This window comes from Oncorhynchus mykiss, chromosome 7 (assembly GCF_013265735.2).
Source record: "Oncorhynchus mykiss isolate Arlee chromosome 7, USDA_OmykA_1.1, whole genome shotgun sequence".
Classification (NCBI taxonomy): Eukaryota; Metazoa; Chordata; class Actinopteri; order Salmoniformes; family Salmonidae; genus Oncorhynchus; species Oncorhynchus mykiss.
The window spans coordinates 59,266,152-59,330,598 of record NC_048571.1 but is presented as its reverse complement, the minus strand read 5'-3'; the positions used below and the strand labels follow the sequence as shown (position 1 = coordinate 59,330,598).

The 64,447-nt window shown below is 42.5% G+C and overlaps 3 protein-coding genes across 9 annotated transcripts; 1 reads left to right on the top strand and 2 right to left on the bottom strand.

Moving 5' to 3' along the window:
- The first annotated feature begins 6,509 nt into the window (after positions 1–6,509).
- On the top strand, positions 6,510–12,758 carry LOC110528106 (myosin light polypeptide 6). Of its 3 annotated transcripts, none has more exons than XM_021609925.2 (7): positions 6,510–6,639; positions 6,892–6,919; positions 8,339–8,482; positions 9,682–9,855; positions 10,393–10,470; positions 10,795–10,830; positions 12,264–12,758. In XM_021609925.2, exons 1-6 carry the CDS (start codon positions 6,637–6,639, stop codon positions 10,821–10,823), a joined length of 456 nt encoding a protein of 151 aa, XP_021465600.1. In that variant the 5' UTR covers positions 6,510–6,636; the 3' UTR covers positions 10,824–10,830; positions 12,264–12,758. The 3 variants fall into 3 exon arrangements, with proteins under 3 accessions (XP_021465600.1, XP_036839553.1, XP_021465599.1); XM_036983658.1 differs by lacking the exon at positions 12,264–12,758 and adding an exon at positions 11,254–11,490; XM_021609924.2 differs by lacking the exon at positions 10,795–10,830.
- A 793-nt stretch (positions 12,759–13,551) lies between these two features.
- LOC110528105 (SWI/SNF complex subunit SMARCC2) lies at positions 13,552–31,557 on the bottom strand. Of its 5 annotated transcripts, none has more exons than XM_036983652.1 (25): positions 31,435–31,557; positions 30,466–30,585; positions 30,158–30,243; positions 29,858–29,939; positions 27,489–27,581; positions 27,303–27,375; positions 27,078–27,147; positions 26,698–26,773; positions 25,302–25,549; positions 24,914–25,038; positions 24,619–24,678; positions 24,216–24,384; positions 23,597–23,668; positions 23,332–23,445; positions 22,476–22,629; positions 22,149–22,268; positions 21,979–22,041; positions 21,519–21,777; positions 21,146–21,307; positions 20,917–20,978; positions 20,304–20,430; positions 20,018–20,181; positions 17,878–18,012; positions 17,237–17,624; positions 13,552–17,073 (listed from the first exon to the last, which is right to left on the bottom strand). In XM_036983652.1, exons 1-25 carry the CDS (start codon positions 31,543–31,545, stop codon positions 17,015–17,017), a joined length of 3,192 nt encoding a protein of 1,063 aa, XP_036839547.1. In that variant the 5' UTR covers positions 31,546–31,557; the 3' UTR covers positions 13,552–17,014. The 5 variants fall into 5 exon arrangements, with proteins under 5 accessions (XP_036839547.1, XP_036839550.1, XP_036839549.1 ...); XM_036983655.1 differs by having other exon boundaries at positions 20,917–20,975; XM_036983654.1 differs by having other exon boundaries at positions 27,303–27,372.
- Positions 31,558–36,775: 5,218 nt separating this feature from the next.
- LOC110528104 (complement C1q-like protein 4) lies at positions 36,776–60,937 on the bottom strand. Its single transcript, XM_021609921.2, has 3 exons — positions 60,379–60,937; positions 57,934–59,731; positions 36,776–39,432 (listed from the first exon to the last, which is right to left on the bottom strand). Exons 2-3 carry the CDS (start codon positions 58,468–58,470, stop codon positions 39,253–39,255), a joined length of 717 nt encoding a protein of 238 aa, XP_021465596.1. The 5' UTR covers positions 58,471–59,731; positions 60,379–60,937; the 3' UTR covers positions 36,776–39,252.
- Positions 60,938–64,447: the final 3,510 nt, after the last annotated feature.

The following is a 64,447-nucleotide window of genomic DNA, read 5'->3' as shown; positions in this document are numbered from 1 at the left end:
TGGGGTCCGCCCATATATATATAGACCTCATGGCCGCACGCTATCTTTCATTTTCTCGGCGGAAGTCCGTATGGTTTGAGGTACAAACTTTCAAGTTCGCTTGGTAAGTGTAATATCTTGTGTGGAAGTATACTCACTGGCTGTTTGCAGCCTGGAGCAGCTGGCCACATGGCCTCCTCTTGAGTGCTCCACTCACTGCACGGTTGATCTATGTCTTCCGCCCGTAGTTTCGTTAGCGTTACACTATGATTCTGTGTGCATCCATTAGTAGAGTGGCTCTTGCTGCCACAAACTGTATTTACACAACTTGCCCACTAGCTTGTTCTATGTGTGTGTTGTGAATTGCTTTAACATGCTGCTCCCCACGACGTAGGCACGGGTTCTCTGCTAATTACCCTGCAGGGTTTCTTTCTTGTTCTTTCCCCTGCAGAGTGTAAGAGTATCGTGGTGTGCTTGCACTACGTTGAGACATTAACTCTGGAGTTCCTTAACGGAGTTACTCCATCATATGGTGCTGTTTTTACTGCTTGGATATTAAACCGGATAGGTAATATTGCAGTTGCCGTAAAACAAATAAATAAAATCCATTACTCGGTTGCTGTTTTTTTGTCTGCCTGCTTTTCCCACACGGGTCTTCCCCGTTTTTGCAGAGGTACTGGGTAATTTATCCCTCAACGGGTTCCTATTCCTCCAAGCAGGTCAAGACATAAGCTCTGCCAGGGCGTTGGACCCCCTGCTCCGTGGCCTTGTTGGCTTGAGTGAGTCGGCCAGGCTCAGGCTGGGGACGAGCTCCCTCCCTCAGGAGTGGTGTGCCAGCGAGCTGTTAGTCCCTGTACTGGTCCCAGTACCCCTTCCAGGCAGCATGGCCGGAGCCACCGCAGGCAGAGTCCATCTGCTGCCAGTCCTGGATGGGGGCAGGAGTCGGCTCCGCTGGGTCCACCTTGAATGGAGGGTTCATGCCCTGCATCAGGAGGTTGATAGCTTCGATGGCGACAACAGCTGTTCCCTGTTTGCCAGTGATAGGCTGATCCTGGGGGACGATGCTGGCACTGTTCACCACCGTGAGCTGGGCTACCAGGCTGACAGGCCATCAGAAGCTGGCAGAGGGGCTTCATCGTCCCCAGTGGCTCGAGAGGTTATGAGGAGCCTACTCACTGAGGTAGCCACTGCACTGGACATCAAACTGGTGAACAGTGATGACTCTTCTGTCCCCATCTCTGCTGAGTTCCACGAGGCCTTGCAGGAGAGCTGGGGGGATGACAGCGGGGAGGGGCAACGCATGCTGTGGGGCAACAACCTGTCAACCGTCACCGCCATACGGATGTGCCTGGGGGACCCAGGCGCTCGGGGCACCAGAGGAGAGGCAGGCCCCGGCAAGATCCCTGACACACCCTTCCCTGACACACAGCTTCAACTGGTCTCAAAGGGCAAAGTGGGAGGAGGGTGTGGAGTCCCCCTGGGTGTTGTCCACAATGCTTGAGGGGTAACGACTCCAATTCCGGTGCCGGCCCCCGTCCTTCAGGGGCCTGAAGAAAACCCTGAGGCTGGAGATCTCCTCACTCCTGGACAACGGTGCCATCTGCAGGATCGAGACATCAGAACAGCTAGGTGGGTTCTACTGCACTTATTTTGTGGTCCCAAAAAGAGACGGAGGGTAACAACCGGTTCTGGACCTCCACAACCTCAATGGGTATTTGAAGGTACTGAGGTTCCACATGCTGTCCCCAGCCTCGTGTTGCAAGCCATGTCCAGGGACCAGTGGTTTGTGATGCTGGACCTGAGGGATGCGTACTTCAATGTTCCTGTTCACCCAGATCATTGGCAGTATCTCCAATTCGCTTTCGAAGAGACAGCTTAGGAATTCATGGTTCTTCCCTTCGGCCTCTCCTTGGCACCCCACACTTTCACAAAGTGCATGGACACTGTCCTGGCACCTCTCTCGTCCCAAGGATTGTTGATCCTGAATTACCTGGACGATTGGCTGATTTGTGCCCTGACCAGGGCCCAGGTCCTGTCAAACAGAGACATGCTCCTGACCCACATCGGCGGGCTGGGCATTACTGTAAACGACAAGAAGAGTCATCTGACACCCACCCAGAGGGTGGCCTTCATTGGCACGGAACTGGACTCATGCCTGTCTGATAGAACCTTTGGGAGGAATGAAGGGTTGTGGCAGAGAAATATACTCCTCCCACCGGGGTCCATCCAGTAGCACTCAGAACCTACCGACAGAGCATGGAGCTCACCCACCCTCTTCATGGAAATATTTGCTACCAAGAAAGCCACCTTCATAGAGAGGTGTTTCCGGGAGGCAGACTCCAACGGTTCGAAAGGCTGCTTTTCCAAAGCTGTCAAGACCACATCCAGATCCCAGCTCTTCATTGAGCGGGTCCTAGTTGGACGCAGGCGACGAACCCCTTCATAAACCTGAAGACCAAGGGATGGCGCCCCATTGGCCTGTCCAACCACCCCACATGGCAGGCAGATATAGCGGCCAAATACCCTCTGTGTAGAGGCTGCAAAGGTCTCATCCATGCGAGCCTGCAGGTATTGGAGGACATACTGCACCCCACATGACTCGGGCACAACCTCAATACCAGTGCACCAAGAGCAGAACAACCGCCAGCACAACTGGTATGCTGTGGTTGCAGCCGGTGCCTTTGCGCTCTGCATGGTGTTCATTACACTCTCTTGTAGTCCTAACATGGACCATTGGTGCCGTTCAGCGGCCAAGCCCATAGACTGAGGCGGTGCGGTCTCGGATGCCACAGAGTTCCCCGGCCTGAGTCAGCAATCGTGAGCCAGAGCATCCAAGCCCAGAGGCCCTGGTGGCTCCGGCATGGAGTACCACTGGGGGCAGTGTGCATTGTCCAGGGAGGCAAACATGTCCCCCTGCTCCCTACTGAACTGCTGCACCACCTGGGGATGTAGGCTCTAGTCCAAAGGTGGCGGGCCATCCCTCGACAGCATATCCGCTGCCACATTCAGGATGCCAGGAACATGTGTTGCGCTTAGAGACGCTAGACATCCCTGAGCACAGAGAAGGAGCTCCCATGTCATAAGATGGAGTCGGTGGGACCTCAGTCCACCCTGTGGTGTTGTCCGTTCTCACCAGGACATGTCTTCCCTGGTGAAAGATCGCAGGGCCAGAAGTACAGCTCAGAGCTCTAGTGTAGTGATGTGCCTGCCGCTCCAAGGGTGTATCCAACAGCTGCTGTCTGACCTGCCCTTGATCACACCAACAGCATCTCCACCCCACCTGAGAGAAAGGAGCGACAGCGCCACCTGAACAATGCCCTGAGCGGTTACCCGCACCTAGCGGTGACGGTGGTGCTTCGGGTGCAGCCGGTGGGAGTTGAACAACTGTTGAAGAGGCCGGAGATGGTGAAGGCCCAGGGGAATCAGCAATGAGGCCATCGTCAGCAAGCCCAGCAGGCGTGGGCTTGTCAGGTCAGATACCACCCCCAAAATGATCACAAGAACGGTGAGCAAAAATCTCAGAACCACACGGGGGGACCTAGTGAATGACCTGCAGAGAGCTGGGACCAAAGTAACAAAGCCTACCATCAGCAAGGGCATTGAAGATGAAACGTGGCTGGGTCTTTCAGCATGACAATGATCCCAAACACACCGCCCGGGCAACGAAGGAGTGGCTTCGTAAGAAGCATTTCAAGGCCCTGGAGTGGCCTAGCCAGTCTCCAGATCTCAACCCCATAGAAAATCTTTGGAGGGAGTTGAAAGTCCGTGTTGCCCAGCAACAGCCCCAAAACATCACTGCTCTAGAGGAGATCTGCATGGAGGAATGGGCCAAAATATCAGCAACAGTGTGTGAAAACCTTGTGAAGATTTACAGAAGACGTTTGACCTCTGTCATTGCCAACAAAGGGTATATAACAAAGTATTAAGATAAACTTTTGTTATTGACCAAATACTTATTTTCCACCATAATTTGCAAATAAATTCATAAAAAAATCCTACAATGTGATTTTGGGGATTTTTTTTCTCATTTTGTCTGTCATAGTTGAAGTGTACCTATGATGAAAATTACAGGCCTCTCTCATCTTTTTAAGTGGGAGAACATGCACAATTGGTGGCTGACTAAAAACGTTTTTGCCCCACTGTATACCAATATATTAGTGGTCCAATATAGTGAAACATAACGAAGGTTACATTTGTAACCATGGTTATGTGTGCTATATGGATCACTCCAATCCTCTACGGTGCTAGAGGCGCCTCAAATTATGTAGAGAACGTGTGTCGCGGCCATGGGGTCTACAGTGTATATATAGGGGCGGACCCCAGCCGTGACACAGGTGTACACGGGAGTAAATCTGCAAATTCTCACCTCGGATGTATACCTCCATCGCGGAGTGATACCAATATATTGGAGTGGTCCATATAGCTCACATAACCGTGGTTACATATGTAACCCTCGTTGTAGTACCCGTTGTAGTACCCGGCGTGGTTCAATAACATTCCGTCTTTGATTTGCAGCATGTACAGTCTTTACACACAGGATGTCCACTTCATGCTGCAGAGAAAGCTCTCCTTATGAAACTACACACAAGCACTGTTTATTAACTGCAAGAAATCATTGGAAAATGTGATAATGACATCACACAGGTAAACATGTCTTCTGTCTGCAGTCTCCCCGGCTAAGCATGGCAGGGACGGATGTCCAAACTTTGTCCTGGAGAGGTGGTGAATGTGCAAGATTTTGTTCCAGTCCAACATTAACGAAAAATGTTGTTAATAGTTTGTTATGATTTAGTGCTAGGCTGGAACAAAAGCCTGCCCTGCAGGGCCTGCACATACTGCATGCCTCCTGGGCCAGGATTGGGCAACCCCTGACTTAAATGTAATGTATATTTAGGATATATATGTATGTGTGTAATGCCCTCTTTTTCTCCAACAAAGGCATAGAGATGGTTACATGAGGAGGCCCAAAAGGAGGGGAGGAGGGCCATGGAGGGGCTGATCAGTCTGTTTGTAGGAGACAAAGCTGCTGTCATGGTGGAGGTAAGCAGATCTCATTCACTCAATGAGATCCTATCACTCATCCTCCTCAATGCTGTCTGCAAGCAAAAGTTTGACAGTCATCTTATATTGTTTAGTTTGATAAAGGCTTTTGTGTAAACTTAGCTGCCACCATGGCTCACCACCGCAGTAAAAACCAGAGTCACACTGGATACGTGAAGGTATAACACATCACCACACCACCCCCACTCAGTAGCCACATCACCCTAATATGCCTGTTGGAATATGTAAAATTGCATTTATCTTTGTTTGTTCCAGTGTCTCCTGGCAGCAGAAGACCTCTCTAAACTGAACTTGGGTGAAGGTGCTTCTCTGGCTGATCAGCTAGCTCTTACCGTAGGTGAGTGACTAATAAAAGTAGCCCAAACATTATTCAAATATGATTTTAAATGTATCAAAGAGGGTTTACTTGATTTGAACTTTGAGAGCCTCTATCGCCAGCATTATTTCTTGATTGAAAGTGTTTGGAAATGGAAGACTGCTCTGTTAGTGAAGTTGTGGTTTCCTGTCATTTCCTGCCCCGTCCCCTGACAGGTTGTCTGGGTGAGACATGTCAGTGAAGCGGGCGGTGACGGTGGACTGCACATCAGCTACTACATCCACAGTGGCGTGGCAGGCCAGTCTGACATGGCCATGGGCGATACGGCGCCCTCGTGGTGTTCCAGGGGGGGCAAGGACGGGGCGCAGGACACACTGGGAGGAAGCTGAGGCATCCTGTCGTGGGAGAGGCCCCCATATCCCTGGGCAGCACGGATGACCTGCCCTGTCGGGACACGGAGACACGCCTGTTGGCGCAATTCTTCCTCCCTGACTCCAGTAGGACAGTTGCCCAGTACCTGACAGAGCAGGGGGCTCGAGTTGTGGACTTTGTTTGCATTCAGTGTTGGGGGTGGGCAGTGATGGGGCATAGTGAAAGGGAGAGGAGAGCATCTCAAAGACCTTACATGTTTTGTTATCTGCCTTTTTTTGTTTCTGAATTAGTTCACAGTGCAGACGCTCAGTCGGTGTCATGCAAATGCACTCAAGCAATTTCAGTGTCTCATGTTTTAAGGCTGTATGTGAAGCCTAATATACACTGAGTATACCAAACATTAGGAACACCTTATCCCCCCAGCAATAAATATATTTGAAGCTCATTACCATGTCTGCTGTACATTTATGACGATCTTATCTCACAAATTTCTCATAAGATCATGATTCTAGCTACAGTTTGCATTTTCATACCACACGATGGCGTACTTGTTCAGGAATACATATGGCTCATAACAATCGTCCACATGAAAGCTTCAATGGAATTGGGAAAAAATATTCCTGTTTTTCCCCCAGCACAACATACATACACCGATATTCATTTATTCGCTTTTAAAGAATGGTCAAGATTCCAATAAATTAATGTTAGGACCGTTTTTTTGCGCTTATCTTCCTGAATGAAGGTAAATAATTCGAAGAGCCAACGCCTGCGAGATGCGATTGGCCTGTGCAGTGCATTAATTAAGAATGATGACGTCATGAGCATAGTTTTTCTTGTCAACGTTCGCCCCTGTCGGTTCACATTCGCCTGACCTCCGACCGCAGACGGGACTCCAACCAAGCCCAGAAATGGTAAATGCCTTTACTCTGTTCTGTTTGAAATATATTTGTATGTGAAGTGTAGAATGTTAGCCTAGCCAAATGTAATTTTAAATTCGTGTAGACTAAGCCAGTAAACTGATCCAACGAATATATTGCATTGCTGGATTTTCAAAACATGGCTGGGCAATGTTTGCTGGCTAACGTTACTCGTTTTCCTCATCTTCGATAATCATATTAAAGGATGTGTTATCTGTTTTCATCTTTGCCGTGCTTCTCCACCAGTCTGACTTCTCAGAAGACCAGATCATCGGTGAGTGTTGTGACAGTAAAGCTATTTGAAGGCTAGCCAGTTAGCTACCTAGCTAAATTGTTAGCTACTAGACTATCCCTTGCTTCACTGTCGTCATTCTTTGAATGTGGAATAGCTGTATTTCTTCTCTCCTGTCCTCATGTTTGTCTTGTTGTGAGAAGCAGTTTCCCTACTGACAAGTTGATTTAAAACTGGAGCCTATGGTGAGTTTGTTGATGGTCCAGGTTTTGTGTGGGCTAACCATCTTGGGAAACGTTTACATTTTTGACAATTCGCACAGCAGACGCTCTTATGCAGAGTGACTAACAGTTGTGCGTGCATACGTTTTCGTACCATGCATGAATGGTGGAATTGTCATCAGACAAACAACCAGCAACGAATAGTGAAACATTTACTAAAACATTGATTCACGGGTGTCTATTGGCTCAGTCAATCCCATATGTGGTTAATCCCCTTGTTTGATCCCCACAGCGGGTTTGATTGAATTGTCTAAACAGATTAAGGTTTTGTGTTGAATGGATGCCCAACTAATTTTGCACTGCCTTCTGATTTTAAAATAAATAAATGATGCATGCAGAAATGGAAGGGCCATATTTCAACATGGCATAGTTAGCTATTAGTGTTTAAAAGCCTAGATACTTGGATGAAACATTTTGTCGTTTGAGTTATAACTTTTTTCAACACCAATGTTGGTATTAATCTGTTCCGTTTGTTGTGATTTCGCCTAGTTCAGCTAGCTACGTGTGCCAGAACTGTTTAAAATATGTCTATATATTATAGAGGCAGTCAAGACACTATTGTAATTTGTTCTCAGTCCGATACCGCTGTTGACTCATTGTATAGATGGCAAAGGGAAATGACTCAACCACTTTGAGTTCTACGTGTTGAAGGCGTGGCCCAACTAAACCTCAAACATACACTTTGAAATAAAGTTAGCTAAGCATAATGTATCCATTTAGCAATGATATATATGTACCGATATGGCGTTACAGTACTCACCTATCGCATGTGGCTTTTCCCCTTGCTCAATGGGCTGTTTTGAGTTTTGTTCCACGGTCGATTTAATTTGCTCGTTTGACTGGTTGAAAGAATACTCGGCCAGGGTTTGCTGTCAATGCCATATATGGGTAAATGAGTGGCTGCTGTGTAGTTTTAGACGGGCGGTCTCGGAATGCGCCGCATACCAGCGATGGGAGGCAAGCACCATAACAATGGCCCGTGGAAATTACCCAGATGTCAGAAAGCGTTCCATTAGAGGCCACCACATTTATTGTAGATAACAAATTGAATAGCTTATGTAATAACTCTAAGAAATTATTCAGACTTTTTTCCCATTTTCAACCTGTTTATACATTTACAGCCCTCCTCATACTCTAAATCCAACTCTGCTTTTTTAACACCCTTCTCCCTGTCTGTCAGAGTTCAAGGAGGCCTTCCTGCTGTTTGACAGGACAGGCGATGGGAAAATCAGTTACAGCCAGTGTGGTGATGTCATGCGGGCCCTTGGCCAGAACCCTGTCAACGCTGAGGTCCTCAAGGTCCTGGGCAACCCCAAGTCAGAAGGTCAGCCATGCTTCTAGATGTTTACTGAACATTGACATTAGTATCCACTGGCTGGATCAAACCTATAGAAGTACTACATGCTTCAGTAAACAAATGAATACGATTTTATTCAGGCATAGAGTAGCTTTATTGTGTTCCGTTTGATTTGGGCATATCTTTCAATTTTGGGCCTGTTTACTGTTTGCCGTCAACTTCACCAAATCAGTTTGAGTTATTTGTAAGGTGTCAACTGTGATTAAGCATCCAAGGATATAACTGAAACAATGTTCTTCTGGGTATGACAATTATCCTATGGAGTGAATTTTGTTTATAATCTGCAATTGTCAAGTACCACAGAGGCATTGTCCTAACCTATCAAGAGGGTGTTACTAGTGAAACTGTTTCTGTTGTGCTTGTGCTGCCTGTCCCTTATCAGTCAAGGAACTGAGGCATTGAATGTTTGCATGCGCATTAATATTTTGATATTAAACTGATTATAACCCTAGGCAGATTATGCAATAGTCATAAATACTTTACTCTGCATATCTTATTTGGCATAAGATCAAAATCTAAGTAAGCATACGCTGATTGAAACACCTGTTTCTGAGCAATCTTTCAAATTATTAGGACATGTAAACAACTTAATCGGTGTTCCAGCTGTGTATTTCCTCTGCGCATTTGCTAGCACCAGCCGACCGAGTCGCCCTCTTTAGCGCAAGTGAAATGTGTTCGTAAACAACTGAATTTTATGTTTGAACTCAGAATCAAATATGTGTTGAGGTAGTCAACTGTTCAACAACTGGATCAATGTGTATGATATCCAGCAACTTCACATAGCCATTGAAGTGGAATGGGACAACCGCAGGCCACAATCAGCAGCCTGATCGACTCTATGCGAAGGAGATGTTGCATGAGGCAAATGGTGGTAACACCAGCTACTGACTGGCTTTCTGATCCACACCCCTTTTAAAAAATGTAAGGCATCTGTGACCAACGATACATATCTGTATTCCCAGTCATGTGAAATCCATAGATGAATGAATTTATTTCAATTGACAGATTTCCTTAACTGTAACGCAGGAAAATTAAGTCATTCATTGTATGTCGCACTTTATATTTTTGTTCAGTATGTTATTCTGTCTTCTAGCAAAGTAACAGCTAGTGAGTTTCTAGCAAAGAGTGTTTTAAGTGTTTAAAAAAAAAAATCTGTCCTTCCCCAGAGATGAACCACAAGATGCTAGACTTTGAGCAGTTCCTGCCCATGCTCCAGGCCATCGCTAAGAACAAGGACCAGGGCTCCTTTGAGGATTTTGTGGAGGGTCTGCGCGTCTTCGACAAGGAGGGCAATGGCACAGTGATGGGCGCTGAGCTCCGCCATGTCCTCACAACACTTGGTAATGCCTCACAACCCCTGATGAATATGTTTACATCTCTCCTCATGAAGAGTTAATTTTCATCCAACTGCAGTCACTGTTTATTTATTGTATTAGTCAATGGTTAATATTACAGTATATTAGCCAACAATTTCTTTCTTGTGCTTGAGAGCTCTACTTCAGCTTAACATTCCAGACAAACAGTACTGAAACCTGCCTTGTGACAATGTCGGCGACATAAATCATTGACATTCTGCTCTTGACGGTTTTACCTGAATTTTAATTTGGACCCAGAGAAAAGCTTGAACTGCATGGTCCTGATAGTTTACCTCTTTGCATCTGGAACATCTGTCTTGTAAGAGGATTGAGCAACACATAAGACATGGTTTTGATGGTCTCACTTAACTGTATCAGTATGCCTCTGGGAATGTCTGCTTGGTAGTGGGGTTTATCTTTTTTTTTTGAATTGCACCGGTGTTAGGTATAGGAAAGATGGGATTCCCTTCCTATCGTGTCTTGTCTGTTATGAGAATGTAAGTGTTTCATTTTTTGTTGCAGGTGAGAAAATGACAGAAGAGGAGGTGGAGACTCTCTTAGCGGGACACGAAGACGCCAACGGCTGCATCAATTACGAAGGTAAAGCAGCGTGGTGAACTGGATGAATATGGGTGTGAAGGGAGAACACTGGCCTTGTACTGTAGAATATATCACAATGCTTTAGGATTGACCATTTCAGTGTTGGAAAAATGGAAGAATCATGTGGATAAGGTGAATTCGAACAAAATAAAATGGCAATTGTCTTGACTGGTATGCACTCATGTATCATGTAAACACAAATTCCTGTGATTTGTGGTTATTAATAAGGATTGTGTCTGACTGGGTGGAGGTTGTGCGCATTTGATTTCAGATGAGTGTGGGGTCCCCCCCCCCTTCACTGACCTCCCTGTTCCTCTCCCACAGTCTTTGTCCGCCACATCATGTCTGGCTGAGCAGCGGGTATGAGCAGACCCCCAAAAGCCCCCCCCCCCCCTCGGTCAGCACCTACCCCAGCAGTGGGCTCTCACCTGCACTGGGAGATGTGTGTAGCGGTGAGGGGGGGCCCTCTCTTTAACCATCACTGCACAGAATGCTCCTACTCCTAGCTACTGAGATCACGGATATATATTTAAGCAAGTAGTTAACAAGAAGCTTACTCTTGTTTCTGGTTGAGTGTGGGGTTCTTGCTCAAACACACTAATTCAAAAGATGGCGTCCTATTGAAGAGATGCATAGTAAAGGCTATGATACTGATGGCGTATGTAGAGTAGGACATCTCTCTGTGCCGTGATAGTGTTGTCAGAGGCTCCTGGATTCCTGTGGTGGAGTCTGGTTTGAATTTATGGTTTGATCTGTTCTTTTATTTAACTTTCTCTCCTGCAGAGCACTTCTCCCTCTCCTGCCCTTCCCCCTCATCTGGCTGTAGTCTGCATGTAGCCTCTCTGCATGTGGCTCCTGAGTGACCCCCATGGACACTGACTCTCCAACCTGATGAGGGCAGGACACTGATGGGGGGGGGGTCTGTTAGACTAGAGGTGTGACTCCTCAACTCTGAATGCATAAGGGTGTGTTTGGGGGTGTAAACACAAATGAAGTGCTGTAAAATAAAGCTTTAAGGGTTCAACTATTGTTGTCTTTAGTCACTTCCTACTAATAGAGAATTGCATTTCCTTGGCTGGTGACATCTCTTCCCTCCATCCCCTCTCCCCATGGAAGCTGGTACTGTAGGTGTGCTAGTTTTCTACCCCCCTTTCTGACAGATCCCTCGCTCCTCCTTTTTCCTCTGTTAGAACAGCCCAAATAAGGAGGGGGTGGTTGCTAATCCTAACACATTCCAGGTTCTGAGGCCTGGCTGAGCAAACCCTTGGCTGTTCTGGCTCACTAGGAGATGGATCTTCTGAGTTGCTCTATGGTTTCTCCCTCTAATCCCTCGCTCCTGCCTCTAATGTTCTCCTCTTTAATGCAGATTCTCTTCTGACTGACATGTGGAGTCTGTGGATCAGGCTGCAGCTCCAGCAGAAAGCTGTATCATGTTGGGGATAAACACCTAGAGAACCATGTGGGAGGGAGCAAGTCACTAAGTGGACTTACCTCTCTGATGAATTGAATTTGTCTCAATGTGATGTCTGGGCTGTGACGTCTGAGTGTTTGTCAAAATGTATATTTTGGATGGAATATACCCCCCATAATTGATTCTAGGCTATACAAGCCAATCCATCTCGAACCAAGAGTCACAGTAATGAGTCAGTATAAATTCCTATAGACAATACGGCCCTCTAAATCTATAGTTGATAGGGAGTACACTGCTGGCTGGAGGTGGAGTTTGCTCTAGGCTTTTCTTCTCACATCGATGACTAAGCATGCTGCTGCTGATGTTTGTTTTTCTCCCTCAGAACTCGTCCGGATGGTGATGAGTGGTTGAAGATTTCAAGAACACAACCGGTTAATTTTATTCCCAAATGTTTTTTCTATTATATGTAATGTCTGTCTCACCCCCATCCAAATCTTGTTTGCCCTCATTTTGTGATATTTTCTTTCGGAAGTGCCTTTTCTGTGTCTTGAGTTGAAGAGCCCCTTTTTTCATTTCACTTCAAAATATCATCAAGCCACAGAGGTGCATGCTATCATGCCTGGCTCGTTGACAGAATCGGCAATAACATTCCCTTCATTATTCCATACGTTCCCATCTCCCACCCTGTCACTCAACCCCTGTGTCAGCCCTGTCGGCCAATAGCTGTGTTTTTATACAGAGGAGATGCATGTTCATTGGCTGAGACTAGCTGTAATGTGGATTTTACCGGGCCAATTATGGAATGGTAGATTTACTGTCTCATGTATATGTGGTATCAAATGATATTTAATAAAAATCCCCAGTTTCTGAAAACAAATGGTGTTAGTCTTTTTAACAATTGTGGAGGTGTTATGAGGAACCATCCTTCATTTAGTTTAACAGATGTCTGGAATTCCATTACAGTAATATAAAAATGGATACTTTACTTACTAGACCATTTTAAGCCATTCTGGTTATGTCTGGGATGGTCCAGATATATCTAGACATTCTGGCTATTAGAATGCATGTGTTTTGAGGTGACACCATGGAACCTAGGAAGTGGTATATCCATTTGATAACTTCAGGGAACAAACTTCTATGCTGGCGTTCTCTCAAATGTAAAGGTAATTTGAATATTCAACAGGGCTGTAATGTAAGGCCTACTCAGCATTGTCTTTTTTGCAGTAGTGCTATGGTAAGATGGGTATGTTTTTATTGCAGTGGCCCTCTGGTATTTGCAGTACTTACACTAGCCCTTTTTATGGTAATGCAGGTATGAGTCTACTAGCTGCCCTCAGGCAGTAGGCCTTGTATGGTAAGGTGATTGCTTGGTCTCTGTAGTCTGCAGGGTGTCTGTTAGTACTAGGTGATGATTCAGTGGAAAATAAACCGTAATGTTCAAGACACAGTTGTCCCATGCATAATAGGGGGACCCTGTATGGAAGATGCCACTCACAGCCTGCCCTCTTGTGGTGCCTGCAGTGCAGATGGAGCGTTGGGTTATTTCCATAGGCCTAATGTAACAACCAGTGAAAGATGTCTTCCTTCACGTAAGGGTTGAGTGTTTAGAGCCATAGTCATACTGCCAAAAATTCTTAGTGAACTACAGCCTGACTGAAGACAATTGTAGCTTGAAGTTTGCCATGGTACAGTCAAGATGGCAACAATGACCAAACTGTACACATGTCACATTTATTACATGGTTTTTAAAAACTTTTTGTAAGTAAAACCATCTTTTTTCTTTTTTATATGAACTGCAGAGCAACTGACACTAATTCGGTAACGGTTCAGCTGAGGAAAGGTTAATTTCTACTGTGTAATCAATGCAATCATTAAAAACAAACTGGACAGACATATTTCATATCACGAAATCCACACAATGTAGCAATGGAGACCAAAGCAGTCCATCCATGGTCACGACTAGTGAAGTTTCTAACACTGGCTATCTGGACAAGTTTCATCAGAGTATATATATGACACTCAGAATGTGTGTGATGTGCTGGTGCGTGTTCTCATACAGACATACCAAACTATGAGCATCACAATCCCTCAGCCCTTATCAAACACTGGGGGGAGGGGGCGATGGAACTGATGGAACTCTTAGGGGAAACAGATCTCCATGGCATGCATTCACACCCATGCTCACAGTCACACTGACTGACAGGTCATTGTGACCTATTAGGACCATGCACATGACAGTGAGGGAGGTTACAAAAATACAGCAATTAGATGCAAACAGTAATATCAAAGAAACAAGATGGAAAACCTGACAGTCAAAAAATATAAAAATAGATAGGATACATAAAGATATTGTTACAAATATTAATGGACAGAATTCTCTATAAACTGAACTGACTTTTGAGATCCCTTGACTTGCACAGTTCTTTTGTAACATTAAAGCCACTTCCATTACATAGTAATCACTTCATGTGAGTTGGACCTGTCATTGGAAAAACACAAACTATAAAAATCTGGATTTCCCAAACATCCAAAACTCCAGCTACACCCCACTGACTTATATGGAGAAAATGGCAAACATGATTAAAAAGGATGTTGGTTTATCAATGAAGCAAGAGTTGTGACGGTGATGTCTTATGTCTGTAGTTGCTAATAGGGTTCTTCTGGAGCCTACATCCAGTCATTACTTTAGAGTATAATCTTTACAATGGTATGATTGACTGATACTGAGGAGCCATACTGGACATACTGACAGAATCCAAATATGACGCATACATGAATACAAATCATATCTGGGTAATTACTGCTTGTCTTATGATTACGATCTGCTCTATGAAAGCCCAACTGTTTCAGATATGAATGTTCAAAAACAAAATAGAGTTGAAGGGCCAATGAAGATGTTTTTTTATCTCAATATCAAATCATTTCTGGATAACAATTAAGTACCTGATTATTTTAGACCATTTTAACTGAAAAAAAAAAATAGCTTCTTAGCTAAAAGCAATTTCTCAAGCAATAATTTTTCTAGGACTGTCGAAGTGGTCTGAGTGAGGGGACTAATTAAAGGAGCCTAATGGGAGGGACATGTAACCTGAAAACTAGCTATTGTTGGCAGAGAGGAGGGCAAACTCTCTTTGTTATTGGCCTATTAATTTAAACCGCCTGGTTATGTTGCCATGTAGTCCAAAACCCAACCCTTGCAAGACAAGATGACATTTTCAAACAGCTCTTACACTAAAGGGCATTATCATAATTTTCACAATTTTACAGCATTATTCCAACCTCATAGTGTGGAAACATATAAAACACAGGGAAATAAAGTTTTTGACTGCACTGTCCCTTTAAAATGAGGACTTTTAGGACATTGTGACCTGGTCCTTGTGGGTCCTCGGGGGCACTGTAACTCTGGGAGTATGTTGCCCTTCATCAATACTTTAAGTGGTTTCTAATGCTCAGTCATATAGGGATTTTGTCCCTTCAAATTGGAGTGAATCATTTGTCAGCATTGTAAACAGAAAATCCAGTTAACAGTACATAGTCTTACTAACTGAAATGGCAGTAGGGCCAGATGAGACCGTTTTCAAGTGGAATACATATTATTACAAAGAGTAATACCATTCGTTTTCATTGCCCTCACACATACTTTTTAGTTTAGGATACATCTAACCAACAGGCCAACCCCAAATCTCTATAACGCCACATTCACTAACATAGGACAACAAGCTTGATGATCTCATATTTCGAAACTATGACATCCTAGTAAAAGTTCAAAACAAGAAAACAGTTATGTGCTTCAGGTCAATTTAGGCCTAGATTCAATCAGATCAAGCGTTAAGCGGCGATAGCCGACACCCACATAGCTGATGTTTTGGCGGTGTTGGAGGTAGAACTGTCAAATCGGTGAGCAGCTGCTCTTGATCATTGTCAGGTAGTCATACCCGTCTCACATTACAAGTTCAGAACGAGAAAATGTAGGCTATATAGAAATAATGACACTCAAATTGAAAATCATTCAACTAAATAATGAGGATTTCTATCAGCCTAATCGAGTTGTAGATTACATCACACATTCCAGTATTCAAACTTGTAAACAATGCTGCATGGTATTCTTGTAGGGCTCTATTAAATCTGTAAAGCTGAAGTGTTACAGATTCCAGGATAGAAATGTAATGGTATTTTCCGATTGAGCCGACATATGCAGTGTTTACCGTGAACACAGTCTCTGCTAATGCGGGAACACTGCCTTTAAATTTCAATCAGGGTGTAACGCTGAACTTCTGTGGTGCGGATTGAATAAAGCCCTTAATGCTACTTCATGCAGCCAATGGCAATGTACGCTTTAGGTATAATGCCAGGAGCCGCTTGTGCTATTTGACAGCTCTAACGCAGTTCTACCTCTGACACAGCCACAACAACAGCTTTGCGGATGTTGTCTAAAGCGGATCTGATTGAATAGAGCCCTTAGTTAATAATGATTTGTCTTCAGATTTGGCCGCCGGAGAAACATATTTTCAAAGTGCAAATCTTTTTTTCTTAAAAAAAAAGTACCTACTAGGGTACCTTGGGAGAATAGGTAGGTAGGTATGCCTGTGAACATGACTGGGAACATCTGACCCTCAGTACACTATAGAAGAAAACAAAAGCACCACTATTCAGAGGGCTGCTAAGACAAGAGTCCTTTAGTTCTCTTCATATCCTCAGGTCAGGTGGCGTATTTACATGACAATACTCTCCTGGTTTAACCTTGGGTCCGATGTGAAGGGTGAAAGTAATTAAGCAACTTATGTCTGTAAAAAGAAGACTGTTCGTTTGAAAAGTCTTCATTTGCATTTTCTTTTTAGTTGGGAGTAATTTTAAGGGGGTTGTTTCCACCTAATGTTCATTCCGGTAGGGAATGTTTTTGTTTTGTTTTTCTGTCGCATGTCAATCGTCCAGTCCAAATGTTAAAAATGATCAAAGTTTGTTGTATCTCCTTCAGTTTGACTTCTTCATTTTCAGATGATACAGGCAGAATTCATAGGTACAAAGTGGTCAATGTCATTCAGTTTGCCAAGACCTTTTTCCTGTCTCTCTCTCTTCTTCCCTCTCTCTTTCCCTCCTCTCTCTCCCTACCTCTCTCTCTTTCTTTCTCTCTTTTCACTGTGGAGTGGGAGCAGCGGTTGAGGAGTGGAGTGTATCCCCAGGGGCGCTGGACTCTGGGTTCAAAAAGAGAAGAATTTGAGATGTGTAACACAAACATAGTGCAAAAACATTCAACAGTACAGTTCAAGTTAATTCCAATGGGTCACATGATCACCTTTATACAGTATTAGGTAATTACTGAAAATTCACAGTTGGTCAATACAAAATGTGACTCACCGTGGAGTGTTGGGGTGGTGTTGGTGCTGGAGTGGCCTGGCGGGCGGGGAGGTGAGGAGTGAGGACCACTGGGGGTTGGCTGGGGCTCAGTGGGCTGGGCCTGGGCAGAGGAGGGGCCTGTCATGGGGACGGAGGAGGCAGAGGGTGCTGGGCTGGGAGCTGGTTGTGGTGCAGGGATACTGGGGGCCGGCTGGGACTGGGTGGCTGAGGGGCCCTGGGGTGGGGGGCCCGTGGGAGCCGGGGCGGGGTGTGGGCCTCCAGTCTGGCTATGCTGCTGGTGCTGGATCTGTTGGAAGTGCTGCTGACGCGCCCTCATCTCTGCATACTTCAACTGCTCCATGTGGAATGACTGACGGTCTGCCAGCAGCTGCTGCCTCTGGTACTCCAACTACACACACACACACGCACGCACGCACACACACACACACACACACACACACACACACACACACACACACACACACACACACACACACACACACACACACACACACACACACACACACACACACACACACACACACACACACACACACACACACACACACACACACGTAAATGCGCAGTCCAACCAACAAAGCAAAACCAACTAGTCCACTTAAACTAGATCCCCCATAATGCTTCGCTACTGCCTGACTCACAGCCTCCCTCTCTCGGTCCATGATAGTCTCCAGCTCTTCAAAGTGTCTCAGTTTGATCTCCAGCTTCTTCATCTGAGTCTCCACCAGCAGAGCCACCAGAGACTTGATCTTTCTCTCCTCCACCGCAGCCAGGTGCTATGGAGAGAGAAAGACAGAGAGGGAGGGAGGGAGAGGGGGGGTGGAGAGGAAGAGAGAGAGAAGAAGCATAGGGGAGAGAAAATAATCTTTAGTATGTGTATAGCACACAACTGAACATTTACTGTTTTTTGTATTTTCTTGCACAGTGAAAAAAATATACTAAACAAAAAAACATTATTTACATAAGTATTCAGACCCTTTGATATGAAACTCGAAATTGAGCTCAGGTGCATCCTGTTTCCATTGATCATCCTTGATGTTTTGACAACTTGATTAGAGTCCACCTGTGGAATATTCAATTGATTGGACATGATTTGGAAAGGCACATACATACCTGTCTATTTAAGGTCTCACAGTTGACAGTGCATGTCAGAGCAAAAACCAAGCCATGAGGTCGAAGGAATTGTCCTTGGAGCTCCGCGACATGACTGTGTCGAGGCACAGATCTGGGGAAGGGTACCAAAACATTTCTGCAGCATTGAAGGTCCCCAAGAACACAGTGGCCTCCATCATTCTTAAATGGAAGAATTTTGGAAGCACCAAGACTCTTCCTAGAGCTGGCTGCCCGACCAAACTGAACAGTCGGTGGAAAAGGGTGACCAAGAACCCAATGTTCACTCTGACAGAGCTCCAGAGTTCCTCTGTGGAGATGGGAGAAACTTACACCAATCAGCAGCACTACACCAATCAGGTCTATATTGTAGAGTGGCCAGACGGAAGCCACTCCTCAGTAAAAGGCACGAGAGCCCGCTTGGAGTTCGCCAAAAGGCACCTAAAGGACTGGGGTGAAGGTTCACCTTCCAACTGGACAACGACCATAAGCACACAGCCAAGACAAAGCAGGAGTGGCTTCGGGACAAGTCTTAATGTCCTTGAGTGGCCCAACCAGAGCCCGGACTTGAACCCAATGGAACATCTCTGGAGAGACTTGAAAATAGCTGTGCAGCAACGCTCCCATCCAACCTGACAGAGCTTGAGAGGATCTGAAGAGAAATGTAACCTTTATTTAACTAGGCAAGTCAGTTAAAAACAAATTCTTATTTACAATGACGGCCTACGCTGGGCCAATTGTGCCACCCTATGGGACACCCAATCCCCGTCGGATGTGACACAGCCTGGATCCTAACCATAAAGGTGTGCCAAGCTTGTAGCGTCATACCTAAGAAGCCTCAAGGCTGTAATCGCTGCCAAAGGTGTTTCAACAAAGTATTGAGTAAAGGGTCTGAATACTTATGTAAATATGATATTACATTTCCTTAAAAACCTGTTTTTTATTTGTCATTATGTGGTACTGTGTGTATATTGATGAAAAATACAACAATTTAATACATTTTAGAATAAGGCTGTAACGTAACAAAATGTGGAAAAAGTCAAGGTGACTGAATACTTTCCGACTGCATAACGTTACTGGATGACAAGAAATACCACCTCATTTCTTATGAGATTTTAGGATGATTGTACGAATGGTCATATTTTTCTCTCATGTGGCCTCAACAGCGTGTTAGGCAAAATATGTGCTTTGATTGAAACTAAACACAGGTAAGCTATGCAGTTTAACACTATCTGCAAAAAAATTTGCTCCACTGTATATAATTCAGTACAGGCTTACTTGTAGGCTACTTGGAAACAACACTGTATAACTCAATAAGATCTAAATGCATATCCCATGAAACTGATTGAGATCAAATGATTGGTATGCAGGCGCTGCATGGACGTTTCAGAATCAGAACGTGTTTCAGATCTTCAGCTGTGGGGAAAAGGGATCCAGGTGGGCGGGACGGGGTGGTTACCTCCGGATCTGCAGTCTCTGCCTATTTTTGAATCCCTGGGGATTGGCTAGGAGAGCTGATTTTGAATCAGGTGCCTCCTAATGTAATTGTATGAACTATGGCAAAACTGATCGTAGATCAGCACTCCTACTCTGAGAAGCTTGATACATACAGCATCTGATCCTAGATCTGTGGTTAGGGGCATCATGCTAAACAAGGGTCAGAAGTCAGACCTTGGCTTTGACGGCAGCAGCAGCCAGGGCAGAAGCAGCAGCGGTAGCCAGGTTCCCCTCTCCCACATCCCGTTCCACCTTCGCCTTCCTTTCGCCCTCGCTCTCTCCTTCTCTATGGCCCTCCTCCAAGGCCTCCTTCCCTTCCTTCTCCTTCTCTCTCTCACCTAATGCAGAGTGGGAAACATAGAAATCACACTTAATTTAGTGTCTGAGAAAGAGAGACAGAATCCACTATTTTACAGAGATTACAGAGACATTCAAATTCAGTCACAGACATAAACATTACCCATCTCTGTCTCTGTCTTCTCAGACTCTCGGTCCCTCTCTCCTTCTCCCTCTCTCCCTCTCTCCTCCTCCTTCTTCCCGTTTTCTCCTTGCTTCTCATCCTCTTCCATGGCTCCATCTTTATTCTCCTGTTATCACCATGGGGATAAGGACAACAAGGTCAGCTCTTTACTGATACTTTATTTTTTTTACCCCTTTTTCGTGGTATCCAATTGGTAGTTACAGTCTCATTGCTCATTGCTCGGGAGAGGCGAAGTTTGAGAGTCGTGCGTCCTCCGGAACACAACCCAGCCAAGCCGCACTGCTTCTTGACACAATGCCCGCTTAACCCGGAAGCCAGCCACACCAATGTGTCAGAGGAAACACTGTGCACCTGGCGACCGCGTCAGCGTGCATTGCGCCCGGCCCGCCACAGGAGTCGCTAGTGCGTGATGGGACAAGAACATCCCTGCCGGCCAAACCCTCCCCTAACCCGGAAGACCGTGCCACTCGGGAGGCCGTCCTTACTGATACTTGAGTATCGATCATCACAACATAGACAATTCAGAACTGGTTTGCCAGAAGACTCGACCATGCAAACACAGGTACAGTAGAAGTCCAAACAGACACCATACCTTGGTCTCCCTCTTCTCCTCACTGGATTGGCTGTCACTCTTACTCTCCTCACTGCTCTCTTCTGGAGGCAGAGAAAAGACAGATAAGTTGTCAGCCAGCCTTACGTCTGTCTACCCCACCTGCAACTCGTTTTTCAATTCAGATTGATAAACTATTGACATACATACTTATGTGGAAACATGACCAAAGATGACTATAGTTTTATATAATAGTAGATGGAAGCTGTACCAGGTTTGTCTCCTTCCTCCAGGCTGGTGCCTGCAATGCCGCTGCCCTCCAGGCCGTAGAGGGGGTCCTGTCTGCCACTGGCCCGCGCCGCCTCCTCCACCCTCCTCACATGGGCCTCCACCAGTGCTGCTGGGACCTCCTCCTTCATACGGGAAAACTCCTCTGAGAGAGAGAGAGAAGAGAGAAACAGCTGAACGCTACACCCAATACACAATCCATCTCTAAAATGTCTCTCTTGAGAGAAATTGTTTTTAAAAACCTCAAGACACTTCCTGGTAAATAACGGTTAACTAAACAGTTATCTGACACAAATCAGGCCAGTCTTTACTCTGTGTGATCCGACCGACGGTTAGTTAGTGAGTTGACCCCTCACCCAGGGCAGACTTGGCGGCTGCGGAGGCCACGCGGGGGTCCACCACGGAGGCCAGGAAGGCCACGGTGCTCATGACGGGGTTGCCTGCCTGGCTGAAGGGGACGGGCTGGTAGGCCAGGGGGCCCAGGGACGAGGACATGTCCTCCAGGTATGGGTCCTCAATGGGCAGACGCAGGAAGTGCAGGATACACTCATCCTGGGTACGTGAGCCCACGTGCTCTGACACCTTGTTCCAGTCATCCTTGTACATCTCCAGACCCTGAAAGGGGAGGGATGATATGATTGATATTAATAATTATAATATTATATTAAGCCTTAGATTTTGTTTTCAGATAAGTGCTTTCTGTGTTTTTGTTCCTCTCAACACGTTTTCAATTTTAAGTTTATTTGGATTTAAAGGGCATTTTGTTGAACCATTCTGTTGAATGGTAATAAAGTGGAGGAGACAGCTGTTAGTTACCTCTAGCAGCAGTAGTGTCTCCTGTTCGGTCCAGTCTCGCATGGCATTGGCAGCAGTCTTACTCTGTAGACAGGAAGAAGTAATATCACTGAAACACATCACTACTCTTTAATAGTTAGCTATACAGTGCATTATGATCCTCATCAGTCCTGCAGTGTTGTGAGCCATACCTTAGGAGGCCCAGTCTTCTTGCTGTACATGTCTGTCCTCAGGCCAAAGTTCTGGAGGTCGGCTGGCTGCTTCTCCTTCACCTTATCTGGGAATGACAGAATCTGCTGGGCCGCCGGAGTCTAGAGGGGACAGAGAGAGAAGGTAAGTGGAGTGAAGCTACAGTCAAATAGAGACATCTAGAACCAAAATATAGATACAATTTGTGTTTGTGCGTGCACATGTGTTTGTGTGTGTGTGTGTGTGTGTGTGTGTGTGTGTGTGTGTGTGTGTGTGTGTGTGTGTGTGTGTGTGTGTGTGTGTGTGTGTGTGTGCGTGCGTGCGTGTACCTGGGATGCCTTGGGCTGCAGGGGCACCAGGCTGGAAGGGGTGTCAGCCAGGACGTGGAAGTGGGAGGTGGGCGGGGGGCCCATGGGGGTGGGCCGGCTCTCTGAGTCCACCTGGTAATTGATCAGACCCCACTGCTCCAGGAATGCATGCACCCTGAGGAGAGGAGGAGATAAATATTACTGCAGGAAGTAGATGAAAAGAAAAGAATACACAACAATGACAGTGTGTACACAATGTACTACAGCAGGGGTGTCAAATCTGGTCTAAAGGTGTTTTTTTTTAACTCAATAAACTTTAAAATGTCTAAAACCAAATGGAAACTGTGTAGAAATGATAATGGACCTACATTCATACAGTTTCTTGACCGTGTCCATCTCTCTAATCAACCAAATGAAAGCTAGACAGTCAGGCAGCATCGAAAATTCCATGATGACCAGAGGACTAATTTTTGCACATTTTGACGGCGAGGAAATATGATCCATTTTCAGTGCGGCCCTCCGGACCTCGTTGAAGACCGAATGAGGCCCTCCGGACCTCGTTGAAGACCGAATGAGGCCCTCCGGACCTCGTTGAAGACCGAATGCGGCCCTCCGGACCTCGTTGAAGACCGAATGAGGCCCTCCGGACCTCGTTGAAGACCGAATGAGGCCCTCCGGACCTCGTTGAAGACCGAATGCGGCCCCCGGGGCAAAATTCGTTTGACACCCTTGTTCTACAGTGTTAAACCAGCCTGATCTGAGCGCAGCGGTCTGGTTTCACGAAGCTAGTATTATACTCTTCTTATAAGAATTACAAAACGGAGTAAACTGTAATGCGACTGTTGTAAATGTCCTGTGTGCAGCGAGTCCTCCTAACCTCATGATGGCACACACGTCTCCGGCCAGGTTCCTACGACAGGCGGTGGAGGTGAGGTACTCCTGCGGGTTCAGCCTGTACGTGTCAATCATGAAGTTCCTGTAGGCCAGGTAACTGTGGAGAGATAGAGATTCTTGTCAGTGAATATACAGTTAAGTCACTCCAAACCTTAAAGCTGTGTGAAAGATGTTGTTTTATGCATAACACAGAGGAGTGCATAAGCTAGGCATGTGTAATAATAATATGTTAGCATGGGTTTACTCACATCTCAGGGGTTTTGGATTTGTTCTTGCCATTGAAAAACTCTGGGAGGGCTCTGCGCTCAATAGCATGGACACTGAGAAAGAGAGAACGAGGTTAACATACAGTAGACTAGCTATATCATTTAAGAGCATTTCTCTAGAATAGGGATGGGCAACTGGCAGCTCCCACCCTCGGATCAATCCCCCCCAGTTAGGGAATAGTAGAATACACAAGGTTCAATTTCATCAGCAGCTTTTTTCTTGTTATGTCAGTCACTGATAGTTAACCATGTCAGCTAACATTTCTTAGATTGCTAAGTTAGTTTAGCGGACAGCTATCTAAACTTGTTATGGTCGAATTACCGCCCAGGGGACCCACATTGATTTAGTTAGTCTCACTCAGATATTATATTATAAACTGCAAACATTTCTCTCCACCCTATGGTAAAATGTGTAGAACTGTAGGAAATGTGCTTTAAAACAGCTCATTGTCCTCTCTACTCCATGACACAATGAGTAGAATTGCATGAAGTTAGTTATAAAATTGTAAAATCTTGTGTATGTGTAGAATTGCACGAAACAAACTCTAAAGCGTAAACTATAAGGCTGATGATCCGGGGGTGGGGGGGATGTGTAGCCTACCTGTTGTAGTCAAACCATGCAGCGTAGCTGGGGATGATGATGTGGTGGGTCTGCTCAGTCACGTTGTCCTCATGGAGGTCCGACCCTTTCACCGGCTCTCCCTTCACACTCGGAGAGCCCTCCTCCTCCTCCTTTTCTGCAGTTTCCATGGATTCATCCTCTTGCTCATCTGTTCAAGAGATAAAAGAGGAGATAATGAACATAGGGGGACAGAAAGGATAGATTAAGCTAAAATATAGTGACCTCACCCTGCAGACAGTGTATACACTGAGATGTAAAGTTATGATGTGATGTGTGTGTTGTGCATCAGGTTGGATACTGTGACAGCAAAACATTTAAATAATCTGTACATATGGACAAATATAGAAAGTATTGTATTGATGAAGTAGTTCAGGGAACTCACCCAGGTCTGTCATGGTACCTCCTTTCACTGGTGTCAACTCAGAGTCTTTCTTAGTGTTGGCTACAGAGAGACAGAGACAGAGAGGGAGGGGGGTTTGCATTTCCTGTGACACAAGACTTTAGTTCAACCCCTGACCTTCAGTCACAATGATGATGCTGATGTTTCAACCAGCGTAAATATCAGGAGGATAAGCCAATGGGCTAAGTCAAAATCGTACATAATAAAGTGTATGTGTGAGTTAGAATGTTCACTAACAAAATGTCATATGTATTGTACATGTGTGTGTGTTGTGTACCTGTCTTAGGTAGGGTGACCTCCTCTACAGCAGGTACAGGTGATGGTTCATCCAGATCTTTAGTCAGATCCTCTGGCTCCTCCTCTCTCTGGCCTCGCTTAGACTTAGTGTACGGGGTGGTGGGCCTACACACACACACACACACACACACACACACACACACACACACACACACACACACACACACACACACACACACACACACACACACACACACAAAGTCAGTCATACTGTATAGCATCTAAATGCTACTATTTCTTAGTCATAGTGTGTGTCAGCAATCTACAGATCTCCCAATGACACCTCTACAAAGGGCCTCCTCCTGGGCTGGCCTATACAGTAGTAAACAAAGGGTAGTAGGGTAGCACACACACACACACACACACACCCTTTCTTGGTGTTCTTCTTCTTGCTCTCCTGGGATGTTGGAGTGGGCGAGGGGGAGGGTGAGCGCTTCCTCTTCTTGGCGCTGCCGGGCTTCTTGTCCCGGCGCTCATCCCCTGGGGTGGTCACCTCGTCCGTCAGGGTCTTGGCTGAGATCCTCTTCCTCTTGGGGCCCCCCTCTCCGACCTCATAGTCCTCCTCATTCATCCACTCATTAAACTGGTCCAGGTCCAGGATCCACTTGGCATGGACCTGAAGAAACACAGTTTTTAATATGATGTCATAAACAGGGTGTGAATTACAGGGGAGCCAGGAGGGGCTCAGCTCCTCTGAATGAGACATTAGCTCTCCTAAATGCAACAAAAGTCCAACTTTGGAGGGGTCTCTAAATAATGCTAATTTAATATTATACTATTTGCTTAAAATGTAGTGGTAAATATGTTTTACAGTGGTAAATATTACAATAAAAGTGTCCAAATACCACTACATCACTGGCTACCGGTAGGCCTATTTGAAGTTCATGGTAACAGGCCTACAATTTGTAGCCTAGAGTAGTAAATTGAGCATGTGTATTTGGGTGACCCTTCCCGTTTTCCCCGGAACAGTTTCAGCGTCCCAACTTTTCAGCCTACAAAAAAGTTACATTTATCAGCAAAATGCATCAATTGTAGGTTTTATCAATGGCTGAATGTCATTAGGCACACTGTTTGGTGTTTTGTAATGGCGTAAGTGTACATGCGATGCACTGTTTGGATTGTTTTGGAGTGGTTGAACATGCATACTTTTTGAAGTCATTTGTTTGACAAACAGATGAAAACACTGTGACTGGTTGTGCCCATGCCACATTGAAAGGTAATTCATTTCTACCATTAAATGATATCTTTATTATTAGGCCCATAAAACAAATTCATATAGACACCCCCGAATATCACGGTGTAATTCGCACTCTGGTCATAAACATGTATATATGTTAATACTTTCTTACATGTATATATGAGAGACAGAGAGAGCCATGTCCGGATACCGGTACTTGCATAATAAATAGTACGCTGATTACTGTATTTATGCGAATAGAAAGTTTTATGGTACATGAGATTTCAAAAATATTGTATGCTTTAAATGTAAGGATGTCATATTAATTTCTGCTCTTCATCTAATACGAATTAGCTGCATGCTATTGAGGACGAGAATCGTCTATTTCAGACCCAAGTGTGTTTGACAAGGGGACGAGGCGAGCTGTCCAAAACGAATGAATGACGGCTACTATCAGGATGTTCTAAATAGTAGGCTACGTAGTATGGTTAGTACAAAGTAGAGAATGTTTGTAATTAGTAGGAAAGAGCGATTTTGGGCACAGCCCTTACACACAGAAAGAGAGGAAGAAAGCTATGTGTGCTGACCTTCCTGGGTTTCTCTGGGCTGGGCGGATCTTCCACAGCTGCCTCCACCTCACTGGCTGAGATCCAGGTGTCATAGCTGAGCAGCAGGGGACAGAGGTCAGATGGAGGTCAGAGACTAGTGTCAGCCTAGTGCACTACATGTCACAACATGGTGCTATAACACAGGCTGAGAAAAACAGTATGGAACTGTTTGCTTTTGTCGTGGTGTATGAATAGGTAAAGGAGATGTGGGTATGGGTTAGAGAGCATTTTAGTGTACATTCACTGTGTGACTTTACTCAATAGTGTCAGTGTCGCAGGTGTTAAAGCATGCTGTGCTGCTAAAGGCTAAGGTTGAGTTGACTGTGTCAGGCTGAGGCCCCAGTATGGACAGTACCTACCTGTCAGGAGAGTATCCCCAGTGGAGCAGCACCTGCTTGTCTCTCTTCATCACCGGACGCACCCACTCCTCTGAACCAGCCAGGGGATTGGTGAGAGAGAGAGGGAGGGGCCTCATTTTCAAGCCACTACATTTTTGTCATTTAGTAGATGCTCTTATACAGAGCAAATAAGGTTAAGTGCCTTGCTCAAGGGCACATTTGATCCATAATGTTAGACTGACTCACCCTCCTCAAGACTGGCAGGGATGGGAACCACCACATGGGAGCTGCATGTCTTGTCTTCAGTCACTGAGCCCTGCTAGCAGCAAACAAACTCTGCTTAACTGTGTTTGTATGTTGTGTTGTATTGTATTGCACTGTATGTGTACTCCATATACAGTTTTGTCACTAGGTCAGTGAAGACAAGCCTACCTGGTGCCTCTTGATTATGTCCTTCAGTTTCCCCAGAAGCTTGGCCTCAATGTCAGAGCTCAGGTAGATCACTGGTCGACTCAGACAGTTGTTCTAATCGACAGATGGCAAGAAAGAGAGAGAGAGTGAATAAGAAAGAGAGAGTGAATAGAAAAGAGAGAGTGAATAAGAGAGAGAGAGTGAATAAGAAAGAGAGAGTGAATAAGAAAGAGAGAGTGAATAAGAAAGAGAGTGAATAAGAAAGAGAGAGTGAATAGAAAAGAGAGAGTGAATAAGAAAGAGAGAGTGAATAAGAAAGAGAGAGTGAATAAGAAAGAGAGAGTGAATAGGAAAGAGAGAGTGAATAAGAAAGAGAGAGTGAATAAGAAAGAGAGTGAATAAGAAAGAGAGAGTGAATAAGAAAGAGAGAGTGAATAGGAAAGAGAGAGTGAATAAGAAAGAGAGAGTGAATAAGAAAGAGAGAGTGAATAAGAAAGAGAGAGTGAATAGGAAAGAGAGAGTGAATAAGAAAGAGAGAGTGAATAAGAAAGAGAGAGTGAATAAGAAAGAGAGAGTGAATAAGAAAGAGAGAGTGAATAAGAAAGAGAGAGTGAATAAGAAAGAGAGAGTGAATAGGAAAGAGAGAGTGAATAAGAAAGAGAGAGTGAATAAGAAAGAGAGAGTGAATAAGAAAGAGAGAGTGAATAAGAAAGAGAGAGTGAATAAGAAAGAGAGTGAATAAGAAAGAGAGAGTGAATAAGAAAGAGAGAGTGAATAAGAAAGAGAGAGTGAATAGGAAAGAGAGAGTGAATAAGAAAGAGAGAGTGAATAAGAAAGAGAGAGTGAATAAGAAAGAGAGAGTGAATAGGAAAGAGAGAGTGAATAAGAAAGAGAGAGTGAATAAGAAAGAGAGTGAATAAGAGAGAGAGAGTGAATAAGAAAGAGAGAGTGAATAAGAAAGAGAGAGTGGATAAGAAAGAGAGAGTGAATAAGAAAGAGAGAGTGAATAAGAAAGAGAGAGTGAATAAGAAAGAGAGAGTGGATAAGAAAGAGAGAGTGAATAAGAAAGAGAGAGTGAATAAGAAAGAGAGAGTGAATAAGAAAGAGAGAGTGGATAAGAAAGAGAAGGTGAATAAGAAAGAGAGAGAGTGAATAAGAAAGAGAGAGTGAATAAGAAAGAGAGAGTGAATAAGAAAGAGAGAGTGAATAAGAAAGAGAGAGTGAATAAGAAAGAGAGAGTGAATAGGAAAGAGAGAGTGAATAAGAAAGAGAGAGAGTGAATAAGAAAGAGAGAGTGAATAAGAAAGAGAGAGTGGATAAGAAAGAGAGAGTGAATAAGAAAGAGAGAGTGAATAAGAAAGAGAGAGTGAATAGGAAAGAGAGAGTGAATAAGAAAGAGAGTGAATAAGAAAGAGAGAGTGAATAAGAAAGAGAGAGTGAATAAGAAAGAGAGAGTGAATAAGAAAGAGAGAGAGTGAATAAGAAAGAGAGAGTGAATAAGAAAGAGAGAGTGAATAAGAAAGAGAGAGTGAATAAGAAAGAGAGAGTGAATAAGAAAGAGAGAGTGAATAAGAAAGAGAGAGTGAATAGGAAAGAGAGAGTGAATAAGAGAGAGAGAGTGAATAAGAAAGAGAGAGAGTGAATAAGAAAGAGAGAGTGGATAAGAAAGAGAGTGAATAAGAAAGAGAGAGTGAATAAGAAAGAGAGAGTGAATAAGAAAGAGAGTGAATAGGAAAGAGAGAGTGAATAAGAAAGAGAGAGTGAATAAGAAAGAGAGAGTGGATAAGAAAGAGAAGGTGAATAAGAAAGAGAGTGAATAAGAAAGAGAGAGTGAATAAGAAAGAGAGAGTGAATAAGAAAGAGAGAGTGAATAGGAAAGAGAGAGTGAATAAGAAAGAGAGAGTGAATAAGAGAGAGAGTGAATAAGAAAGAGAGAGAGTGAATAAGAAAGAGAGAGTGAATAGGAAAGAGAGAGTGAATAAGAAAGAGAGAGTGAATAAGAGAGAGAGTGAATAAGAAAGAAAGAGAGTGAATAAGAAAGAGAGAGTGAATAGGAAAGTGAGAGTGAATAAGAAAGAGAGAGTGAATAGGAAAGAGAGAGTGAATAAGAAAGAGAGAGTGAATAAGAAAGAGAGAGTGAATAAGAAAGAGAGAGTGAATAGGAAAGAGAGAGTGAATAGGAAAGTGAGAGTGAATAAGAAAGAGAGAGTGAATAAGAAAGAGAGAGTGAATAAGAAAGAGAGAGTGAATAAGAAAGAGAGAGTGAATAAGAAAGAGAGAGTGAATAGGAAAGAGAGAGTGGATAAGAAAGAGAGAGTGGATAAGAAAGAGAGGGACACAGAACAATAGATAAATAAATAGTTTTCCAAAGAAGAACACAGCAGACTGACCTGTACCAGGGATTTCTCGATAGTCATGAACATCTCCACATTGCGGTCCATCCGAGAAGGATTCTGAAAGTCAAACCTGCGCCTGCCATGAAGACAGACAGGTGTAAAATATCTCAAAGAACCTCGTCAAATATTTCAATAAAAATGCATCCTTGTCAAAATGAAAACATCTCAAGGATCAATCTATTTTGTTTAATCTTAAACAGAACTTTTCAACTATACAACTGGGTTCAATTCATTTGAAGGGAATGTATGTGCAGTGAGCCAAACAAAATCTAATGACGTTAATGAAACTCTTACCAGCCCTGATCACTCTTGAACTTGTAGGCTGCTGCCAGAATGTGGCAGAGAGCCCCACCAGACTTAAAGTCCAGGAAACTCTTCATCTGAACAGAAAGACAGAGGGTTAGATACAATATTCTTGGGAGTCCCACCCTATGGGACTCCCAAACACGGGCGGTTGTGATACAGCCTGGAATCAAACCAGGGTCTGTAGTGACGCTTCTAGCACTGAGATACAGTGCCTTAGACCGCTGATCCACTCGCGAGCCCTAGAATAGTGTAATAGGGGAAGCACAATCCCCAATTGTGTGTGTGTATGTTTGTACCGGCAGCCTGGTGAGAGGTGGGTTGCTGACATGTCGTCCGAATACCTCCTCCTGAAACTGCAGTAGCTGGACCACTAGGCTGGACAGAGACTTGTTGGTGGGGGGCTCCGCCTGGATGTACTGAGGGATGAGAGAGAGAGAGAGAGGATTAACATGGAAATGTCAGAATAAATAGACATTGTAACTTAAGTTTAGTTTGTGTGTGCATGTGCGATAGCGAGAATATATATATTTTTTCTATATCCACCATAGTACTTTGACAGTTTGAACACTACAATTAACAAAAGCAGAATTCATTTGATGGTCAAAGAAACAACAGGTTTCTTTACGTGAATCTTTGCATTCTTTCTGTCTGGGCCAGGTTGAGAATGGTAGAGCTGGGCGCATGCTCTGAGACAATAGACAGGGCTTTTTGGCAACACTATAATGAGAAAATTCTGCACACCATCTGGGAAGGGGTAAAAGGGGGCGGATCATTAAAACTCAAGGCGCATATACTGCCTTAAAAGAACATGGCGTGCAATGGGGTGAAAGATAAAACCGAAAGCGCCGGTAAAAAGACAGCTCAACATCTGGATTTGTGCACTTGCGCTGCCGGTGCGGTAGCCGGAGTATAGACATCTGCAATCAATGAAATTACCGTTAGATAGCCAGTTGGGTTTCCTCCCCTTGAACAAAAACCTGCAACACAGGCCATTCATTCCCCTCTACTAAAAGGGGGTAGTAACATGGATTTATGTTCATAATTTGCAACGCGGAATTTCCCCAAGACGTTTTCGCAGCATCCTTTTGTTTCAGTCTCGTGAATGTGTGGATTCAACCGCTGAACTATCCTGCAACCCATCTCATCTCACACCCTCCTTCTCCTTTCTCTTTGCTCACTCGTTTTGCTGTTAGGATTGCTCTCCTTCATTTATGATAATATGAATGCGTGTATTTATTACTTTAGCAAAAAAAAACAGGCAGTACCTTTTTATAATTCTTGCCCAACCAAACGCGGACATTGTCGAATTGCGAGACGGTATCAGACGTTTCGAAATATTTTACGTTCGGGCCGCCGTCTTTCTTCCGCACCGCCATCTTTGTCTGCAGAATGACAGCGACCTGGTGGTGGAAAGAAGATACTGCAGTCGGTGGGCCCATTACTGCCACTGTAGTTGCAGTAAATATACAATAGGTGGCGTCATTGCATAAAGATAATGCAGTGCGTAATAATGTCTGCATCGTTTTAAACATGGACACCAGAGAGTGCACATTGAACGTAATGTAGGCCTACCTTTCTAAATTATGTTTTGACATGGGATGAGAGAAATCATTACCACATTATAAATATGTATTTTCTACATAAAAACAAGCATTATGTATGCCTGGTATTTATTGCTATTTAATTAGGTTCGTTAGGTTTCAGACATTCTGCTCTCATTACCCAAATGTGCTTGCTCACTATTATAGCAGTTCTCTCTCCGAGTTGTATTTCGCCAGGGCTCACTTGAAGAAGAGATGTCCATCTTGTGGTCTCCCTGTTTTTTATTTTTTATTTAACCGTTATTTAACTAGGCAAGTCAGTTAAGAACAAATTATTATTTACAATGACGGTTAACTGCCTTCTTCAGGGGCATAACAGATTTGTACCTTGTCAGCTTCGGTTGCTGGCCTAACGTTCAAGGATAAAAAGATTGAAGGGATACTTGGGATTTTGGCAATGAGGTCCTTTATTCACTTCCCCAGAGTTAGATTAACTTGTGGAAGTTAGGTTGCATTCCAAACACTTAAAAGACACACCCTCTCCCCTCAAATTAAGTGGACACCTCTGATGACATATCATACATGACCTCTGACAAATTGACAATTGCGGGGCAAGGGGTGAGGAAAGAATGAACGAATTTGACATTTTCTTGCCCAGAAATGTGTCTCTCGTTCATCCCACGGTTGTGTTTTCAGTCATCATGAAACCACTGGTAGCTGTTGTGTGTGCATTATATGCGCTACAGTCAATTATGTTTGCATTTCACATCTTGGCTAGAAGACAAAGCCTCCGCAGACATCGAATGTTAGCCATCTGACTATATCAGGTAAATCGAAAATTACAATCTAAGTGTGATGTCAGGGAAAGTTGTACACGCAAGCTAACCTTTCCAAAAGCAAACCAAACAAAAACATAATTACTTGTATGATACGTGTTTCAGCCGTCATGTGCATTAGTAGCACAATTTCTAACTTATTTAAATTATTTTTTACATACACTTGTATGTTTATTTCTCCATATTAATATTGGTTTTAAGTTTTGGCAGATTTTTCTTAGCAGATGTACAATCATCGTAAATTAAATTATGCGGCGTTTCAGGCACCGGAGTGAACATAATTGTACGGTCGCAAACTCGATCAAAAACGAGGGCTGAGGGGCTTGTGTTGCCAACTTCCTATGCTTGGCTAATCATTTAGACCGTCTACAAAGATGGCCGTGGGGATTCCCCAAGTGCATAAGGTGAGGCTAAGTGGAGGAGGGTGTGACTTTTATGTGTTTGAAACGCAGCCTTAGAGTTAGGTTTGCGAGCCAATGCTAACTAGCATTAGTGCAATGACTGGATGTCTATGGGTATGACTGAAGGTCTATGGAAGTCTGCTAGCATAGAATTCCAGTCATTGCACATGTTAGCAGATACCCATAGACTTCCAGTCATTGCGTATGCTAGCAGATACCCATATAGACGTCCAGTCAATGCGCTAATGCTAGTTAGCAATTGCGCTAGTTATTAGCTTCCTTCAAACTGCACGCAAAAATGGTATCCACAAGTTCATCTGACTCTCGGTAAGTAAATAAAGGGCCTCATTGCCTAAATCTAATGTATAAATAATATATCCCAGAAACATCCATTTCACATTGTTCCAAAGACAGAAACGCGGCTGTCTAGTGAATTCTTCTCTTTGACCTTTTGCTCCTATTCTCCGTCTACACCAGTCTCCGCATACCCCTCATTAGCACTAAGATAGATGTATATGTTTGTGTGTGTGTGCGGAATCATTACTTTTGTGTGTATGGGTTCATACAAATCAGTGTTTATGCATGGAAATGTGTGAGGTAATTGAAAGTCTACATGTGTCTGTATGTCTTGAGTGTAAGGGGGTGTGCATGTGACCAGGCAGAATGTATGTATTTCTGTGTGTGTATGTGTGGGGGGAGGTGCTGGAGAGGAGACTGAAGCCTATTGATTATTTTAATCCTCCTATTTGTGAGTCTGTGATCCTCTCAGCTCAGCCTTCCACAGGGGGATTGCTAATGGGCACGAACGCTTCCCTCCTATGCCCTCGCTCCCTGTCCAATTAACTTTACACTGGAATCTGCCAGGATAGAGTGTGAGGAGGAGGGGAGACTGCCGAGGTATCCCCCCTCCCTTCCACCACCACTATCCCTCCAGTCTCCCGTAGGAAACAAATTCAGCATCCAGAATACTATTACCTCTCACCTTTAATTAAATATCTGTCTGCTTGTTTTCACTCTGACAAGATGAGACCACAGACTAGTTCACTGAGGGAAGGAGCAGGACACGGGTCTATTCTGTAATTCTAGAGTATTGCTTGTGGTTTCAGGGGTTAAGAGATGGGATACAGCCATTTTATATGAGGAAGGGATTTCTCTATTACCTAGCTAACTGTGGTAATAGTGAGATAAAAAAAATGAGAAGTTGCAAACTCAGAAACTATTCATACCTCTTGACTTATTCCACATTTTGTTTCGTTACAGCCTGAATTCAAAATGTATTCAATTAAAAAAAAATCTCACCCATCTATGCATAGTACCCCATAATGACAAAGCAAAAACATGTTTTTAGAAACATGTATATCTAATTACATAAGTATTCACACCCTTGAGTCAATACTTTGTAGAATCACCTTTGGCAGTGATTACAGCTGTGAGTCTTTCTGGGTAAATCTCTCAGAGCTTTCCACACCTGGATTGTGCAACATTTGCCCATTATTCTTTTAAAAATTCTTCATGCTCTGTCAGTTGGTTGTTGATCATTGCTAGACAACCATTTTCAGGTCTTGCCATAGATTTTGCCATAGATTTTCCAAGTAGATTTAAGTCAGAACTGTAACTCAGTCACTCAGTCAAAATGTAATGTCTTCTTGGTAAGCAACTCCAGTGTAGATTTGGCCTTGTGTTTTAGATTATTGTCCTGCTGAAATGTGAATACATTTTCCTGTGTCTTGTGGAAAGCAGACTGAACCAGGTTCTCCTGTAGGATTTTGCCTGTGCTTAGCTCCATACCATTTTTTTTTATCCTGAAAAACTCCACAGTCTTAATGATTACAAGCATACCGATAACATGATGCAGTCACCACTATGCTTGAAAATATGGAGAGTGGGACTCAATAATATGTTTTGGAGTTTCCACAAACATAACACTATTTATTCAGGACAAAAAAAATAATTACTTTGCCACTTTTTTTGTAGTATTACTTTATTGCCTTGTTGCAACAAGGATGCGTGTTTTCCAATGCCTCGCAAAGAAGGGCACCTATTGGTAGATGGGTAAAAAAATAAGAAAAGCAGACGTTGAATATCCCTTTGAGCATGGTGAAGTTATTAATTACACTTTATCAATACACCCAGTCACTACAAAGACACAGGCGTCCTTCCTAAGTCAGTTGCCGGAGAGAAAGGAAATTGCTCAGTGATTTCACCATGAAGCAAAACCGTTACACATTTGAATGGCTGTGATAGGAGAAAACTGAGGATAGATCAACAACATTGTAGCTTCTCCACAATACTAACCTAATTGACAGAGTGAAAAGAAGGAAGCCTGTACAGAATAAAACTATTGTAAATTATTTTACCCATCTACCAGTGGTGGAAAGAGTACTCAATTGTTATCCTTGAGTAAAAGTAAAGATACCTTAATAGAAAATAACTCAAGTAAAAGTGAAAGTCACCCAGTAAAATACTACTTGAGTAAAAGTCAAACTATTTGGATTTAAATATATTTAAGTATCAAAAGTGTAAATGGAATTTCTAAAATGTACTTAAGTATCATACGTAAAAGTATAAACCGTTTCAAATTCCTTATATTAAGCAAACCATGCCTCGCAAAGAAGGGCACCTAGATGGCAGTGGTGTAAAGTACTTAATTTAAAATACTCTAAAATACAACTTGTCGTTTTTTTGGGTATCTGTACTTTACTTTACTATTTATATTTTTTCTAACTTTTACTTTTACTTCACTACATTCCTTAAGAAAATAATGTACTTTTTACTCCATACATTTTCCCTGACACCCAAAAAAGTACTCATTACATTTTGACAGGTAAATTGTCCACTTCACACACTAATCAAGAAAACTTCCCTGGTCATCCCTACTGCCTCTGATCTGGCGGACTCACTAAACAGAAATGCTTTGTTTGTAAATTATGTCTGAGTGTTGGAGTGTGCCCCTGGCTATCCGTCAATAAAAAAAAGAAAATAACATTGTGCCGTCTGGTTTGGAAAACCTCCCTGGTCTTTGTGGTTGAATCTGCGTTTGAAATTCACTGCTCGACTGAGGGACCTTACAGAAATTGTGTGTGTGGAACAGAGATGAGGTAGTCATTCAACAATCATGTTAAACACTATTATTGCACACAGTGAGTCCATGCAACTTATAATGTGACTTGTTAATTAAGCAATTTTTTACTCATTAATTTATTTAGGCTTGCCATAACAAATGGGTTGAATATGTATTGACTGTAGACATTTCAGCTTTTCATTTTTTATTAATTAGATTTGATATATTTATATATTTTTTACATAATTCCACTTTGACATTATGGGGTATTGTGTGTAGGCCAGTGACAATTTTTAAATATTTTTTTAATCCATTTTAAATTTGGTCTGTAACACAACAAAATATGGAAAAAGTCAAGAGGTGTAAATATTTTCTGAAGGCACCTAAGGTTTATCCATGAAATAGTTGGGAGCATACATAGAGTGAGTGACTTTCTTTACTTATTTTTAGGCAGTTTACTCTTTGTTAGTCAGCACTTCTACAAAACAATGGTAGACTGAATGTAATGAACATCAGTGCTTGACTTGGACTGAAATAGCTGCCAGTGCTCATTTTGGGTGCCGGTACTAAAAAATGTAGAAGCCAGTATTCAGTTCCTGTGAGCTCCTGAAGTACATACATAAATGCACTATTAGTCCTTAACATGTAATTTGTTTTCTCAACCCACCGCATATCAACAAAATGCATTACTGCAGTAAAAAAATGAATCATTTTTTTGAGATTGTAAATAATGACAGCTTTAGTGTAAGTCAGACAGTGACTCCGAGGCGTCTTCACATTGTTTTATTGTAGGTCTTATATATTACCTTTAGGGTAGATTAAATTGTTGTTTATAATATTATACATAAGATATACACACAAGGTACAATGACAACAATCAATTCATACCGTTCATAAACAAAGACCAGGTTTCCTTTTCAACAGTAAGTTATTTAACATTATTTAGTGCCAGGGAACACAGTAGAATGCAGCATGACACAGAAGTCATGTACAGACAAACAAATCAGTACATTATGTTGGTTTAAATAAGATGGTAGGTGGTTATTGTAATACTGTCAGTTAAGATATAGTACAGGAATAATGTTTTCATCTGACTGATGCAGTTTGATAATAACTGGTGTTCTGTCTTTAGATCAAGCCCAAAGCTCTGTCCTGTAGTTGGACCTGAGACGCGACACACACACCGGTCATACTGTGTTGCAACAGTAATGCACACACATGGAGTAGCAGTATCATCCCTGCTGCAGCTGCATTTATTCAGTGGTTTTCCTAATACAACAACTTGTTACAATAGAGGCCTCCTCTGAAGTCCTGTAACATGTACAACTACTTACATTAGGTACATGTATGATGCTATGAACTACAGGAGAAGGACCTGCTTTTCATGGTATTGTCAAGGCAGGGCATTCACATTGATGTATATTTTTTTTTAATGGCCTGACAAGGTAATAATGCCCCCACTCTAAAATTTCCATGAAATCCATTCTTGATCGATAACACAAGTGACACAATATAGTCTCATTGCCACTGTGTCAAGGGTTTGCATAACATATTTGACAGACAGCATCAACCTGAACCTGCATATTTGAATTGCATTTACACAATTAGTAATGTATGGTACATTCAATAACACACAAAGATGTACATTTCCATTGAAGACACTCAGTCCGTTTCTAGTTCTACGGTAGCAGCGTACATTTTAAAATGTGAAACTAGTTCTGTACAGAGTACAAGATGAATCCTCAATGTCGGTATCCACACTGTAAACAAACAGGCTGCTTTACCTTAGAAGAAAAGAAGACTCATCATTATACAAATGACCAACTGGCCATGAACTAAAGCATCATCTCTCCATGATCTAAAGCATCATCTCTCCATGATCTAAAGCATCATCTCTCCATGAACTAAAGCATCATCTCTCCATGAACTAAAGCATCGTCTCTCCATGAACTAAAGCATCGTCTCTCCATGAACTAAAGCATCGTCTCTCCATGAACTAAAGCATCGTCTCTCCATGAACTAAAGCATCGTCTCTCCATGAACTAAAGCATCGTCTCTCCATGAACTAAAGCATCGTCTCTCCATGATCTAAAGCTCCATCTCTGATTATGTCTGGGTTCGACACCCAGTTTAAATTGCTCTGTTATCAATTTAATGTAATGTGAATATAGGAATAGGGTTTGAGGGTTTAAACAAAGGATGGGCTCATTAGTGGAACACGATGATGCTCTGTCATCCACCATAAGGTCTGGAAAAATACTGTATCTGTCTACCATAAGCCTCATCATTGATATCCTGTGTGTGAGGGGACTACCATCACCCCTCCCCACCCCCCTTAGCTGTAGGCAGGGGCCATGTAGGTAAAACTAACAACATGATACTTATCTTACACACACCACACTGGATGATGTTCGTGGTGTTGGGTGTATTATCAGCTCCGATCAATATATTCATGACTTTTCTCATTTGGTGTCTTCAGCCGTATTGGAAATCCATCTTGGAGCGAAGAAGGGAGGCGGGAAGCCCCGCAACCAACCTCGCAGTCTTCCATTTACAGTCTGCAATCTGAGACCATTTTACTAAATTCCACACTGGTGGCTGAAATGGTCAGCCCATGTCAATGCAACACTAGATAGGGGAAGTTCAATGAATCACTGTGTGTGTGTGTGTGTGTGTGAAAGAGTTGTATGCGAGTCATGTAGGTATACTTTCACATACATGATCATACACACAGATGTGTGCGCATCAGAAGTGAATATATATGTAACTTTAAGAATACACACGATATCAAGATGATCTTTAAACAAGTTTTTGTCTTGACATAATTCTTGTTTGTCACCCCATACTTACATGTTAGTTTCATTTACATATCTGTGATTCAATGATATCATGAGAATGACAAAACACATGACAAACAAATGGGTGTGTGTATTAAATAAAAATGCGTATAAACACAGTCTATATGCACATTATATGCCTTGTAACTACACTTGGTTTGGAATGTTATGGTATGACCATTATCTAGACATTAAAAACACAGACATTATACATTTCCTTTTCCCATTGCATCTGTTTCTCTAAATACTGTGTGTTTTAGCAATGGTGTGAAAGAGAGAGTGGAGAGAAGAGAGTGGTTGAGAGAATCAGGTTGGATGAGGATCCTGAAAAAGTTGCTGTATTTGTTTGCCTGGGAGAATGTGTGTGTATGGTTGTGTGTGTGTGTGTGTGTGACATGTGGATGCCTTCAATCAGGGTAGATGAGGAAGCCAGAGAAGGTGCTGTATTTGTTGGTGTTTCCTCCGTGAACTTTGCCCCCGTCGAGCTGCACGCACACCTCGTCCCCCACATCCAGGTGCAGGATGACACTGTTGGAGGCATAGTCATAGTTCAGATCAGCATCCTGGGCAATGGCACTGGCCCTCACCTGAGAGACACACAGAGCGAGAAACAGAGAGAGTGAAAGAAAGACAGGGCGGGGGGGTTGAAGAATGTGAATAACATGCTGACCACATAATCATTTGTTTTTACACATCCATGTTATTCAATCATTTCATCCAAACTGTTTGCGCATATTAATTAATGTCTGCGTAGCAAGGCGCTAAAATATAACTTGCTTCTCCCTCCTCCTTGTTGGTTTTTAGGAGTATACAGTATACCCACGTGGATGATTGAAAGCTGAACCTTTCAGTTACTGGCCCAATGCTCTTAACCACTAGGATATCTGCCGCCCTATAGCCTGAGGTTGAGCCTTCATTATGGTCATCTAAATGTTAATTCCCAAGATGAGGAGGAAGAGGAAGACACATGGCTCATCCCTATGTCTTAATTTACAACTACCTTTCCAAGATGGCATCATCTCCCCCAACACAGATATAGTATAAATCATAAATATTCACTGGTAATAGCCCAGAAGAAGGTCTATCGGTATATACTGTACATATTACCAAATCCTCTTGGTGATATTTTCTTGTATTTTCCTCTTTCCTTTATTTTCACCTCTCTCTTTCTCTCAGCTTCCCTCACCAAATCATCCCTTTCTATTAATCAGTAATCTCTCTATTCCTCTCGCTCTCCTTCTCTATTCTCTCTCTCTGAGCCATTTAATATTATTTCCTCCTTCACTCAAGGGTCTTGGTATAATGTCATTGGTACAAAGGCCTTCCTGTCCAATGGGCATGTATCGCTCCAAATAGATGAGCTGTGCATTGACCTTTGACCCAGAACCTCCATTGAGAACACAAACTTGCACTCTATCGATTTACTGGGATGTTCAGCAACCTGTTGCAGTGGGACAATTCTAGAGATTGCCTCCAAGATGGTTTAGTTGGGGTCAGGGAAGACATGCTTCACCAGTGTCAATCTCAAAATCTGAAATTGTTGCATTTATATTTTTGTTCAGTATAGTATCTCACCAGTCGTGCATTTATATGCCTCATAAAATTATACTAGTATATTCCATTTATATTCAATATACATGGTATAACACAGGAAAAGATAGTGCTCACGATATAACATTTTTTTGTACACAAATGGCCTGTAATGAGTTGCACTACATCTTAAGCTGTGCCATTTATTAATTGTATGTTTGTAGGCCTAATAACTAAAGCTGCTCATAATGAATAGTACCATCACCAGATAAATAGCCAACTGCTCAAGCATGGGATCTATTTCATCCTGGGAAAAAAAAATACACATATTAATGATTGCAAATCTGACAACCTCACTCCATCCTTGTCTCTCTCCCAGGGTTTAGCCTGGCTGAGGATATGTTCCATCATCTCAACCTGTCAGACGAGACTAAACTAACCATTTCTCCACAAACTTGTTGGCAATAATGAGTTGTTTTCTTTTGCACATATAATACAATTAACTCATTAGTTTACTATAGTCTAATAGCCAGGCTATCTGTTTCTATGTACAGCTTGTTGCTTGGGTCTTTTTTCTTCTTCCCGAAGACTCAAATTAATCAATACATTCCTGTTGTTTTTAATTCAGCTCACATCACTCCATTAATTGTTCTGTCTCTCCCTCTCCATCTAACATCTCCTCCATCATCCTTCCTCCATCCGCACCCTCACTATCTCTTCATTCTGGACCCATCTATCCATCTTTTTTCCTTCTTTCCCCAGAATGAGATGCAGGTCACGCTCACAGTTTCTTCCCCCACCATGGCAGTGTTGGCGGGAGCTGCGGCTAAGCGTGTCCCTGTCCGCTCTAAATCGGATTGATTAACAGCGCGCTGCTGTGGCAGGTCTCCATGGACCCCCTCCACCAGCCCCCAGATGCGTTAGGCCAGGCTACAGGGTTCGGTAATTGGTAGTGGAACAGCCATGCCAGCTCCCTCCCTAATAGCTCCCACTCCTCAATAACTCCATACAATCACAATAAGTGGTACACACAATAGGCTACTGCGGTCAAATGGGCTCAAGAAACAATGGTGGGAGGTCAGAATACAAATTCATTATTTTTGTCTATAAAAGCTGTTGGACTAGTAGTTTTTATTTTCCTTAGTAGTCTACATAGTTTATGTATCTCAGGTGGACTGTAGATATATACTGAACAAAGATATAAACGCAAAAATGTAAAGTGTTGGTTTCATGAGCTAACGTGATTTGATTTGAAAAATAAAAGATCCCAGAATTTTTCCATACATCCCTGTTAGTGAGCATTTCTCCTTTGCCAAGATAATTGTGGGGTCGCAGGGTAGCCTAGTGGTTAGAGCGGTGGACTAGCAACCGGAAGGTTGCAAGTTCAAATCCCCGAGCTGACAAGGTACAAATCTGTCGTTCTGCCCCTGAACAGGCAGTTAACCCACTGTTCCTAGGCTGTCATTGAAAATAAGGTTTTGTTCTTAACTGACTTGCCTGGTTAAATAAAGGTAAAATAAAATCAATCCACCTGACAGGTATCAAGAAGCTGTTTAAGCAGCATGATCATTACATTGTGCTTGGGCATTTTCTTGTGTGACAGAACTGCACCTTTTAGAGTGTTCACTGCAGGAATGTCCACCAGAGCTGATGCAAAGCTGTCATCAAGGCAAAGGGTGGCTACTTTAAAAAATATATTTAGATCTAGTTTTTGTAGTAACTAACACTTTTGGTAGGTGATTCCATATGTGTTATTTCATTTGATGTCTTCACTATTATTCTACAATGTAGAAAATAGTAAAACATTTTAGAAAAACCCTTGAATGAGTAGGTGACTGGTAATGTATAACCTTGGAATGTTCCAACATTCACTAAAATATAGTGTACCACATCTGTAACAACCACCACAGAACATTCCCCAAAAGTTCTCATTAGGCTTCCAGGTAAAGTAGTAAAACACATTTCCAAGTAATGTTTTTAGAACATACTGCTACAACAAAATATCTTGCAACATCAGGTGAATGTTTTATACAAACATTGTATAATCATTAGCATAACTGGACAGTTTTTGTGTTATGAGAACATTTGCAGCAACCTAACAAATGCTCTGGGAACTTTCACAGAACCAATTTTCAAATTGAAATTGGCCAGATTTGATTTAACCTATGACACTGCACACTCTTGAATTCAAGGGCAAATGCGATGAGCGTTCTGTCTATTTGAATAGCCCACATGTTAAAGGGTCACAACAAGAAATATGACAGTGCTGGTGTTTACCCCTCCTCCCTGCAATTACCCTTTAAACATGTCATTCAGTTAATTATATTTGCTAAGGCCTGGTTATTTATGACTTTTCTGGCATGGGTCCATAGGGGACATTACTTCACTAAGGCTCAGACAGCAGAAAATATATGCAGTCGCTGACATTTAATGTGTCATGTTTTTGATTAATTTATGGTTGCATTGTACTTCCTATATAATCTAGTGGCTCAACAGCTATTCTTCCCAACAATGAAGCTTCATTATATTACATTTTAAAACTATGTTAGTGAAACCAATATATGAAAATGAGTGTACATGTACATAGTGTTATTTATGATATTACCCTCAACTCTAAAGTAATTGCATTGTCAAACAGCAGAGTAATTTGTGTAAATGAACTAATTACAGATGAAAGATGGTTCTGTTTTTGAGTCCACAAGCTCAATATGAATCATAATTTAAAAGATTTCATTACCAAACACTGTATTTTGTCAAGCCAGGGGGCCAACAGGAACAGGCGGAGCAGTCTGAGAGAACCAGAGCAGTGAGTCTGATTTTGGTCTCTCAGTAACTATCAAAATGAAACCTTGTTTCCTTTAAGAGGGGAGGAGGGGGGGGGGTGCAGTGGGAATGTGAAAGAGAGGAAGGAAAATCAGGATTATTGTCAACTGCAGTGGAGATTGATATCGACAAGGGAGTAAATTCCTGTCTGTTGGCCAAATGCTGTGCCGACTTGAGCTGCTGCTGGGGAGAGCCCGTGGGATAACAGGGAGGATAACACTGCCTCCACTTTTCATATATGAATAAGAGAGAGAGAGAGATGTATGGCGAGGGGGAGCTAAAAACACAGAGTAGAGCTCTGAGAGGTGGTGCAAGGGCGCAAAAGACACGGGAGGTAGAGGTGGAGGCAGAGGCCGTGGAGAACAGGAGGCAGAAACGTAGGAGGCAAGTACAGGGGAAAAAGGTAAAGAGAGGAGAGAGACTTTGAAAAAGAGAGGAAGTGAGAGAGATTTAGAATGAGAGAACATAGGAGAGAGCAGCTGCGTGGCACTTTAACAGTCTAAGCACAAGACGGGGGTGAGGGGAGACAAACTGGAGGGGGCCTGGAGGGATGGGGAGGGAGGGAGCCTGTTGGATAACAAACTGATCAAGAGAACCTATTTCTGGAAGGCAGGAATGAGACTTGGGAGGTGGGGGTCTGTGTAGTCTCTGTTATTTTGGTGTTTTGCAGTGGTGCCTTGCTCCTCTGGTAATAAAAGTGACAGGATTCATTCACCGTGATGTACAGACCTCTCAGAGCGGAGCGAGACGATTGAGAGGGGTCTCTTAAACTCACCTGTGGGACCACTATATATATGGGTAGAGAGGCAGGGGTCGAGGAGGGGGTATGGAGGACTGATGGAAATATCCAGTTTATACAATGCTGTGGTTCTCTCTCTCTCTCTCCGTGCTGTGTTAAGGTGTGCTCTTATACCATTAAGGTGGTGGTTGTGGAAGCCTTTTAGCAGCCGTGTGGGTCTGACCCCTAATTGGCATGCTAAATGCTAATATATTGCCATGACACTCTGGACCGATGGTGTCAAGACGTTGATTAGAAAGTCTCTAATTGGCTCTGGGCTGGAATGTTCCAATGGTGGAGACAGTTTAATTGGATATAAAGGGGTTTCAGCTACAGATGACTCTACCTGCAAAGTATCAACTGTGAAGCAGCCAAAGGTTGTGCAATGACATTAAGTAATGTGCCACTTAGTCAGTAACTGGTCATTTGTTGGCTCCTATTAACAATTTGGAAAATATTAATATTGGAATTATTGGGATATTTACCAATACAAGCACGCAGGAAGGCAGACACACAAGCATGCATGCCCGCAGACACGTACACATATTTTCTTGGGCCTTGGGCCTTCTCCTCCATATCATCAGATTACAATGCCACCTATGTGTGTGGTCAGGTCATGCAAACATCACGTGACTGATTTACTTCACATGGTCAGCCAATTCTAAGACATCTCACACTGATGATATTTTCACAAAGTGATCAAGCTGTCATGGTGGGGAGAAATTATTAATTGGCTACCTTTAGTTCCCTCATTATATAATACCATGAGTCATGGGTAATGCCATACTATTAGTCTTTACTGTCTATTCTTGCAAGTGTTATTTCTAATGTCATATACATTTCCATGATCTCTAAGGGCTAAATGTTCTTTATCCCCCCTTACACAAAAAATGGCATTTATCAAACTAATTCTGACATTTGAACACTACTCAATGAGAAAACCCAACCTTTGGGATGAACTTTTGAAGAACTGTGCGAGGCAAAATGAGAAGGAAAACATAGATGAAACAAAAGAAGGAAAAATAAAGCGAAGAGAGGCCCAAGTCTGCAATGTATTAATGTCTCAGTGATAATTAAAGAAATGAATGGAAATACAGTATAATGGCTGTGTGTGTGAGAGAGAGAGATGGCAAAACTGCATTTGTGGTGTACTGACTTAATAATATTAATAAGCTGGGTGCTTATATTTGTCCTATTTCACACATGTACAAGTGTGTATTAATACGCATGTGTGAATTGGAAATGAGACATTATCAACGGCGACCCTGGAGCAATTAGAATTAAGTGCCTTGCTCAAGGGCACATCGACAGATTTTTCACCTCATCAGCTTGGGCATTCGATTACTAGCTCAACGCTCTAAGTTAGGGATGGGCAACTGGCGGTCCCCTTTTGTAGGCCCACGGGGTCTCAACTTATTGTTAAGAGTTACAATTGTAGAGGTGCAATTTCAAAATTTGGTTGTGCATCAGCAGTTTTTCTCTTGTTATGTCGGTCACAGACAGTCAATCAATTAGCCCATGTCAGCTAACATGTTTTAGATTGGTAAGTTAGCTGGCTAGACTATCTAAACTTGTAGAAATCATTGTCAAATTACTGACCATGGGGCCCCCATTGACTTGTAGTGACTCACTCCCCATTGATTTTGTTAGTCACTCTCACTCAGATATCATATTAAAAACGGCAAACATCACAATCCACCCTATGGCAGTAAAACTGCAAATTTTTCTCACTGCCACATGGCAAAACGAGTATAATTGCAATTGCCTGATATTAGTAATACAATTGCAAAATCTTCTCACTACCCCATGGCAAAGTGTGTACATTTGCAGGAAATAAACTCTAACCTACTTTGTCTCTGATGTCAAGAGGGGGGGCTGCTAAAATGTTTTGCTCAGAAGGTAGGGGGTGATCCCGTAACAAAATTTCACTTGGGACCCCCAAAAGGCTAGGGCCAGCTCTGAATGCATGTGTGGATATGGATGTGAATACGCCGACCCGCGAGCCACTGTGACCCATCGTGATGAGTTCAGATTTTTTTGTGGCCCCCACCCCCATCAAAGTTGCCCATCCATGCTCTAACCACTAAGCTCCCTGCCACCCTGACTTATGAAACATTGTTTGGAAAATGTGCCCTACTATATAATGTAGTGATGTAATGCAAAGTTGTGTTTATGGTTATACAATAAATGTACAGGAAGAGTAATGAATATGCAATTAAATATAAGCTTTGCTGTTACAGTTTCAAAGTCACCTGTATGTCTTACAAAAGCTGGATGACAAGTAATGTCACGGTCGTTTGTAGAATTAACGGACCAAGGCGCAGCGTACGTTGAGTTCCACATCATTTATTAAAGAAGTGAAACTTAACAAAACAATAAACAAACAAACCGTGACTACTGAGGTGCTATGTGCACTAACTCCAAACATAAACAATATCCCATAACCCACAGTTGGAAAAAATGCAATTAGAGACAACAATTACCAGCTGCCTCTAATTGGGAATCATACAACTCACCAACATAGAAAATAAACCTAGAACCCCACATAGAAAATATAAACTAGAACAACCCCTAGTCACACCCTGACCTACTCTACCATAGGAAATAAATGCTCTCTATGGTCAGGACGTGACAAGCAAGGGAAAGGCAAAACAAATGTAGTCATTAATTCCTGTGTAGCAGACAATATCTGGAAGGCTGTTCTAAACCTCCACTGAAACCCACAGTGATTAGTAGCTACTAATCCTGACAGCGGACACGTCAGGCCCACTAAATAAGATATAGCGATTCACACAATGTGTCACACAGTTGCCCAGAAATTAGCTACTAGCTACTAGCATCCTTAATTAATGAGCTAATTGAGTTGATGTTGGACCGGATCCCTTCTGAAGTGAACATGACTGTGTTTTCGTATCAAAAACACTGATACGAAAACACAGTCATGTTCACTTTAGAAGGGATATGGTCCAACATTAGAGCAGAGGACATATTATGTCCCATATTGACACTGCACTATCCAACTGAATGGAAAATACACTAACTCTCCAGTTGTATATCCTCTGTGAGAAGTGCAAAGAGTTGAGCCATGTGAAGCAGGAATCAGGGCAGCAGTTCCAATGTTGTGTTGGGCTTAATTAGTGCTCGGTCTGTCCTCCAGGTCTCTTTTCCAATAGGTCAAATCAAACTAAATGCCACAGTCCTGTAATGGGGACATGGTGTCACAAGTGGCACAAAGCTTCCGAGCAGACATGTTGGGTCTAAATGGGTTAGCAGCAGCTCTGCACTGGACTCATCATAAACTATTAGTCAGAGAAGAAATATGCGGCCAACATGAGGGATAGGCCTAGACACTCCCAAAATGACCAATCCATGCGCCGGCTATAAATATTCATGATAATCCCACTCCCAGCTCATCATCGCAAAAGGGCAAAATCTATATTGGTTGTAAATTATAAATTCATAGGAAAGGTCACTTGCTTTAACAAAAATCGTTTGGTGGCTTAAGAAACATGGAGAGTAGAGATCTGACGGCTCAGTAGGGTATGCAGGCTTGTCAGTTGTGAGGATCAGATGTAATTTCCCTCCTAATCATAGATGTCAAGGAACACGTGAAGGATTCATCATCCATTTAGCAATATCAGATATTCAGAGATCTACGACTGTCAATAAGGTCTTTGATTCATTTAACTTCTTCCACCTTTCTGTCCTTACACTGGCCTTGTTCTCTTTCACTCCATCTCCCCTTTTTCGTTCATTCTATCCATCTTCATCTTCTTTATGTTGATCTGATCCTACCCTCTCATGTTGGCCTTGCAGTAGCTGTGTCTCTTATCCCCCTATGTCCGCTTTCCTCTGTTTATCCATCCATCTTTCTCTCCTCTCTTGATCTCTCTGTCGCCCCACTTGTCTGCAGCCTGCCTCCCTTTACAGTCATCTCTCCCCTGGCTGTGTCTTAATCCCACCTCCCTTTGATGTGCTGCGGATAAACTGCATCTCTGTGTCAATATGACATAATTTAAACACACAACCTAGATCTGCCCTTTGAGTTATAGTCAATGAAAATCACACTTACAGTACATAATAATTCTCCCCCCGATGAAAATCGGGGAGGGAACTGTATATCTGTCTCTGTCCGTTGGTACATTCGTACGTTAGTCACATGCGATATCTCAGACCGCACTGGCCCGATTTTAATGAAACTTGGGTGAATGTGGCATCTTGCCATAGAGATACGGCATTTATAACATTACACTGATTAGCCAGATGGTGGCTCTATATTGATTGAAAATGCTAACTTTGAAGGGCCAAGCCCCTCACCCCGATTGACCTAAAGTCATGAAATTCGGTACATAGGTCCCGCTCCTCACAAGGAACAAATATGACTCAGGAACTCATTAGCTCATTAGCTCCACCGTGATTTTTCACCATTTAGGATTTTGTGAAAAACACTTAAAACGCTACTCTTCTGGCACGGTATGACCGATCTGCACAAAACTTAACATGTGGCATCTATGGACAAAGTTCTCTCAAGTCAATATTTTCCATACTAATACCCAAAACAACACAACCGTTATTGACCAATAAGCAATTACGTGGGTGTGGTCTGGCACATAAATGCATATAAATCAGTCGAGGATATTCATATTGTACATGCATATAAATCAGTCAAGGATATTCATATTGTAACATGCATATAAATCAGTCAACGATATTCGTATTGTACATGCATATAAATCAGTCAAGGATATTCATATTGTAACATGCATATAAATCAGTCAACGATATTCGTATTGTACATGCATATAAATCAGTCAAGGATATTCGTATTGTAACACACATATGTTGCAAACACTGTCAAGACTCAACATATGCAAGAACATTCATATCGACCACACTGTGGCGCTATAACGGGCACGTGTTTATATCTCTTGATCTGTTTGCCTCTTAATGCTTTCACATAGGATTTACTGTATTTTGGCCTTAAAAATGTATTGGGCCATGTTTATATGACCCCCTTACAAACAGGCCCATTGTTACCACATTCTTGCCTGCATACACATTTATACCTCACGTGAATATGTCGGCAACAAGTGGTAGCAGTAGTAATATACACCATCCAAAATACATTCATTATTAATTTGTTTAGGCAGGTCCTAAGAAATATTATAAGACTAATAAAATGTATTTTCAAAACAATAGAATGGTATATTTTGGGTTTAATTATGTTATGTCCAAATGAATGAAATCAATAGTTCATTATTTTGTTCATTAATACCCCAATCACAGTTAACACACATTTTGTAGTAAAAATATAATGGAATACAACAGAATAAAACACAAATAATATTTTTTCCTACACAACTTGTGTCACTGGAATGTGTGGAACCGCTGTCTTATAAAAAAGTGATATTTTGAAAAAGAGCCACAATTAATCTCTTTCCTACCCTCACTCCACTTCGTTAGGGTGCAGGCATACATTGACAATATCTTCATCATGATACCCATAGAAAATAATAGCAATCCTATTTTCATAAGCATGTGAGACTCGTGTTCATATTTCATAACCTCTGGTGGACTTTTGGAGTTGCCTATATGTGATCGAGCAAAATAATAGGCCTCCACTTGGTTTCTGGTACATTATTGCATGCTAAATGTGTCTGATCAGTGTTAGATGAGCAAACAAATAGATGAGCTACCACTTCCACTTATTTGCCCAGCCAGAAACTACTTAACCAAATAGCCTACAGACGGAGATTCAGTGAAACAAAATCACATTAATTGAGACAAGTCAGTGAAGTCACAGGCTTTTGGTCAGGAGTAGGCCTAGGATACTAAGCAACTGGGAGTGAAGAGCAAAATAATCCACTTGTTAAACTACATAACATGTTGGCAAAATGTTCTAATAAATGAGCCAACTAGACAAGATGACCATGAGCAGCACTCACCTCAGCTAACATTTCCCCAGCCTAATTGTAGCCTAACCAATATCCAAACAGAGAATCAGTAAAACCTCAAATCTGACATTGATTGATTTATCAAGATGAGTCCCCAACGCTTGTTTCAAAGCAGCGCAATAGTGCTGTCTCAAAAAAATGATGCTGAAATTATTTTCTAATTGACCACAGGCGGGTAGCCTATTGCTTCAAATGTATTACAATGATTGGATAACTTTGGGAGTTTCAGTAAGCAACAATTCGATACATGTCTTCAATTGCATTAGCCTATTTTCTTCCAATATTTTTGTCATTCAGTGATATTTATTCACACAGTAATTCTTCTGTGGTTAAGAAAATAGTGGGCTATGCTAAGAGATGGGAGAAGTGACATGCCTCGCAAAGTTAGTGAGCCGGCAGGAGGATGGTTAACTGGCACTGCCTCGCAACCATCAAGAGTTTAAGAGCTTAGTGTGTGCCAATGCTGCCACAGCATTACGGGCACGTTTCATACTAAGCCGTAGGCAGAAATGTACCAAAATGATTACTAGGTCATTAGGCGGAAATAAATGTTTTGGCTTTGATACCGTCAATACCTTTCAGATACAAGGGCTGAAAAAAAGTTGGTGGTATGGTAAAGTTGGCAGAAAAAGTCAAAGTATCAGAGTGATGAAATTTGGCACACAGGCTCAGGGATATGAGTCTAGCTAACCCACACGATATCTCAGACACCACTGGCCCGATTCTTCCGAAAACATCTTGCCAAAGAGATCCGTTATTTTGCTAAATTAGACTGATTGGCCAGATGATGGCGCTATAACAAGAGGTGGAAAATACTAACTTTGAAATGCCACGCCCCTCACCCCGATTTACCTAAAGTCATGAAGGTACATTGCATTCGGAAAGTATTCAGACCCCTTGACTTATTCCACATTTTGTTACATCACAGCCTTGTTCTAAAATAATTTTTCCCCTCATCAATCTACACCCAATACCCCATAATGGCAAAGCAAAAACAGGTTGTTTGAATTTTTTGGACATTTACATAAGTATTCAGACCCTTTACTCAGTATTTTGTTGAAGCCCTTTTGGCAGCGAATACAGCCTCGAGTCTTCTTGGGTATGACGCTACTGTATTTGGAGAGTTTCTCCCATTCTTCTCTGCAGATCCTCTCAAGCTCTGTCAGGTTGGATGGGGAGCGACTAGGCACTCAAGGACATTCAGAGACTTACTTAAGAAGCCACTTCTGCATTGTCTTGGCTGTGTCCAGTTGGGAGGTGAGGTCTGAGGACCTGAGCGCTCTAGAGCAGGTTTTCATCAAGAATCTCTCTGTACTTTGTTCTGTTCATCTTTCCTTTGATCCTGACTAGTCTCCCAGTCCCTGCTGCTGAAAAACATCCCCACATGATGCTGCCACCACCATGCTTCACCGTAGGTATGGTGCCAGATTTCCTCTAGATGTGACGCTTGGCATTCAGGCCAAAGAGTTCATTCTTGGTTTCATCAGACCAGAGAATCTTGTTTCTCATGGTCTGAGTCTTTTAGGTGCCTTTTACTGATTGGTGGAGTGCTGCAGAGATGGTTGCCAATCTGAAAGGTTCTCCCATCTCCAAAGAGGAACTCTGGAGCTCTGTCAGAGTGACCATCGGGTTCTTGCTCACTTCCCTGACCAAGGCCCTTCTCCCCCAATTGCGCAGTTTGGCTGGGCGGCCAGCTCTAAGAAGAGCCTTGGTGGTTCCAAACTTCTTCCATTTAAGAATCAAATAAAATCTAATTGTGTTTGTCACATGCATCGAATACAACAGGGGTAGTAGACCTTACAGTGAAATGCTTGCTTACAAGCCCTTAACCAACAATGCAGATTTAAGAAAAATACCTACAAAAAAATCTAGAAATTTAAGTAACAAATAATTAAAGAGCAGCTATGCATAGACAATAACAGAGAGTAGCAGCAGCGTAAAGGGGGGTGCATTGCAAATAGTCTGGATAGCCATTTGACTAGATGTTCAGGAGTCTTATGGCTTGTGCCTGGCTGTGTAGTCATGAGTGAATAAGGAGTACAGGAGGGGACTGAGTAAGCACCCCTGTGGGGCCCCCGTGTTGAGGATCAGCGTGGCAGACGTGTTGTTACCTACCCTTACCACCTGGGGAGGCCCGTCAGTTTAGTCCCAGGGTCCTTAGCTTAGTGATGAGCTTTGAGGGCCCTATGGTATTAAATACTGAGCTGTAGTCAATGTATAGCATTCTCACATAGGTGTTCTTTTGTCCAGGTGGGAAAGGGCAGTGTGGAATGCAATAGAGATTGCATCATCTGTGGATCGGTTGGTGTGGTATGCAAATTGGAGTGGGTCTAGAGTTTCTGGAATAATGGTGTTGATGTGAGCCATGACCAGCCTTTCAAAGCACTTCATGGCTACAGACATTAGGGCTACGGGTCAGTAGTCTTTGCTTCTTTGGGCACAGGGACTATGGTGATCTGCTTGAAACATGTTGGTATTACAGACTCAGACAGGGAGAGGTTGAAAATGTCAGTGAAGACACTTGACAGTTGGTCAGCGTATGCTCGGAGAACTCTTCCTGGTAATCCATCTGGCCCTGCGGCCTTGTGAATGTTGACCTGTTTACAGGTCTTGCTCACATCGGCTGCGGAGAGCGTGATGACTGATTTACACAGTCATCCGGAACAGCTGTTGCTCTCATGCATGTTTCAGTGTTCCTTGCCTCGAAGCAAGCATAGAAGTTATTTAGCTCGTCTGGTAGGCTTGTGTCACTGGGCAGGCTGTGCTTCCCTTTGTACTCTTTAATAGTTTGCAAGCCCTGCCACATCCGACGAGCGTCGGAGCCGGTGTAGTACGATTCAATCTTAGTCCTGTATTGATCCTATGCCTGTTTGATTGTTCGTCGGAGGGCATAGCGTGGTTTCTTATAACATTCCGGGTTAGAGTTCCGCTCCTTGAAAGCGGCAGCCCTACCCTTTAGCTCAGTGTGGATGTTGCCTGTAATCCATGGCTTCTGGTTGGGGTATGTACGTACAGTCACTGTGGTGACGACATCATCGATGCACTTATTGATGAAGTCAGTGACTGATGAGGTGCACTCCTCAATGCCATCAGAAGAATCTTGGAACATTTTCCAGTCTGTGCTAGCAAAACAGTCCTGTAGCTTAGCATCTGCTTAATCTGACCACTTTTTTATTGACCGAGTCACTAGAGCTTCCTGCTTTCATTTTTGTTTGTAAGCAAGAATCAGGAGGATAGAATTCTCCAGATTTCTGCCTCAACAAAATCCTGCTTTGGTGATCTCCGGGCAATTCCTTCGACCTCATGGCTTGGTTTTTGTTCCGACATCCACAGTGGAATCTTATAGAGACAGGTGTATACCTTTCCAAATCATGCCCAATCAATTGAATTTACCACAGGTGGACTCCAACCAAGTTGTATAAACATCTCATGGATGATCAATGGAAACAGGATGCACCTGAGCTCAATTTCGAGTCTCATAGCAAAGGATCTGAATAGTTATGTAAATAAGGTATTTCTGTTTGCAAAAAAGGTCTATAAACCTGTTTTCGCTTTGTCATTATGGGGTATTGTGTGTAGATGGATGAGGAAACATTTTTGAAAGCAATTTTAGAATAAGGCTGTAACGTAACAAAATGTATAAAAAGTCAAGGGGTATCAATACTTTTCAAATGCACTGTACATAGGGTCCCTCTCCTCATAAGGAACAAATATGCCTCAGGGACCTATTAGGTCCACCATAATGGATTTTCGTGGGGGACGACATGTTTGCTGTTGCCTTGTTTAAAACTAGAGTTATTGACTGGATACTCAGATGGACAGGTACAACAACTCAAATGGGACATGGGAGGGGGAGCTACAACAGACAAATCACATTTTTCGATTTCTGACACAATCCAAACAGTATGCCTACACACGGCAAATACCAAACATTGACATTGATATTGGTACTCCTTGCTGTAACTTTGACGTTGATCTGTTGGTCTCTAGTGTTGGCTATGCAATGTTCTCCCAGGGTTGTGTTTTTGTAATTGATCCCATCAGTTAGCTCCCCTATAAGAGCTCTTGTCTATTCATTGCAAAGTGGGACCGCGAAGTGGAGTGGGCCTGTGAAAGGGGGATGGGCACTGAATTGGGTTAAATAATTTAGTTGATGGAAAAGATAATTAATGGGCAAGCCAATAGACAAGCCAGAAGCGATGGGGGGGGGGGGGGGGGGGGGGGGGATCTAATCTAAAGGCCATGAATTATTTAACGCCGGTACAGGACAGGAATGACAATTTCAGTGACAGCACGCAACAAACAAGGTCTACCAATTATCCCTGGCATTTTCCTGTCCGTCTTCTTTACTGTGCACTTTATTCACACCCTGTCAAATCAATGAGCAGGGAGGCAGAGCGGAATCTACCTCTTAATAGACCTGGTCAAATAAAAAGCCTGTGTTATGGGTGTATTGGGAAAGCTGGGTGAAGTGCCAGGGTGATACAGGATCCAAGGATTTAAAAAATGAATGGTAATTTAGGGTGCGTTCGTAAATTCAATCTGGAGTGCCAGAGTGTTGTCAGATTGTCCGTTCGTAAATTCTGAACGTTTCGTTCTCGGAGCGTTCAGAGCGCACACTGGACACCCTGGCCGTGGAGTAGTGTAGGGTTGATCCGAGTGTTCTGGCTTCACAACGACAGTCAAGCACCCAAGCTAACTGGCTAACATTGGCTAACTAGCTAGCTACTTCCAGACACAAATGAGAGAACCCCTCACTCTGACCATTTTACCCGACCTAGCAGAGCTGGTTAGGCTGTTTTCATGTTATCCAGAGCGTTGGTGACTAAATGTGCTGCTGGTAACAATTTAAATTACGCTTTTTTTGCCGACGTTTAGTGACACCGGTCCTATTAAATTGGTGTTGAGTGTTCGGAAATTTGTCAGACGAGCGTGTTCTGAAATAAGAGTAGATAGCCAGAGTGATTTAACGAACGCGCCCTTATAATAGACGTTATCATTTAAAAATGTACCAGAACTAGACACATCCATTCCACCACCAATTGGGTAAGTAGCATTTATATAATGGAGATGGTAACATGTACTCTGCCTATATGGTAACATGTACTCTGCCTATTTTTTACAGGGAGATGGTTAGATGATTGAGATACAGTATTACAGTAAGGCCAACACTTGAAATTTGACCAGAGTACGATGCGAAACCCCTTAACATCCTTCCTTTATGGCTGTAGTGGATAAGTGCTTGACTGGACTTGAGTTCTTTGGTTGGGGGTATACATTCAACCCAGTAAAAATTAACTGATGAAGACAGGTTAGTTACACTTACACTTAGTTGTAATTGTTTGTACTAATTTATAAAGGGTAAGAAATATTAAACTCAGCTTTTCCCCTGAAGACAGTTTTATAGAGATTTTATGATGGATTGGTTCAAGTTGTTGATGCCTACCAATCTGTCCTGAATAAGCAGTAGCTATCAGGGTCAGGGTCGACTTAGCAACACACCGCTGCCTGACTACACAGCTTTTAAATTATGTGTAAAGAAATCAACCACCAGTGTTTCATCAAACACAATGCAAAGTGAGTCGTATTCTATTCCTCTATGGTAATCCCTCTGTGTAGCTCTTCTGTTCCACACCACACACGTCAAAATGAAACCTCAATAGAGTCAGGGTTTAATTCCTCAAGCTTGTCATCTCCAGATGGCTATTATTTGTATTTATTTTTTTGCTTGTTTATTTATTGATGTTAAAGCCGGAGAATCTCAGAGGACAATAGCCAGCTGTTGCGTTTTGGCGTCACTCCACATAAATGTGGAGGATCGTTATCCTCTTGATCGCATAGCTGTCACTGCCTTTCTCTCCTGCTGCCCAAATCAGGAGGTGGAACCTAGCAAAGTGTTACACTTTTTGTCTTCCATTCCATTCCAGCTTGGTGTGTGCAGTTTGCCGTTCAGGCACTTTAGGCCTTCATTTTCTCTGTGTCCTCCAGGAGCAATTCACTATATCTTTAGGGAACTTTTTTAAAAGCCTTTTGATGATATCCAGAGAAAATGGATTGTTGAATTATTAAGTGAGGGCTTACTTGTTCTTATACAAATGTTGGACGAGTTATTTTATTCTCATTCTACTCTGTCTGCAAAATAATCTATTTTACCTCAACTTTCCTTGTTTAAATGTTTGTTTAATCTAGATTGCTTTGCTAATTCATCCTTCATCCTTCAAACATGTGCCATTGTTATTTATGGCCATCCCATAATCTTACCAATAATAGAATACCAAATGGAAGTATGTTATGCCTACACGTTCAACCCATGTCATTCGGCCTAGCTAAAAGCTAAATGGTTAGTGTTGAAGGTTTAGAACGTGAAGGCATAACATACTTCCTAGTTGATTGGAATATGTAAGCGTTCTAATTTCTCTGTTCTTTCATGTTTAAACAATAACACTCTGAGTATACTTGTGTAAAATGTAGGTCCTCTGGTTAAGCTTCCTACCAGACAAAAATTGTCTCAAGGTACTTGGATATTCAATTAGGCAAACTGGCTTCTAAATCTCTTAACAAACCTTGCAAATGAACTTTGACTCAAAAGATAATGGGCAAATTTATACCAAATTTCTCAGCCTTTTCCTTCAATAATATAATATGACGCTTATATCCGAAGCGACTTAGTCATGCCAGCCTAAATTTCACGTATGGATGGCCCCAACGGGAATCGAACCCATGACCTAAGCGCCATGCTTTACTGACTGAGCATGAAGACACATATGCATACAACTCCAAAATACCTATTATAATCAGAGCTTGGAACCGGTTCAGGGAACAGAACCGAAAACCGAAAAAATAATTAAATTGTTCAAGGAACGGAAACAGAACCGGCAATGAAAGTGAACTTTAGGTGCCTGACAACTCACCCTGAATTCCACTCTATCGATCGCTACATACATTCAGTATGAATCTGCCATCCTAGAAGTCGTTTGTGTGACTTCAAAATGAGGGGCGATGTACAAAGCAAATTAATCAGCGATTGGATCGTCTCTAAGAAATCTAACCAATCAGAGTATCAAAGTTGATAACGTCATCCTGAAGGCCGGGTCTGGCCCAACCCATTGGTTTCTGGGACCAATCAGAATGGTCAGAATGTGTTAGCATTCTAGATATCGTAGGTGAGGGAGGCAAATACAGACTCATCGTGGAGAATAAACGTCAGTTTGGCCAGAGTGATGTGTCTGGGTAGTCTGGAAAGACCTGTAGTCTTCCAGAACAGAACCGTTACTTTCAAATCTTGAGAACTGGTTAATAATGTTATTATTCCTGTTAAATTCCTAATGTCGGGTATATAATTATGTGAAGTTATCATACTAATTATAACCTAAACACATTCCAGTTCAGGTCATGTCATGATGTTCAGCGCTTCAAGCCAAGCCCCCTCCATGTTTACTCCTAACTCTCGCCCCCTCCCCACTGGTGAAATTTCATTTGCATCTAGTGCCTGCACTTATCTGACCAATCAAACATGCAAACAACTAACTTACACATTCCATAGCAAGCTTCTCTGTTTCTGCTAACTGGTGAAGTAAATTAAGGAGATATTTTTGTAAAAAAATATGTTGATTTGATAGGTTTCCATAAGTATGAACAAGTACGAAAAGGAACTATATGAACGGTTACTTTTTTGGTTTCGAACCAGTTCAGAACTTTCTTTTCTGGTCGGAACACCGGAACGGAATGAAAGAAATAGGGGTTCTGTTCGGAACAAAAACATTGTAAAATAATTTTGGTTCCAAACCACGATTATAACCCTTTCTCTTTTTCAGAGAGGCCTCTGACAAGAAGAAACACATATTATAGGATAATGGAAGTAGAAGTGATACAAGAAGGCATAGGTGTATCAGGGGTTCTTAGACTAAATCAGCTGAACTGTTGACTTTTAGTGTAGGATTAATTGTGTGCTAACCTGTCTAGCTCATCACACACACAACAACACACACTCCTCTCTGTCTCACCTGTCCATTCTTTTTTAAGTCGGCCCACATGCTGGTCCCATCTCCGCCCCTCATCAGGACATGGTAGGTGAAGAAGTAGATGCCAGGTAGGGGGCAGGTGAACTTGCCAGTACTGGGTTCATAGTAGTTCCCCACATTGGTCACTACGTCGTCAAACCTCAACACCTCACTCCCTTCATGCTGTTTGCGGAGGCCAGCGTAGAAGGCGATCTTGGGGCTGTAGAAGGAGGGGATGTAGCCCCCTGGGCCAGGGCCGGGGGGACCAGGGGGGCCTGGCTTGCCTGGTTCTCCTGTGGGACCTCTGGGGCCTGGGGGGCCAGGGCTCCCACGAAACCCAGACTTGCCCCTTCTCCCTGTGAAGTCTGGGGGTTGGGGGGAGACAGCGGTCAGCTCGTGGCTGCCCTGTGGGGGGGTGAAAGAGTCGCACACCATCTTGCAGCTGCCGAGCATCTCATAATGGGTGCTCCCGCCTCCAGACGCCCCCCCTTTGGTGGTGTGAACCAATAAGGGGATGGCAACCAGCAGCACCAGCACCATAGCCACGCCCACTCCTGCCCCGATGACACGTTTCCTGCGGCTGAGCCGGGAGGCGGCCAGAGTGAGGAAGTCCTCCTCCCCCTTGGCCGGAATGGTGGTGCCGGCCAGAATGAACTCTGGGAAAACCAGGACTAGGGGGAGAGATGGTGAGAGAGGGGCTAAAGGGGGAAAGGCGATGGGACAGAGAGGTTCTACACTGGGAGTAGGGGGTGAAGTAGTTAATTTTACCTAAGGGAAATAAGATGTAAATGAGGGAGAGCGAAAAGGTAGGAGGGTTGTGAGGAAAGACTATAAATATAGGAGATTTCAACGTAAAGACAGGAATGAGATGATATAGGACACTTAAGGAACAGCAAAGCTCAATGTCACAAAGTCATGAGTCGTTGAAGTCAAATGTCAGGAAGAGAATACAAAACATGTTTTCATTCCGTTCATTTTTTAAAATGTTTTTCTAGGTTTATCCTCAAATTTGTCAAAACCTTTTTCTCCACATTTATTTTTTAACGTAAAATGTTTAATCTGCAAAACAATATTTATTCACTTTCTTCATCCTTCTTTTCAGTAAAGAGCTCACTGATATCAAATGTAGTATGTTATTTTCTTTCAGAGGGCTAGAGGTGAAACCAGCCAGTTGAGTGTGGACACCTTCTCAGTGTTACAGACACGGGTTGAAACTGACTAAGTTCCACATCCAGTTCTTTGGAAGGTTAAATGCAAGGTTTTTCCCTGGGATGGAGTGTAGATTGTTCTAGAGGGTTCTCTAAAAATATAAATATTTTTCAGCCAGAATGGCAGCAGAATCTCCTGGTGGAATGTCCTTATATTTCTCAGTTGGAGAGCTGTCAGGTGGGGTCTGCTCCAGTATTCCCAAAGGAGTCCATCTCACCCACGGCATTCAGTGAAGGGCACTCACTTGTCTGGTCCAAGGATGAGTGGAGAGGAATGAAAGAGCGCTTAAATCTCTTGTATTTGTTCCTATTCCTCCTTCCTTGTGTTTCTCTTTCTCTATGTACTTTTCATCGCTTAATCCTGGGTCTGTTTTCCTCTTGGGTAGACTAACAAATTCCCCTCTCAGATATGGTTGTTGGAAGGTGATTTTTTTTTCAAAAGTCAGTATTTATTGAAACAGTACTGAGAAAATGTTCTGTTCCTCATAAAAACTTGCTTCTCTGGTTTTTTTTGTGGTGAGTTGAGTCGTAGCAGAGAATATCTAAGGTTCCACTGCTCGCCTGTAAATCAGACATCTTGTGCCAGGAGCATTCTATTGGGGGAAGGAAATATATTTTGAGGTTGATGTACATTTAGGCCTACTAAATTAATAGAGTATTTGATTCCCTATATTAATTGCCTTGATTACTATAGCTCAACCATATGCATAAGATACAATGAAGTGTTGATAATATCTAACCATTAACACAATTCTAATCACTTACACAATTACTGCAAAGCAGAGTTTAAATATTGATATCCAATACAAATTGTTTAAATGCATAATTTTATGTGAAAATGAAAGAGGTTTATGACTACTGTAGAGTAACTTGATTCAAAACTAGTAGACTTAAATGGTTACATTTGTGCAATACATGAATACATGTGAGACTACTTCATCTTTGGAATAATAAGAAAACTAATTGTAATAATACAATTATGAATAACAGCCACGCCGAAAAATAATTTGAAACAAAAAAATTTGCTTTGCATAGTAGTCTAGATTAGTTCATTTTTAGGATATTCAATGAATTATCAGTAACTTTATAACTTTATTCAAGCATTTTTAATTACACACATTCCGATATTTAATGTGACCATACATATTTATATTTTCACTAGGCCAAAATAAGAAACATCTCCGAGAGATCGAGGCTATTTCAAACAAATCTTTAAAAATATGTGTTTTATATCGCTCACCTTTTGCTCCTCGCTGCACAATAGAAGTGTCGATGATCTGAGATACGCTGTGGGAAGGTGAACCCTTCAGTTTCGCGCAGGTAGACTTTCAACGTGGTCGAGAAAACAGTGAAGACAGCGCATCCTCACCGTCGTCTCCGTGAGTTGTCAAGCTCTGGAATAGTCAGATGAACTCGAAAACTAACAGCAAATTCACTTTTGTTTTTCTCTCAATACAACGAATCGTCGTTATGCCGACTGATTATTTTTCCAGTCAGTGAGTAACAGGTCACTCGTTGGTCATCAACACCCAAGGCAGACAGAGGGAACAAAATAGTGACTTAGGCCACCACTTATCTAATTAACTTTTCACTTCCTTTCTATGCTCCAAGATATTCTAAAGAGAATTATTGTAGATTTTCATATTTTAATCCACTGATAAGCGTCTTTACCAAAATGCAACAGTTTTCTCACTTGTTAGATTTCCTCCTCTCTCCTCTTGACAGTCGCGCGCTCTGCTCCCCCGCCCTCTCGCACAAAGTTCCTGTGCTCCCTCTTTCCGCTCTTACACATCGTCCCATTCTGTATGACCTTATAGTTGCCTTTCTGTGTCATTATAGTCTTATAAGCGCGTTGATAACTTATCTTAGCTCTAGAATAAACAAAAATGTTAGCACACACAGCAGTTTGTGTATATATTATTTCCGGCTTGTCACACATGGGGCAAAAGCCACGAGGCACGAGCAGCAATCAGCTACAGGTGAGGAGCCAAATGGCCTGAATAGAACTCTCACATACTAGTGACATGACTGTTTAGGCAACCATTATGTCCCTCCCCTATCACCTCTTGTCATCACTGCAATAGAGACATTTAGTTTTTGTCTTACTTCACATGGAGAAAAAAGTGTGAATACAAATGATTATTACAAATGATTATATTATGATTATGATAACTTTACAGGATTGTAATGACTAAAACATCCCTTTATCAAGGTCTTATTTCACCCAACCTCTTATGGTGTTTTTTATACAAGGTGTTTTTTTCTGTCTAGTGCATTTTCAAAATCATTGCTTGTTAAAGATATGAGCAGATAAATAGCAGAATCTTTGTTAGCTCTAACTCTAGGCGGCATTCTGCCTTCTCCCTACAATTTTTAGCCATTAGCTTCACCCACGACTGTCTCATGTGAACTACAATCCCTACGCTGTGTTTTAACGTTTACAAATGTCAATAATAATCACTTTCAATAAGGCTTTCGAAACATTTGGCCCTTATCTTTCATCAGCGAGAAAGAATCCTTCAAATAAAAAAGATAACACTTACTGTAGCAGTTTTGCACAGATCCATACAGCTATGAGTGCCTCCCCATCCGACGATACTACACTTCCGCTACACTTCCCGAGTTATGCTTACACACAGGTGTTCTGAGCATGCTAGATGGCTAATTAGCACAGATGGTCGCCGCTTATCTGCCGTCTGTTTTCCGTAAACAAGCACTGTAACATGGAGATATGGCCATGTGGGAACACTAACCGTAACCCTATCAAGGTGTGTATCAAGTTAACCTTTTGTTTTTAGAACATTATTTCTTGCTGATATGAAAGATAAGGTTATTATGCTTCCAAAACCATACCGCAAGCGATGCATGTTAATGTTCAGACCAAGCATCTGAGATCTTAACAAAAGGTACCCCTATAGAAGACGCCTTCATCCAATTACTCTTATGTGTAATGTAATGGAACTGAGAGTCATGATCAAGGGCTATATTTTTGTATAACATTTTAAGTTTTATTGGTGGTGGGAGGGTAGGTGAAAAGAGAGTGATGTGGATAGGAGATGTACTGATGTGAGACTGAGACACGGTGTGAAGAATGACAAACTGTGTGTGTATGTGTGTGTGAGGGAGAGGGTGAAAGGAGGAGAGTGGTGTTCTCAGGGCTGTTGTCAGTGCCTCTGTGTTTCTCCAGCTTTCAGATCTCATTAGTGGTGAAAGACACATTGCTACTGACAACCTCCCGTTTTTCTTTTGCTCTCTCTCACTCTTTCATTCATTCCTTCTCTCTTTGTTTCTCAACATATTCTATACCTTTAGCGCCTTCAGATGTCTCTGTAAATGTCAACAGGCCAGTGACGTGCGGTGAGGTCGGTGGCTGGGTAGGCACTGGCTATTATCCATGCCAGATTTATTCACAAATAAACCTTGATGAAGCCCAAGTTCATCCATACAACAGATAGCTCCAAAAACCTGAGTGGCTATTAAAAGAAATTGACCAAAATGTTCACCAAATGTAAATACCAATTTAGCCTAGATACACACGCTTAGAATACACACACATAATAATAATATTATTATGTGAAATATTATTACACACACATGCACTGAGTATACCAAACACAATTTGTCGGGGCATGTACTCTACAAGGTTTCGAATGCATTCCACAGGGATGCTGGCCCATGTTGACTCCAATGCTTCCCACAGTTGTGTTAAGTTGGCTGGATGTCCTTTCGGGTGGTGGACCATTCTTGATATACATGGGAAACTATTGAGAGTGAAAAACCCAACAGCGCTGCAGTTCTTGACACAAACCATTGTGTCTTGTCACCTACTACCATACCCCGTTCAAAGGCACTTACATGTTTTGTCTTGCCCATTCACCCTCTGAATGGCACACATACACAATCCATGTCTCAGTTTAACCTGTCTCCTCCCCTTCATCTACCCTGATTTAAAGTGGATTTATTTTAACAAGTGACATAAATAAGGGATCATAGCTTTCACCTGGATTCAGTTGGTCAGTCTATGTCATGTCTCAGGTTTAGGAGAGCAAGTGTTCTTAATGTTTGGAATAATATATGTATATATTAAATAAGATTCTAACAAAATGTCAATATCAACAATCGAAATGACAGAAAAATCAGTTAACATCAAAAAAGTGTCTCATCAAAACACAATTCTAGCTTGATAAATTAAGTGCTTCTACACCTGCAATGCTTGCTGTTTGCGGTTTTAGGCTGGGTTTCTGTACAGCACTTTGACATCAGCTGATGTAAGAAGGGCTTTATAAATACATTTGATTGATTGATCAAAGGGATGTTGTCTCTTCTCATGTTCATTCAACAGTAGCCTAATCCCCAAATGGCAAAGGAAAATGTATTAGGCCTACCTTTACTTGTAAATTAAGTATATTCGTCTGTCCTTCGTGCTGAACTTCTTGGTGACAGCTTTGCAGAAGTCACAACAGAACCCCATGTCCATTATTTTATTATGCATGGACACAGAAGAACCATGGTCGTGTGGGAGACACATCCCCAAGGCCTCCTTCGGTTCCATTTTCACACTGACACAAAAAGACAAACACACACAAACAGTAGCTGGTAGCACAGGTATTCTGCTCCATCCATTAGGGCATCCAGCCAGTCGGAGAGAAGAATCATTCCGCTCTAGTGCGCCCCCATGCAGCCATGCACACTGAATTGCTGTAGTTAGTTACATCCATCTTGTAGAAGCCTCATACATTTCCAAGATTTGTAAAAGACTGGGTAAAAAGTATTAATATCAATTTTGTTTCTGGTGTCCTTTGACATCTCTTTGGTCTTGGCCATAGTGGAGTTTGGAGTGTGACTGTTTGAGGTTGTGGACAGGTGTCTTTTATACTGATGACAAGTTCAAACAGATGCCATTAATACAGGTAACGAGTGGAGGACAGAGGAGCCTCTTAAAGAAGAAGTTACAGGTCTGTGAGAGCCAGAAATCTTGCTTGTTTGTAGGTGACCAAATACTTATTTTCCACCATAATTTGCAAATAAATTCATTAAAAATCCTACAATGTGATTTTCTGGATTTTTTTTTTCATTTTGTCTGTCATAGTTGAAGTGTACCTATGATGAAAATTACAGGCCTCTCTCATCTTTTTAAGTGGGAGAACTTGCACAATTGGTGGCTGACTAAATACTTTTTTGCCCCACTGTATTTTTGTAAAAATAAATAAAGTCCATTTAAACCATGTTTTCCAATGAAATTGATTGAAAATAATTAAGTCTGAGTAAATTTGTTTGTAGAGAAAATCTAACAAGACTGGCCTCAGGCC

Bases quoted from the DNA above. Each gene is read 5' to 3' on its own strand.
- LOC110528106 (XM_021609924.2), top strand. The intron at 8,483-9,681 runs GTCAGCCATGCT...GTCCTTCCCCAG, and splicing joins GGGCAACCCCAAGTCAGAAG to AGATGAACCACAAGATGCTA. The intron at 9,856-10,392 runs GTAATGCCTCAC...TTTTTGTTGCAG, and splicing joins CCATGTCCTCACAACACTTG to GTGAGAAAATGACAGAAGAG.
- LOC110528105 (XM_036983652.1), bottom strand. From the start codon at position 31,545: ATGGCGGTGCGGAAGAAAGACGGCGGCCCGAACGTAAAATATTTCGAA. The intron at 26,774-27,077 runs GTAGGTACTGTC...CCTGCTGCTCAG, and splicing joins TGGGGATACTCTCCTGACAG to CTATGACACCTGGATCTCAG. The intron at 23,446-23,596 runs GTGAGTAAACCC...ATCTCTCCACAG, and splicing joins AAATCCAAAACCCCTGAGAT to TTACCTGGCCTACAGGAACT.
- LOC110528104 (XM_021609921.2), bottom strand. From the start codon at position 58,470: ATGGTGCTGGTGCTGCTGGTTGCCATCCCCTTATTGGTTCACACCACC. The intron at 39,433-57,933 runs GTGAGACAGAGA...TGTGTCTCTCAG, and splicing joins ACTTAAAAAAGAATGGACAG to GTGAGGGCCAGTGCCATTGC.